This window comes from Dipteris shenzhenensis, chromosome 28, assembly GCF_047967505.1.
Source record: "Dipteris shenzhenensis isolate YYH24624 ecotype China chromosome 28, Dip_SZ_1.0, whole genome shotgun sequence".
NCBI classification, from domain to species: Eukaryota; Viridiplantae; Streptophyta; class Polypodiopsida; order Gleicheniales; family Dipteridaceae; genus Dipteris; species Dipteris shenzhenensis.
The window spans coordinates 22,071,164-22,143,252 of NC_141623.1; the positions used below are offsets into that span (position 1 = coordinate 22,071,164).

The 72,089-nt window shown below is 43.8% G+C and overlaps 1 protein-coding gene across 2 annotated transcripts; it reads left to right on the forward strand.

Annotated features, from left to right (window-relative positions):
• Positions 1-14,449: 14,449 nt before the first annotated feature.
• On the forward strand, positions 14,450-54,850 carry LOC147883325 (kinesin-like protein KIN-12G). 2 transcript variants are annotated; one of them, XM_087399740.1, is made up of 20 exons: positions 14,450-15,401; positions 15,490-15,645; positions 15,856-15,939; positions 16,257-16,376; positions 16,479-16,592; positions 16,719-16,811; positions 16,918-17,007; positions 17,097-17,167; positions 17,293-17,367; positions 17,522-17,609; positions 17,715-17,773; positions 18,503-18,566; positions 18,688-18,753; positions 18,889-19,092; positions 19,193-19,297; positions 19,467-19,702; positions 36,829-36,898; positions 53,080-53,145; positions 53,375-53,454; positions 53,558-54,850. In XM_087399740.1, the coding sequence occupies exons 1-20, from the start codon at positions 14,784-14,786 to the stop codon at positions 53,970-53,972; spliced, it is 2,874 nt and encodes a 957-aa protein (XP_087255866.1). In that variant the 5' UTR covers positions 14,450-14,783; the 3' UTR covers positions 53,973-54,850. The 2 variants fall into 2 exon arrangements, with proteins under 2 accessions (XP_087255866.1, XP_087255867.1); XM_087399741.1 differs by having other exon boundaries at positions 53,591-54,850.
• The last annotated feature ends 17,239 nt before the right edge of the window (positions 54,851-72,089 follow it).

The following is a 72,089-nucleotide window of genomic DNA, read 5'->3' on the forward strand; positions in this document are numbered from 1 at the left end:
AAGCTAGGTTAGTTAGCAGAAACCTAGGCTAGGTTAGTTTTGCCCTTAGTTCAATTAGTTTTAACCTCAACTAGTTTAGCTTAACTGTCAGTTAGTTACACTAACTGATTAGCTGAACTAACTATAATTAGTCTAAGCATCACTAAATTAGGTTCGAGTAACTGTTAGGCTTTTAACTAGACAAATAGGTTAGTTAACCTTACTGGATTAACTTGGTTCCAACCCCTCAGTTGGAATTCAAGTCCATTGAGGATTACCAAAAAGCGAGCGACAAAAAGCGAGCGAGCCAAAAAAAGCGAGCGATAAAAAAAAATAAAAGATTTATAAATCCCCCATTTTAGTAGCAAAAAATAATAACTTATTCAAAAGTGCATATGTTCCCTCAATGCTAGAAGGTTAAACATGCATATAATTTTAAAGCCATTAACACTAATTTCACATCATCCATGAGACAGTTTGTATGTTTAATTTCCAAGTCATTGTTTGTATCAAAGACAAACGCTATTGCAATCAAGTTCTCTCTTTCCACTAGAGTAATTGAGATCATCTTTCCAAGGACTCCTTGCATGGATTAGTCTAGATTCCATGCATATGTAAATGCTTAGCTTTTTTAACTCTGTTCACTCTTGGAACAAAACCCATGTTTCTTTGTTACTGCAAAAATATCCTTCCCTAATGATTTATTCTTACCTCCCACTAATCTTATAATGTAGCAAATTGACCACAAAATCATATTTTGGTGCATTAAATTTTACTAGATGGTGCACAAAGACATGATAATCATCTAAAGTACGCCTTGCCATTTGATTTGATATGTAACATGACCCTGTTTGGACTTGTAAATCAAAAGATACAGGGATGTGAAAATGTCCTCTTTTGGGCCAAAACAGGGAGCGCGTTAACGCGCTCCCTGTTTTGGCCCAAAAGAGGACATTTTCACATCCCTATATTTTGGCAAGATGTCAACATTTGATTGTTTTGGCCCAAAAGATGAGTTTTTAACATCCTTGCATCTTTTGATTATAAAATATAAATGGCATAATGTTACATATCAAATCAAATGACAAGGCATGATTTAGATGAATATCATGCCTTTTTGCACCATCTAAAAAACTTATGTGCATCATAATATAAATTTTGTGACACATAACCACATTTTTGAATGCTTTGTACTTCAAGCAATTATTTTATAAAAAACTTAGATTCTTTCTTTGCTTCCTTAATTTTCCAACCACTTCAACTAATTGTCGCTCGCTTTTTTGGGCTTGCTCGCTTTTTCTCGCTCGCTCTATTGACTGCCTCAAGTCCATTCACACCACCTTTAGGACCCCCCCAAAGCCAATTTTACCCCTACTTTCACCCCTCATAACTCATCCGTTTGTGACCCAAACTGAACCCCATTTGAACCCAAATTTCACACACAAAACACCTCGCTACGGGGTATTTTTCCAACCCATTGCACACCATTTCGGCATCCCTCGCACACGTTCATTTGTGCCCCTGTGTGGGCCTCATTTTGCACTAATTCACTCGTATTTTCATGCCATGACCTCCGATTAACAATCCATTTGCACCGGCACATTTCCCTACACACGTAGGACAATCTCAGGCACATTATTACCACGATGGTCCCTACACAAACTAACACCACTCTAACTCTCCTAACAAAGCTACATCCACACCCACACTTGGGGCAGCGACACCCTTGGCAAATCACGCACAATCTGCATGCAACTACGTTCCGGCCAATGCCTTCGACTCCAACGCTCGCCACATCTGCATATAACTCCGCTGCAATAACTGCTCCTGCCAATCCTCTACCCCGAATCCCCCCCTGAGATTCAACCACTCCCTTTAACTCCTCCATGCCCCAACATGGCTGGACGTCGTCATGACCATGATGGGGATATTGAGCTTGATGCAGAGGTTGACAACTTCTTCCATCGAAGAAATCACAAAAAACAAGGCTGACACCCCTTGGGAAAACTGGAACTTCCCAAATATAATGGTAGGGGAGACCCAGCCCGCTTCCTCTAGCATTTTGATGCTGAAGGCACAGGAACGGAATGAAATGGAAATGAAATGACAATACAAGTGCAAAGCAATGATAACCAAGAGTACTCACATGTAGGCCAAGAGAGCTTGATGTTGATTGATGTAACAAAACTAGAAAGTATAATGCCTTTATAGAATAGGCACACACACTCTAGGTGTCACATGTATATGGGATAAGTCCCATAGTGACACATGGCACTCTAGGATATAAAGTAGTCTAGTACTATTCTAGAACACTAGAAAACACTCACTTTGGCTTCATGTTCCAACACCCCCCCATGAAGGCAAGGTGAGAGATTACTAGAATGGAGCCAAGAACAGGACATGACATGATGAATCTACTAATCTGTACATCCCAAATAGCTCAGAGGCTCAAAAGAGAAGCATGGCTACTTGACCCAACAAAACAGTCTAGGGAGTGCACCAACATCCTGGAACTCGTCCAGGCCTGATAACAAAATCCATCAATGCTAATAATAGGACTCCCATAGTACATCCCCCCCTGGCTTCATAACATGAAGTGGTAGGAAGCCACACACAAATAAAGTAAAAGAGAATAACATCATTTTAGGAGGACTATCCAAGGCTGAGAACCTTTATTGACTCAACACACATGATTTATTTGCATTCATTTTAGGGGGACTCCCAAGGCAGAGTACCTTCGACACACTCAAAAAACAAAGTCAAGATCATCTGGTGCATAGACCTCTTCATCTAGAGAGAGATCTTGAGCAGTGAGAGCATGAATTGGAGTAGAGATGTCTGCATCGTCTTCGTCTTCCTTGGATATAGTCCCAACCAAGTTGGCATGGTCTTTAGATTGTTGTTTGGCCAGCTTCTGGAAGCAATGATCTTCGGTGTGACCAAGCTTCCCACAGTAAGTGCACTTGATAGGTTTGAAGTTACCTTTTCCTTTAGAAAACCTCCCTTTAGAAAATAGTGCATTGGCGTCAGGAGTATCAATATGCCTTCTTTCATGATCAAGAAGCATAGCAACCATGTCATGGTAGCTCATGCTTGCCACTCTTAATGCTGGTATAATCTCCCGATACTTAGGAATGTCTTCAATGCTTGTGAGGAGCACCGCGACTTGGTCATCATCCCCAACTGGGGCCTTCAACGTAGCAAGTTGAGTGATGAGAGACTCCATATGATTCAGATGGGCGAGAAGAGAGTCCTCATGCTTCATCTGGAGTTTGAAGAATTCTTGGCGGAGAAAGACCTTAGAATTGATTACCTTATTGCCGAAAAGACCTTCAAACTTCTCCCATAGTTCTTGAGCAGTGGAATCAAAGTCAAGATGATGAATAACTTCATCACCCAAACCCAAACCAATGAGAGAAAGGGCTTTGTCGTTTAAATTCTCCCAATGTAGAATTTTCTTCTCATCCGATTGTGGCGTTTTATCCTTGCCACAAACCATGTTCCACACCCCGTCTTTCATAAGGATAAGACGCAGCTTTGTTTGCCATGTCGGAAAGTTCTTACCCGTGAACTTTTCAATAAAGGCACTTGACTTCGAGGACTCCATGGCAATCAACTTGCAAGTAGCAAATTCAGAGGTGGAACCTTGTGATCGTCAATATCTCAAGTAGGAAATGAAGCAGGGAGCCACGAGCTAGATCCAGGAGTAGCCACGAATTAGAGCAAGATAAGACATCACGGGCTGTTGGAGAAATGTGCGGGGCAGCATGTGGGGCAGCTCCGAATCAGAGAATCATGGGCAGAATTCAGCAACTCTTCTTTGTAGAAATCAGAGATCTCCCCACGCAGGTAGTAATCAGCACTCCTCCACGATAGCATTCAGCAGCTTCTCCACGAACTAGGTGGCCAACCAAAGTTCACGCAGGCAATAGCTACGTAGGAGAGGCAGTAACTTCAGAAATTCGTGGGCAGCTCTTCCATTGTCTCAAACAAAAAAAATGTTGGGTAGAGTGGCGGGCTGTTCGCAGTGGCAATGGGCAGAACTGAAGCGGCCTTTGGAGCAGAAAAACGGGCAGCCTCAGGAGGTCTCAAACAGCAGCAAATAGCACGGGCAGATCTACAACAGGAATGTCGAAGAAGAGGTTCACGGGCAGCATCAAATAATGCGGGCAGATCTGCAGTAGGAACAAGAGCGTGGCAGCCTAAACAGGAGCAGAATCTAGGCTTCAACATGGGCAGATTGATGGGCAGCAGGAGCAATTCGTGGAGCAAAAATCGGGGCAGCAGCTGGAGATGGCCTTGTCTTCAAGATGTCGGGCAGCAGGTCTTCAAGATGGAGGAGAGCATACTCTCTTGCACTTAGTAAAAGAGAGAGAGGGCATGGCTTCTCTTTTTGGCCTCCCTCTCCTCAATCTCTAGGAGCAAAAGAGCAGTGGCTCTGATACCACATGAAGGCACAGGAACGGAATGAAATGGAAATGAAATGACAATACAAGTGCAAAGCAATGATAACCAAGAGTACTCACATGTAGGCCAAGAGAGCTTGATGTTGATTGATGTAACAAAACTAGAAAGTACAATGCCTTTATAGAATAGGCACACACACTCTAGGTGTCACATGTATATGGGATAAGTCCCATAGTGACACATGGCACTCTAGGATATAAAGTAGTCTAGTACTATTCTAGAACACTAGAAAACACTCACTTTGGCTTCATGTTCCAACAGATGCCGCATGTCGAGTAGGTGGTGATCAATCCCATGAAACCAAGGTGGCTTGGTTTCCAATGGCCTTAACTGATGAAGCGTTAGAATGGTACCTCGACCCTCTCGTGGAAGAATGCGCCACATGGGACCTACTTCAAACCAAATTCAAACAACGCTTTCAAATGGAGAGGCTACAAGATGATCCCGCTCTCCAACTCGGCAAGATCGAACAAGGCCGGAGAGAAGATGTACGCACATACCTGGGAAAGATGACGAGATTGATCGCCAAATGTGACCCACGCCCAGATGCAAAGTACCTCACGGCATGGTTCATAGCAGGTCTAAGAAAGAAAATCCGAAAGGATATGAAAAAGATAAGTAGCTATGAAACATTCAGTGCTACTCATGCAGCAGCCATGGACATCGAAGATGGCATGACAGACTCAGACACTAGCAGTGATGACGGTAGATCAAATACACGAGATAAGCACTCAAAAAAGGGTGAATCAAAGGACACTGCCGAAACATCCAATGAAGATCGTCTAGAGGCCATGACCTTGAAGCTGAAAGAAGATATGATGCAGGCCATGGATCAAAAACTCCACTTGTCTCAACCGCCAAATCAAACATATCCACGGCGAGAAAATGTTTGGTGTCCACACTGCTTGGCAAATCATACAACAAATGAATGCCCGGTCCTCAGAGCCAGGATCACTGCATAAGCAAATCCACCACCACGATTGTGGTGCCATATCTGCGTCGTCGGCGGCCATGATGAGAACAGTTGCATCTTCGACATGCGCAACAATCTGCCTCGACCTCCACAATACCAAGCGGCACCCATGCAAGTATATAGGCAACTGGCACTTGCACAAGTGCCACCAGCTCCGAGGCAAAATCATGTTCCTATTCGGACACAAGTTCCACAACTACTCAGGAATCCGAATCCAGACCGTATCCAAGAGCACCAAATCCAGCTCCTCAGGCAGTTCCCATACATCAATTACAAGCTGAGGAAGTAGACTCGCTATTTGAGTATGAAGCAGAGTACCCAGTGTACTATGTAGAAGGTGCATAGGGTTTAATACCAGTTTATGCCAATCAAGTATGACCCAACACATTTCACGCACCAATCAAGTGTTACGGTTGTGGAGAAAATCATCGGATTGTAGAGTGCCCTCATCATGGTAGCCCAGCTACTTTCCAACCACTCTGCAGAGATTGTGGCATAGGACATGCCTGTATGGATTGTCCCATGAAAAATAAGGTCCTAGAACAAACAGAGGTTAAGCCTAATGTCCCCATTGGCATCATTGGGGTGGACCATCAAAGTCTGGGTCCGGCAAGTGTAAAGTCACAACCTGTCCATGTAATTACATGCCAACAGAAAGAGGCCACCAAGGACCCTAACATTCCAATCCAACCAAAGCGACTTCTGAAAACGAAAGCACAAGTGCCTCCACCTCCGCCAAGCAATGAGGAGCCGAGCTCCTCGACATCAACTCCCGAGCCTCAAATCAAAGAAGCTCCATACCCGCATGCAGAGGTGGAGAAGGCTCGTTTTCATGTACTTCAACAATGGGTCCAAAATGAACAAGCTCAATTTGAGGCTGAGAAACAAGCTCACGACCCAATCCATGACTTGGCCCCACAAAGTATTGATACTGTACTGTACTCGAGCCTTTGTTCCAACAACAGACTCCATAATAGAATATACCACCACATCAGCTTGAAGGAGCCGCACTCTCTAGCATCCTAAGTTGCCCTGTGCCAATTCCCATCGGAATCCTCTTACGGAATTGTCCCAATCTCTGGGAGAGTTTCAAAGGATGGATTGAACTCGCAAATCCCCCTCCACCTATGAACAACATTGAAGATATCCCTGTGCGGATGGGTGAGAGAGATGACATATGCAACATTACTGTGCCTTTGATCCATAAGGCATATAATGATGAAGTCCAAGCCATAGTGGATGGTGGAGCAGGTGTCAATGTCCTATCAAAGGAGCTCTACGAAGAATGGGGTCTCCCACCAATGCAAAAGGCTAATTTCAACATACGCCTTGCCGATGATTCACGGGCTAAACCCTTGGGAATAGTGAATGCCGTGTCCACAAAGATCGCAGGAGTCCGCTTTTTCCTTCAATTCACAATCTTGGATCTCCCCAAAAAATCCTATCAAATCTTGCTTGGACGTCCTTGGTTACGGGAAGCATCAATCCTCCATGACTGGGGAACTGATAGACTGACAATTTAGAATCGAGACACTACAGTCAGGGTGAATGTGGGGACAGGAGCTATTAAACTAATTGTGCCTAGAGCATTGGATGACACGTCTTCCATGACAATCTCGAGCAAATCAGCTCCCTTGCAACAGCATGCCATAGTAGGTGACTCACAAAGCAATGTCAATAATTGGATACAAACATTGGCAACCATCGACAACTGCCATTCATTAGACCCCATCTTCTCACAGATAGATGCTAATGCACTACAGGTCGATCCTCCACCGACACATGAAGAACCAATCGATCTAGAGATGCCATTCTTTATGGCTGACCTCAAGTGGGATAATGAACCTAAAGAAGGTACCCATACCAATGATGACTCAGATTTTCCTTGGGACCTTGAAACAGAGGCTGCAAATGCTGAAATTGAAGATCAAATCTTTGATAATGACTTAGCCATTCTGCATGCCCTAATGGCAATCAAGCTCCCAAAAGTTGAACCTCCGCATTTAAATAATAGTAGAAGATCCTGCAAGAAAGCTGAAGGAGGAAATCGCAAAAAAGCCAAGGCTGAGCACTTTAATGAATTCGAACGAGTCCAAACAAGGATTGTCGAATTGTACCTTGCAAAGTCAGCTCCCTCAAAATTAGAACCACCGCCTCTTAAATGGTCCCCTGAGGGACTGGAAGGCATATGCGCAGCAAATGAACCCTTACTTGGAAACACCTTACCAATGGAAAAGTTACCCCCCCAGTTCCCAACGTAAGAAGTTTCGGAAATATAAGCCACATGTGTTTGATTTCATCTTCTTGACAGAGCTGTTTCCCAATGAAAACCAATTTTTCTTCCTCCCCTTCAAGGGTGAGGTTTATTGTGCATGTTTTTGCCGATCCCTCATAGATTGGAGTTTCTCCAATGCTATCGGTTTCTTGAACTTCAGATTCTCTGAGTGATCGTGGCATTGCTATTGGCGCATTGCCACTTGTATAATTCTTGAAGTATTCTGGCACTTCTCGAAGATCGGCCTCTGATGGGGTTGAACTAGCCTGACATGTGTCATTTGTATTGGGTGGCGGATGAAGCTCGATCAAGAGACTTCAGAAAAGAAAGAAAAGAAGAGCCTAACAAATTAATAAATGCAACTGCTCATTGAATATGGCATCACGATTGATTATCACCAAAAGTGGCAGTACAAACGATATCTATAAGGGAAGGTGCTCACCCTAAGGTATGTGGACCTTATCGCACAAATCCTAAATATGGCACCATGGTTTATGATGACCTGGAAAAACTCCTAGATGCCGGATTCATCTACGAAATAGAGCACATTATTGGGTTTCACCCATTGTCATTGTACCTAAATGCAACAAGAAGCTCAGAATATGCGCAAACTTAAAAAATGTGAATGCCGCCACAATTAGGGATCACTATCCCCTACCCTTAACAGAAACAATGTTGGAAAAGGTGGCACGATCCGAAATATATAGCTTCTTGCATGGCTTCAGTGGCTATAACCAAGTGCAAATTGCTCCTCAAGACCAATCAAAAATAGCCTTTGCTACAGTATCGGGTATTTTTGCATATAGAGCCATGCCATTCGACCTTTGTAATGCCCCGGCCACATTCCAGCGAGTCATGTTCACAGCTTTCAAGTCATTTTTGAATAAGTTTTTACAAGTGTTCTTGGATGATTTGTGCATCCATTCAAACAAACAGGACCACTTCAAATGTCTTGAAGAAGTACTAATCAAATGCAGGGAGTATGGCATCTCCCTAAATCCAACAAAATGCCAGTTCATGGTCACCCACGGAGTTGTTTTGGGACACATCATCTCTCAACATGGGATTGCAACTGACATGGAAAAAATCACAATCATCATGGAATTGTCTCCTCCTACAAATTCCAAAGGTGTACAGGTCTTTATGGGACATGCCGGCTATTATTAAAGATTTATATTGCAGTATGCCATGATAGCTAGACCACTTTACAAATTATTAGTGGAGTTCTTATGGACCGAAGAGTGCGACCAGGCCTTTGAGCTTTTAAAGTGGCGCCTAATCACAGCACCCATCCTTATATCTCCCAATTGGGATATTGATTTTCATGTTCATACTGATGGATCCAAGTATGCAATTGGGAGTGTGCTTTGTCAACCTGGTGAACATAAGAAAGACTACCCTGTCTACTTCGCCAGTCGACAACTCAATGATGCAGAGATCAACTATACAACCACAGAAAGAGAAGCCCTAGCAATGGTGTATAGTGTAAAGAAATATCGGCACTATCTACTAGCAAATGATTTTGTCTTCTACACCGACCATCAAGCATTGCTTTATCTTGTGAATCGTCCGTGTACCACAGGAAGAATAACCAGATGGCTCCTCTTGCTGCAAGATATCAACTTCAAAATCGTGGTCCGCAAAGGTGCCCAACACTACATTGCTGATCACATGTCTCGAGTCAAGTCAAGAGAAGAAGCCACTGGAGTAGAAGACGACTTACCAGATGCCACACTATTTCAAATAGATGCTGTTTCAGAATGGTGTGGAGATATCATTGGGTACTTGATGGCAGGAAGACCACCCCCTGACATGAAAGCAGTAGATGCCATAAATTTGATTCTAAAGGATGCACCCTATCAACTCATTGCAGGACAACTGTACAAGATGGGCAAGGACCAGATATTAAGAAGATGTGTAATGTCTCATGAGATCCTACCAATCATGAGTGAAGTCCATGAAGGCATTGCAGGAGGACACTTCCAAGGGGAAGCCACAGCAAGAAGGTTCTCCTCGCAGGCTACTGGTGGCCAACACTGTGGGCAGATGCGTATGAATATGTAAAAGGCTGTGATGTATGCCAATGGACTATGAAACCACAACACAAAGACTTCAATCCCCTAACACCAATTGTTGCACAACAACCATTTGAAAAATGGGGGATTGACTATGTGGGTCCCATACATCCAGCAGCAAAAGGAAAACATGCATGCTACATCATCGTGGCCACTGATTACTTTACAAAATGGGCTGAAGTTAAAGCAGTCAGAAAGACAGATGCCAGAAGCACAACAAGATTCTTATACGAAAATGTGATCACCTGATTCGGATGCCCCATTGAAATTGTGTCGGATAGAGGCACACATTTTGTCAATGAGGTAATCCAAGAACTCTTGTTTGGCTTCATGGTAATCCATTAAAAAAGCACACCCTACTACCCCCAAGGGAATGGACTAGCAGAATCCACAAACAAAATAATATGCATTATCCTCACCAAGGTAGTAGAACCACAGTGTTCTGATTGGGCCGAGAAACTGAATGCAGCCTTATGGGCATACCGAACCACATTCAAGGTCAGTACAGGGAACACACCTTTTCAATTGGTATACGGCCTTGAAGCTGTGGTCCCACTCGAATTTGTAATACCAAGTCTACGCATCGCAGGTACAGGAACGCATGGGTGAGCATGAATCCTTGAAAGAAAGGCTCTATCAGTTGGAAAAGCATACAGAGACAAGACTAGTCGCCTACCATGCCATGACAACAGAAAAACGCAGAAGAAAGGCATGGTTTGATAGAAATCTGAAAGCTAAAGACATCAAGGAAGGCGACTTAGTCCTGTTATACAATGCCAAAGTACACAAGGGGAAACTGAATTATCTAGGTCAAGGACCATACCAAGTATGAAAGATGAATCCCATCGGAGCTGTGCTACTTGAAACATTGGATGGAGTCCAATTCAACACAACAATAAATAGGAGCTGACTGAAGTGCTACTACATCAACACGCAAGCCATCCTTGATAAAAATGAAGATTTGGGAAACCAAGTCTTCCTTAGTTAGGATTAGATTGTATCACAAGCACTCACTCGCATATGCACATTTTTGCACATATAGTTTGCACTAGATTGTTACATGCACACTCACTGCATATGCACGTTTTTTGCACATTAGGGATGTTTGAGTCTTAGTTTCCCTATCAAATCCCACAAATAAGCATATAGGTAGACACATCACATGCACTCACATGATTTTGCATAGGCACATAATAGATTGCATAAAAAATAGTATCACACACTTTCATTCCATACTCTCAAAGCATGTAATGAATTCACAAGCAGTACATGAAGCTATGCCAAAACTCAAGATGAATTGGCAAAAGAGTCTGCAGCCTCCGCAACGAGACCCCTGCCAAACATCACAGCTGTCTCCTATATGCAAAAATATCAAACTTGCATACTAATTATCTACAAGCTCAATGATACGGGTGCAATCGCATCCAACATGTATGCAAGATAGCAAGAGATGCCAGTCTCAACAATGAGACCCCCGCCAAACATCACAGCTATCTCCTATATGCAAAACTATTAAACTTGCATACTAATTATCTACAAGCTCAATCCTACGGGTGCAATCGCATCCAACATGTATGCAAGATAGCAAGAAATGCCAACCTCAACAACGAGACCCCCGCCAAACCTCTTCCCAAGAAGATTCGATGGCAGAGTCCACAACCTTAGCAACGAGATCCCCTCTGGCATTCACAATCATCTACCCCTCCTTAAGAGGAGATAAGCTTCTTGAATATAGACTACAAATTGTATGGTGCAAAAGCATTACAACAGGAATGACTCGCATGCCACAAGCTAAACAACCACTGGATTACGCACATGGCATCCCAACTCTGAAATCAAAATAAGCCATATCCCGAGGACGGGTAATAAAATGGATCCGGGAGTATGTTGATTCTATGCCAACATGAACTTATGTAGAAAGAGAATGTGATACAACTTTGTGTTACAACTTTGTGTAATAACTTTGTGTTACAACTTTGTGATACAACTTTGTGTAACAACTTTGTGTTACAACTTTGTGTTATAACTTTGTGTTACAACTTTGTGATACAACTTTGTGTTACAACTTTGTGATACGACTTTGTGTTACAACTTTGTGTTACATGCAGAGAGAGAAGCTCTCCAACTTGTATAAATACCCCATAATGGAATGAAGCCCGCACTCTTTGGGACATTGTGTTGAGTCTACTTTGGTATTCCAAGCATTTGTCTCAAGCGTCCATGCTCCCTTGCATTGCACGTCCAAAAGCATGTTCTAACCTTGCAACTCCTCCTCCCCTCTCCTCCAACCATGCAACTCATCCTCTCCCTCTCCTCCTCCCTCCTCCTCCTCTCTCCTCCTCCTCCTCTCTCCTCCTCCTCCCTACTTCTCCTTCCTCCTCTCTCTTCTTTCCCCCATGCTCTTACACCTTCTTCCTCTCCCACTCCTATGCTTCCCTAAACCCTTTGTTCCTTAACCCTTAAACTCCATGATCTATGAGAAAGACGAGTTCTCCACCATGTACTCTACCCTGACCTTGGAACCTCCTTCTAAACCCTGGAACCTCCTTCTAAACCCTGGAACATCCTTCTGAACCTTGGACCCTCCTTCTAAACCTGGACTCCTTCTAAACCCTGGAACCTCCTTTGAACCATGGTACCTCCTTCTAACCCTTAAACTCCTCCTAAACCCTACAACCCCCAATGAAGGCGAAAGCCTTCATTACCTCTACAAAGATGATTTACGTTCCTTTTACACATGCATGCACTTTGTTTGCTTACCACACTTAAGCCTATGTCTCTCACCGGAACACGACTCGAGGTCCTAAGTTACAATATACTACAACCGACAACCCCAATATATCTGTAGGTGACAAAAAGCCTTGGAACCTTGCAAACATAGAATACCCAGCTCTTCCTACGAAAGCAGTAGGAAAGAGCCAACATTTGTGATACAACTTTGTGTAACAAGACTTGGACAAACACCTTTATAGTTTCAAGGTTCTCTAGACTTGATTACTGATAAACATAGGTCTCAGGTTCTCTAGACTAACCTAGTTCCGTTCTGGAACTAATTCTTTCTATAAGCATGAAGATCTCTTCCTTCCATCGATGCCTGGTCCCCTATACCTCTTTCTCATGTGCTAGGGTGCCATTGATGGGAAAATCTCCCACCCTCTCTTCATATCACTTTAAAGACAAGGCAGCAGGGAGAGGGATTTACTTCCTTCCCCTTGGATGGTTTACGTTGTTTGGGGGCTCGAGATTGGGGTTTGAGATTCCCTTCTTGACATCACCTTTACATGCCCTTCCAAAAATGAAGGCTCTCCCGAAGCTAGTATTTCTTGAGGTACTTCTGCAAGGTCTACCATGTTGACTTCCACCATGTTAAGGCTGATGAACCAATCTACGCATCTCCACGATTCTTGGCTACATTGCACCATAGGTTGGTTTGCTCTCCCATCATGGACAATGAGGGTAAGTCTCGGGTAATGAGGGTAAGTCTCTTAGCCAAGGCCAATGAGGGTAAGTCTCGGGTAAGGGGCTTAGCATATGGGAAGAAATAGGATGGGAATGGGAAAAGGTGGTCCCAAGTGGTCCCATGCATATTTCTATCCTATTCCCATCCCACCATGTGCTAACAAAAAAAGAACTAGGGATGGGTTTAGGAGGAAGAGGACACATGGCATCATTTCATGTGTTTAAGAGGTGGGGACCTTGTGGGGACAAGGACACATGTCATCCTTCCATGTTTTTGAATCCCTAAAAAAGGGGAATCCATTCTGGCTGCCAAGGTCTAGAGGCCATGGTCCAGGATGGGAGAAAAAGTGGCTACTCCCATTCTAAATCCATCCTAGACCACTTGGTGTAGGATGGGAGTAATGATGAGAAAAATATTCCCATCCTAAACCGATGCTAACCCCATCCATGTGCTAAGGCCCTAAGCATGTGAAGATGGAGAGGGTGGAGAGTGCAATTGAAAGTTGAGAGAGAGAGAGAGAGAGAGAGAGAGAGAGAGAGAGAGAGAGAGAGATTCCAAGGAAGGAAATAGCAAGTGGAACTTGGACTAATTATAAAAAATCAAAGAATATCTAAAAGTCAGATTTCAATTTTGCTTGTTAGAACTCGGAAGGCCAGAGGGCTATTCCTGAGCTGACGGTTGGTGGTTGCACTGGCTACGGTGACGGAGCAGGGAAGGGCCATGGGGAGGCCTTTTCTCGGGAAGAATCCGGGAGGATTACGGCGACCGACCGGCCGATAGGCCGATTGGCAACTTCGGGAAGGTGGACGTCCACGTGGCCTTTATCGACCGTCAAGGGAAGTGGGGAGGGGCGGGTGGGATGCGGAAGGTAGGGCGACCGGATGTTGGGAGGAGCATTAGACTCTTTGAAGAGGGCTTGATGGAGGGTGGTACCAACCCATGGGAAGAGAGTCTCTCTCTCTCTCTCTCTCTCTCTTTTTCTTCATTTCCGAAATAGCCGTTGAGAATTCAAATTTTTGGCGCTCTGGGTTTTTCTCTGTGTGTGTATGTGTGTGCTGGTGCCCCCTGCTCCTCGAAATCAGGAGTCCGCACATGTTCCCAGTTGATGTATCTCATCTGCCCATTGCTGCTTCGCCTGCACGAATTTCCGTCTTCCTCCTCTGCCTCCTGCCGTCAAATTCGTACACTCCGTCGTCATACCAGCCCTTCACAAACAAATTCAAACGCCGGGATTTTTGTTGGAGCACGAGAGCATCGCCACGCTCGGAAATTTCTAGCTGCATTTTGATTGACGGGCGCTTTGATGTGTAGCGAGCAGAGAGGCTGACAGGTGCGGATGGACTTCTACAGAGGTAAGAGCTCTGATTCTGCGCGGATGTGCGTGCGCGGCCGAGGCCAATGCAAAGGAGCGACGGCGAAAGTCTGTAGAGAGGAGAGCTTTGGTGCAAAGGGGTAGAGAGAGCCGAGCGAGAGCACAGGAGATGCAGCAGAGGGAGCGTTGAAATTGGGAGTGCAGAGCGAAGATCGACAAATCGACAAGGGGAAGCAGCAGAGATGCCTCGCCGGATTTTCTCGCGCAAAGAAATCGTCGAATTGCCTGGCAAGGAGCTCCCTCGCTCTCCCCTCTCCCCTCTCAATTCCTCTTCCACCTCCAACGAACTCCTCCTCACCCCTCGCACCACAGTTCCCTCCTCCCCTCCTCCGCCAGACCAGTTCTTTGAATCCCTCGAGAATTTTACTTCCTTCTCCCCCGATAATTCAATGCTCCCTCCCACCTCTGCGCCATCCAATCCCAACCAATTCTCCGCCAGCCAGCTGCGTCTCGCTCGCGCAGACTCAGCAGAATCCAGTGCCTCTTCTGCTTCTTCCGCAATCTGTTCTGTCTCAGGTTGTAAAATCATTTGCGCGACTCCTCAGGCGTCAAGCAACGACTCCGACTCAGGATCAGGGGCCGGAACACCAGTGGGTCGATCTTTGGAGTATTGCCACTCTGCTTCAAGCAGTAATTCAACAGTTGTCTCCGGAGCCGGAAGTGTTAGCCAAGCGAGATCGCGCAAGGCAAGAGTATCCAGAACGACACACAGCTCCCCTGTCCCAGCCCCTAACTCTTCTGCCCAACCCCAATTTGAAATTGAGGAAGATCCCACCTTTTGGAAGGACTATAATGTCCAGGTAAGTTGCTTTCAACTTGTGCCGGCTTTGAAAGGCAGGCTATAAGTGCCTATTTGTGATAAATTAGTCCTCTTCATCTGTGTTTCAGGTTGTCATACGCCTTCGTCCACTGAACAGCTATGAACTCGCAACCCAAGGTCATAGTAGATGTGTACGGCAAGATAGTGCCCATGCACTGACCTGGACAGGGCATCCTGAGTCACGGTTTACGTTCGATCTCGTAGCCTGCGAAACGATCACACAGGTATTCTTCAACAATGAATTTAGACTGTGTCCTAAACATTTCGTGAATGACTTGAGACTGGTTTTTGGATCATTCGTCGTTAAAGGACTCAGCCTTTACAATGCTTAGGTTCCTATTTCGAAGGCTTCATGGTATTTTCAGATATCTGTAAATTGAATGTATTTTTCCTAAGCATTTCAACTTAGATTGAATCTGTATGTATTCTCGCAGGAGAAGATCTTTAGGGTCGCTGGCATGCCTATGGTGGATAACTGCATGGCAGGATACAACAGCTGCATGTTTGCATATGGTCAGGTTAGTTTCCTAGTATAGTCCAGCCATACTTGGTCGTTGCCTGCCTTATCAAATCTGAAGCTTTTGAGTCTTTAGTTCAGTCAAAGAGGAGGAAAAAAATTGGGTTTTTAATGCACGATAAAAGCAATAGGAAAAGTGGATGAAAGGGAACTTTCTGCACAAGTGGAGGAGTAGTTTAATTTATTAACTTTCCGAAGCCTGATATTTAGTTTAGTTTATGTTGCAATCACCTCAGGGGCATTCCCCTTGCACCTTTTTTGTGTCAGGAAAATCTTGAATTGAACTTACAGGAGTTGGTATTCTCTTGTTTGAAGCAGACAGGCAGTGGAAAGACATATACGATGCTTGGGGATCTGGAAGGTGCAGATGACTTACCCAGTAACAATCGGGGTATGACACCCCGTGTATTTGAATACTTGTTTGCTAGGATCGACAAGGTGAGTGCTAGCTGTTGCGATAGTCATGCCCAATGGATAACTTTCCTTAAGATTTTTTAAATCCAGAACACTGAAGCTGTGTTTTGTATGTTACTGGATCAGGAGGAAGAAGCATGCAGGACTGAGTGCCTCAGATATATTTGCAGCTGTTCCTTTTTGGAAATCTACAATGAGCAAATACTGGACCTTCTTGACCCCGCTGCTACCAATCTTCAAGTACAGAACATTTATCAAAGGCTTTCTTCCTGCAAGCATCTCTAAGCTTTAATGGTTCATGACCTTAGACCCTCAGTGTATCTGTTAGCCCATGTTTACAGGATTGTTTTAATGTGTACTGAGCAGATGAGAGAGGATGCGAAGAAAGGTGTCTATGTTGAGAATCTTTCAGAAGTGGAAGTAAAGAACGTTCAAGATGTGATCCGGCTACTTCTCCAGGTCTGCTAATACGTTTGAGAATATGTACTTCATGGAATACATTTTTGCAAGTAAATACAATCCAGGAGTTAATTTCGATTTTTAATAATTCGTGTTGAAATCTAAGGGAGCTGCAAACAGGAAAGTTGCCTCAACAAACATGAACAGGGAGAGCAGTCGATCGCACAGTGTTTTTACCTGTGTCATTGAAAGCAAGGTGAATTAGGCATTTCAATTCTCATGCTTCTTCTTTGAAATGTATATGGCATACAATTCACAGATATTTTAATCTATTTTGTTGGGCAGTGGACAAGCCAGTCTATTACGAATACCCGGTCTGCAAGATTAAATCTTGTTGATCTGGCAGGCTCCGAGAGGTATAGCAACAACCAGAGGACTCACTCGTGTGTTGGCAAAAACTGTTTATGCTTCTCTGTTTTGAAATGATGAAAGCCATTTTATAATGTAGAGCCTAATCAAATAATTTCTTGATTTTTAACAGACAGAAAAGCTCAGGAGCTGAGGGTGAGAGGCTTAAGGAGGCTGCCAACATCAATAAATCCCTGTCAACTCTAGGGTAAATTTATTAATTCATTTTTTTGCTGCTGATTCATTTGAGCTAAGTATAGCTGGTCAATGTATCAAATTTCTCCATGTGAACATCATTTATTTATTTGGACAGCAATCATTGGTCTGTGGTTCTAATAGAGAACATCCTTCTTGTTCTGCAGACTAGTCATTATGAGTCTAGTTGATATTGCAAATGGAAAGCAGCGGCATGTACCCTATCGTGATTCAAAGCTCACGTTCCTGCTCCAAGTAATTCTTTAATTTGAGCTCTGAAACTCAAGAGTAAATTATATGTTGATGCATGATGCCAACTTCTGATGCAATATGCCTTGATCCATGGCTTTTTGATCCAAGGACTCGTTGGGCGGGAATTCAAAGACTACAATAATTGCAAATATCAGTCCTTCCAATTGGTGAGCTCCCTTTTTTTGATACAGTTAGAACTCTAATCTAAGACACGAATGTAATAGGTTTGGGAGTTTACAGCAATAAGAGAAAAGCAGTCATTTGAGCATATCCATTATCATGACAAACCTATGTCAAGTCTAACATGCAAGAAAAGGCTTCATGTAACAAACATAAAAGGTGGCATGAGTGCTCTAAAGGTGATCTTTATGGAACATAGATGGCTTGTAATGGCATGTATGAAGAGATGATGATAATGCTCTGTCTTAGTCTGTTGCAAGGTGGGTGCAACAATGATGGGTTATGTTTTGATTGGTGTTTTGCCCTTCCCAACATGCCTCAGTTCCACCAAGTGAGCTGTAGGACGGCTACCTGGCCTATTAGCAAACTCATTCTTCAATGCCATGCAAGAATAACATCTTCTTCAATTCTTCTTTCAGCTTTTGATCCCTAAAGAGGTAAGCAAAAGCATCATCAAGATGTCCTGAATCATAGCTAGGTTCATGTGTGAGGGGAAGAAGAAAGGCACATCAATGAAGGGGGGTGGATATTATGTGCGTTTGGTTCTGTTTAGGAATAACATAAGTCTCTATGGTAGCGGTAGCGCTCATGATTCTGGAAGAGGATATTGTTAAGTTCAAATCTTTCATTGAAGTACCCTCGTGCATTACCTGCTCTCTTATGGAGGAGATAGTCTTAATCCTTACTTGTTTTTCTTTCTTTTATGGTGGATGTAGCTGTGCTATGGAGACTCTAAGTACTTTGAAGTTTGCTCGGAGGGCGAAATTCATCCGCAACAATGTAAGCAGCTTGTGAATGGTTTTGAGGAGCTGTTGCTTGGAGAATATCGCTCTAATAATTGGTATTTTAGCTTTGTTTCAATCCCCAATTGTTACCGCTAGACTAATGAGACCCTTGATAGGCAATTGTGAATGAGAATGCCTCAGGAGATGTAATGGCGCTGCGCTTACAAATTCAACAGATGAAGGTTAGGCTGAAAAAAGAGAGCTTTTTTTTCTGCTTATGATTTCTATCTAAAGCGAAGGTACATTGGACTAGTTTCCAAGCCCCTTTGATTTGCTGAGTTGTAATGGTCTCTGATACATAAAACCTTCCTGAGCAGCAAGAATTGGATCATTTACGACTTCAAAGCTTGCGAAGCAATGAAGTACATAGCAGTGCAGGAATTCCTACAGCTGGATCGATAGCAACGTACAGCAATTGTGTAGAATTGTGCAATATCAACGGCATAGGATATTCTGCATATTCCATAGAAACATGGGATTCACTTAAAGCGTTGGCTAGCCCATACTTTAGAAGTAAAAAGGTATACAAATGTTTCTTGCAGTTTTGCTTTGAATGTGGATGCGATGCCAAAGAAAATAGATTTTGACTAAAAGAAAATGTTTTTAACTGTCTATGTGCAGAAAATAGAACTAGAACTTGCATTGTTGGGTTCTCTTCGAAGAGAACAGGCTGGTGACACGAGGATAAGGCAACTATATGCCGAAATAGAGCATTTTAAACGCTTGGTAAGTAAATATAAATAGCCATACATGCTAACTGCAAGTAACAAAGACTGTTCCATACATGCTAAATAGCCATATAAATAGCCATACATGCTAACTGCAAGTAACAAAGACTGTTCCATGTAAGATGTAGGTAGAGAGCTGATATTTATTACTTTCATTTTGGGTGTAGGTAAAGCAGCGAGAAGAGGATAGTCAATGTGCCAAGATGATGTTGCGCTTTAGGGATGATAAGATCAAAAGGCTGGAAACTTTTTTGGGAGGATTGATATCTGTAGATACTTACCTTATGGAAGAGAAAAATAGTCTCTTAGAAGAAGTGCAAATATTAAGGACAAGGCTTGAGCGTAATCCTGAAGTCACTCGTTTTGCCATGGAGAACATACGCTTGATGGAAGAACTACGCAGGTATCAATAGTTCGTAAATGTGGATGTAGATTTAAGCTGCTTTTGTGTGTGTGTGTGCCCTTTGCCACGCAAATGTTTCCAGATTGGAAAGAGATACTCTCTCATCTTAAATGGCAAGGACGCTCCTATTTCATTTCCTCCAAGGAATCCAGACTGTGGGGGACGTACTTAAGGCTGATAGTACTTCTCTAGATTTTTCTTTGGCATTAGGCAATATGGTTTGGGGCTGCTCTATCGGCCCCTCTGGCATAAGATTCTCAGATGCTTCAATGTTTCCTGCCAGTCCCAAAATTGGAGCTCACTTCTTGGCTTAAGTATTGGGCTCTACATTGTCAGGGTTCGCCAAATCACCCATTGTCATTAGTTGACATCACTGTAGCCAGCCTGTACAAGGTTTTGATGCCTCCGCCCTGGATTTCAAATAGGGCCCATTGTATATGGGCGATGAATCATAATCTTAAGTGGTGGCGGAGGAGATTGCGGCAGACTTGGAACTGCAAGTTGCCTCTTCGATAGTCCTCTTCGATAGTTGTGGCAGAAAAACGTTTGCTTCATGCTCTCTAACTTGTTAACTTCATATTATCAATAGTGTCCACTGTCTCTCAAGTCTCACACTATACACCTTGGCCATGGCATGGCTAATCGTACTAGTTGTTTGGATATATCAGATCTCCATGTGTCTCTTATGGTCTTTGTTCCTCGCATTATAAAGTTTAGAAATGGCATCTTTTACATTTCTTGCATCAAAGGTAGAGGCTAAGTTGAGTGTAGTGGTATGGAAAGAATGAGGGCTGGCAAGTTAGGTCCCTCTTAAAGTGTGGGAGCATGCTTGGCTTAATTGCCTAGGTTTGTGATCGGAAAAACATAACTTTTTGTCTAAAGAATTAAGTCGAAATCCTTTAGTGTCTTTGCTCAATAGAAATTGGATCAATCCCTATTTAGTCTTGACAATAAGCCCTCTTCTTTTGGTGACATGAAAGTAGTTTTTACTTTTTAAGAAGCTTGCATTCTAAGGATGTGCAAGTCATACTAGTTGCTTTGGGAGGTGGTCCCTTTGGGAGTGTTGAGATATGGTGCCATGAGCACATGAATTAGAGGCTAAGGTATGGTGCAGGAAAGAATCAAAGTAGCCACCCTAGGATGTGGACTACATGATGTGGAGATGTGGATCAAGGATATCCACAAGGAGAGATGTGGATCAGAGGATCCCACATGTGTTGACTATTCAAAGGGCACTCTCTATATAAGAGGCCTATCATGTATAGCACACTTGGAATAGATTGAGTGTTTCATACTTCCTGTGTCTCTCCCCATGGCTTTCGGTATTTGGTTTGATCCTCCATGATCTTTATGCTCATTAAGTGATACATTAGGCTAGTACGATCCGCACTTTGTCATGGTATCAGAGCTTAGGTCTAGTCTCCTTGGGAGCACATGTTTTCTCCTAGGTTAGTTTTAGTTTTCCAATGAATGAAAATTACATGCATTGCTTTGAGATATTTTCGTCATTCTTCCACTGTGTTCTACATTTAGAGTGAGGGAGAGACTCTGAGATCTGTCTTTTTTGAGAGCATATTCATTCTCTCTACTTCATTCTCTATGAGAAAGAGCGACCTCTTTGAGAGACTCTTTACAAGTTCGTAAGGGCCTCTGACTCTGAGCCAACTCCAATACTTCAAGAAACTACTGCACCCTCTAAGGCCACTTGTAACGAGCTCCTCCATCAAATAGGAGCTTCTATGGCAAATTGACAGCCTCTTCATCATGTTTCTCTCTACAAAGAGACTACAATAGACTCCAACAGTCACAACTTTGGCTATGGGCTCGACAACTTCCAAGGTATCACCCGGCTCTCCATTCCGTCGACCTCCTTGTTGATATCCATCTCGTGGCACGTTATCTGCCACATGGCATATCTTCCACGTCAAGATTGTTGATCAGATGCCATGTCATTAAACAACGCGCTCAGCCTTGACTCCTACTCCAACGGCCACCACAACAAGACCTAAGGCTTGCACAAGCTCCAAACGGCACATGTACAAAGCTTCTGCCAAGCTTCAGCGTCTCCGCAGCTAGCTCAGCGACCCTTGGCTCCATCTTCAGCCGGCGCCAGCAACGTGCACCGCTCCTCAAACGCTTGCAACCAGACGCTCTAGAAGACTTGATGGGATGAGCAGGGAAGCAGCACGTTCTCAATGGTTGACAAGCACTCAGCAGTGGCTGTCTACATAGCTACCATCTGCAAGCGACGCCCATGACAAGCCGGTTCCTCCAACACTAGCTCCAACGACGAGCTTCTCCATCTAATAGCAGCTTTTTCACAACGCCCGGGCAGTCGAGCTGCCAAGCCTTCACCTTTCAGCCTCTACTTCAACAACGACCCTTAGCGACTCTCTGACAACATCTCCTAGCTGCTCTCGACTTCCGCCTCCAGCATGTAATAAACGGCGCCAGCACGGTCGGATACCAACAGCGCTCCGCCTCCAGTAGTGTCCTCCATTGACCTATGCTCGACCTCCTTGCATAGCTAGCCACAACGCTCTCTAAGAGTCGATGCTCCACAGACCCAAGCATCCAATAGGCCCAGCTGAGGAGCAACGCCTTCATCGAGTCTTTGAACGACTCAGCTTGTACCACTCCATACAAGCTCCCAGTCTACGAGCAAACTCCAGCGACTCGAAACCATGCCACAATAGCCGCCCGTCAATGAACAACGAAGCGGGGGGAAAACATACCCAGTGGGATCCCCAAGAAGAGCATGTCCCCATGCATTGAAGGAGGAGGTAGCCAGCAGACCACCATGAGATTTTAGTAGGGAGTCTACATAAAATTTCAGCCCATTTGGGGGGTTGGGTTTGGGCACCCCTTGGCAGTCAGAGAACACACTCCATTGTTTCTAATCCAAAAAAGGAAATGGTATCTAGATTTTTGTCTTCCATGGGACCTCATTTAAATATTTGAGAATGTGCTCCCTTCATCTAATATAAAGTGATTTTCAATCGTGAGGTTGTGCTTTAAGGGCAAAGGGCGTAGGTTTGTGTGTGTGTGGAGAGAGAGAGAGAGAGAGAGAGAGAGAGAGAGTGAATTACACATTGCCGCCCAAGCTAATGAAGGGTGTCTCCTTACGTGGTGTCCATGTGGTGAGGAATGATTTGTTCTGCAAAAAAAGAGGCACCCATCGTCTTGGGTAGCATGAACCTTCGCCTAGAATCTGATAAGAGGATTCAAAAACGGAATGTTCAGTCAAGCCTAAATCACATAAGCATGTTCACATGCGTGTAATAAATGGATGTCTTTAGTATTATCTTGTACGGTTGATGTGTAATTCACATACTGACCATGCCCGCCTAAGCTTTGGCGGGGATGAGGTGGTGTGTAATGCTGAGAGAGAGAGAGAGAGAGAGAGAGAGAGAGAGAGAGAGAGACAAGGAGAGATGTGGATCAGAGGATCCCACGTGTTGACTATTCAAAGGGCACTCTCTATATAAGAGGCCTATCATGTATTGTTGATATAGCACATTTGGAATAGATTGAGTGTTTCATACTTCCTGTCTCTCTCCCCATGGCTTTTGGTATTTGGTTTGATCCTTTGTGATCTTTATGCTCATTAAGTGATAGATTAGGCTAGTACGATCCACACTTTGTCAGCTTCTTGGTGGATCTAATAGTGTAGGGGAAAGACTGGCGTTTGACAATGTGTAAGGACTATTTGATGGAGATAGCATTGGCTTCAAGAGAGGGGAAGTTCTGGAAATGTCCAAGGAGAGTTTTGTAGATTGGAATTAACAATTGGCCAGATCATGGTGGAAATGATTTGGCTATAGGTCTCATGGGTTTGTTGAGAAGGCGGATAAGGTAGAAAGGGTGAGAAAGCTAGGTATGTGTGGGTGGCTCCAGTCCTAGAGTGGAGACCTGGAAATCAGAGTGATAGTGTTAAAGAAGTGCAGCAGAATGAAGTCGAACTCCCTCAAGAACTTAACAACACTTACTGAAGTAAATCAGAAAATGGACAGCAGCTAGAGAGGATTCATGCACCGAAACGTGGGAAAACTCCACTTAAAGAGAGCATGAACCACCAGCCAAGGTGCTGGATACAAAAGTCGCAATTAAGGAGATTGCTACTGCTGAAAACTTTCAGAAAGAATCTCTGACGCAGTCACTGCTATCACAGGGCCTTGGAGAGGCTTCAGTTTGCATGAGTGTAGGCCCAAAATTACAGCACTTTTATAGGCTGAAGAAAGACCACAGTCAGCAGACTGGGTCTATGGAAAATCCTGATCAGACCATCAGATCTGGACTGACCAGATCTGCCCTTTTCTGTCCGGACCAGCCCAAAACAGGAGCAGTCCATCCCCCTTCTGTCCCCCCGTGTTTCTGCTCACCCTGACCTGGTTTTCTCTGCTCCATCTTCTCCTATGTGCCACACAGACTGTCACGCCTGTCCTGGGTCTCAACAGAGGTTGTGCACCCTCCAGATTCTGCCACGTCTTATCGTGGCAGTCCGAGACTGCAGTTCCAGGTGTTGCTGATCCTCCAACCTTCTCTAGATTGTGTAGACTTGTCCTATCTAGGAATGTCTACACACTATAGTGTGCCTTGACCCCATGTCCTCCTCATTTGAGCCCTCAGGGCATACAGGTAGGTGAGTGACACTTTAACAATGAGACCAAAGGGAGTACCACATTGAAACCTCCTCCATGTGGCACGCAATTGAAATTGGCATGAGTTGAAGTCCTCCTTGTAGGACTTCACCTTATTAATAATGGCATGTTAGGTTAAGTATTGGAACCAATCTCAAAGCCAATTGTTTTGGATATTCAACATCGTTGATGGGAAAATAGCAACCATGACTTCGAACAGCCTTGAGGGTGTAATTGTGTCTTTAACCAAATGACTCAAGCATGCTCATCGTGTCCTATCACTTTAATGATCCCCCTTAGCTAGAACAAAAAATCGCAACCATACCTTTGCAACCCGTGACACCTCCCTCATTACATGTTTGAGTCCAATATGCTCGCTTCCTGGCAATCATCTTGGTTTCGAACACATAAAGAACACATGCGACCCTCTCCATATATGCCCTCAGCCTGCCACTCTCAATGCAAAGTGGGTGTGATGAGACAGAGAATTCCCTGATCAATATCCTCAATGAGTGAAGAAAAAAAATAAAAGAAAAAACACACACACACACACACACAGACACACACTTTTTTGTGTGGAATCTTTGAGTCATTATATTACAAAGAAGCGCGTGTGCACACGCACACACACACACACACACACACACACACACACACAGAGCCCAAATAAAGGACGAGGTAAAATCTCCCTAACCATCGACCAACCAGTGAGCCATCCATACGAGTGATTTGGACATATGTATGTTTGTGGGACCAACTCTACCGAACGGCTGAGAATAGATAGGGTGAGCTCATTTGACAGTGGCTCTGCATCTAGTGAGCGTTGGTGTCATCGACAGAGGAACTCAGTGAGATAGATCGTTGCTAATGATCTATCTGTCTAGGTCTCAGGTCTCCTCCTCCTTGTAGTCTTTGTGAAGTGCTTGTCATTTAACAAGTGTGGCCATTACTCTAGTGTTTGTCTCCCCATGTGATATAGAGAGGAGATATAAGCATCTAGGTTGTCATGTGGATTATTTTTTAGGACACACGTCTCGGATCGGTATTCGTCCATTGTGTAAACCCTTTCCTCTCAGTAAACAGCCCATTTGGCTCCAATCACAAGCTTCATGTCTTCTCATTTGTGTTTAATTTACGAGTTTGTCACCATCTTAGCCATGAAAATCTGGGCGGCTTTGAACATCACACCCTTACTAAGGATTGCATGTTTCTCTTGAAGTGTGGAAGTAGACTCCAAAGTATTCAAGTCTACCCTTTGTTGGTGTCCCCTTATCCATCGAGCCGTCGTCACTACCTAGTGGTCACCCACATCAAGAGTGCTGGCTATAGAAGTAACGAGTTTTTCATGAGTTGACTTGCTTAGTGGCCTTTACCAACTCAGATGTAATTACTATATGTGGTGTGTGTGTGTAGAGAGAGAGAGAGGTCCTCGAAGTCACCGTCTCAGTGAATCCTGTTGTTTGTCTCATAGAGAGAGAGAGAGAGAGAGAGAGAGAGAGAGAGAGAGAGAGATGTTGTGCTCGATCTACCTTTGCATCTTGTGGTAAGGCAACTCCTGCTGCCCGTTTGTCGCAGATTCTCTTTGTGTCGTCGCATCTCAATCAGATAGAGCCCAATGCAGACCTAAATCAATCGTGAGAGTGCATCAAAGCCGTGCCCCTCCTGAAAGAGACAGTTGTATCGTCCCTTGATCTCATAGTAACCTGCGCAAACACGTAAGAAATGCTCCTTTGTCTAGATCTCCCCCAATGTGCATAACCTGAAGATCCGCTGCTCTCTAGGTGTGCTTGCAGCTCTCCCTGTCTCAATCCTCAGCTGAGAGGGTTTATTAGAAGTCTTTCAAAGACCTAAGCGTCTATGAGACTAAAAGAATCTTGATACAATGATTTGAAAGGGTGGAGTCTCTAATTGGGCATAATCACCCACAATGAATACAACATAATTAAATCACATAAGATCTAATCTATGACAAAAATTTGGTGCCATGGCTAGGGTGGAATCCTTAAGGAGGCTTTGGTGAGAAATGATCTGTGATGAAAGGAAACATGGGATAGAGCGTTTGTTAGAAAACAGAAGGAAAGAATCACTCTAACCTCCAGCCAAGATCTCTCCCGCTCTAGCAACACTCAACTCAGATAACTGATCACAGATACAATAATCACTCAGAGAAAACTTAGGCAGAGAGAGAATATATTCATCCACCGGATGGTGGGCAGAAAACTGGCTCCAGGGGAGCAATACAAAACTCAGCCAAGTGCTGAGACAAACTGAAGGAATTCTCTCTGTCAGAAGATGCCAAATCTGAGTGCACAGCACAGCCTAAAACAGAGGCTTTCTGTCTTGCACTGGATCTAGATGTGCTGCCCACATGACAGCCATGATGCTGTCTATGTGGCAGCCCCTTTCTCTCTTTTCTTGTTGGGTACTGCCCTAGGTCTCCCTCCCCCATGCTCTCCTCATATGGGGGCTTACAGATGGGGAGGTGACCTTTCCAACACCCCCCCTCACCGACACATCCCAGCCCAATGCCAACACGTCGATGAAGATGCTCCAGTAACTCCCTGGTCGTAGTCCTCTGGAACCTTTCGGTGTCGAACTCTTTTCCTGGCTTTTCATCCAGTGGCTCCTGCTCCACCAGGTCCGGTTCCGCTTCCGCACACCATCCTGGTACACAGGTCCATCTCTGGTAGCACCTCTTGGTACCACCTCCTTCAGTCACATTCCCGCCTCTGAACTCGAGCAACCCAACCGTCACGATCTTCCAGTCGTCCCCCTCATAATGAGTGAACAACCTGGAGTCTTCCAGGCACCATGCTCTGAGGGTCTGTTTCAACCCGTCCTTCCTTTGGCAAGGTCTGCAACCAATGAATATTTCCAGATAACCTGGACCATGAACTCTCGCTAAGTTCTCAAGCAGGTACTCTTCTGGCTTCAGTACTCTTTGTCCACCACCTTCTAGCAATCTGCGTCCGAGATTTGAAGAAGCACCCATACTTCCCCTTCTGCCTTCGAAGAAGGCCAATTCCTTCCAATCTCTTATCACCTGAGACAAATGAAGAGCTGTAACGGCTCAAATGCAGAATATCAAATACATACCAAACTGTTGTACTGCCTGAATGTTCGCTCTGAAAGCAAACCCTGTACCTCAATGAGGCACCCGCCAAGATCCTGTGTAATCCTGTACTGTCCCCTTCTGAAGTCCAGCATCCATCTGACCATGAGACCCTAGGGCTTTCCATGGAATCCACCCTCGTGTCAGTGTCAACAGCTGCACACCTGGAAGGTACCAAGCGCTCCATACTGTCCTTCACCTTCACAAAGGCATCTGACTCCTCGTCGACCCAACTCTCTATGTCAGACATCCTTATTGTGATTTCGGGATCAACATACCTGACCTCGGTAACACTCGGTGATGTCACTAGGAACAATTCTTCGATTACCACATTAGCTTTGGCCTTTCCCTCTGAATCTGGGTCAGACTCCTGTTTGTTTTTCAGATCCGCCTTTTTCTTTCTGCAGTCCTTTGCAAAATGTCCGGGCGTATCACAATAGAAACACTTCTTCTTGTGCTTCCTCTTCGAAGTCCCCTCGTCGTCAGAGTCGCCTTTATTGGACTTGCCACCGTTAGGCTTGCCCTTTCCCTTACCTGCGGAATCCTTCATCAGCATCGCCTTGTCGTCTTTGTCCTCGTTGTAGAGCTTCTCCCGAGCTTCCTCCTGTAGCAGTAATGGACACAACTCCTCAAATGTCAGAGGTTTGGTCCTCTGTCCTGCTGTCACAGCCGTAACAAAGCTCTTGAAACTCCGAGGCAATCTCCTCAATACCATCAAGGCCAGATGGCATGAGTCTGTCTTTGGACCAATTGCTGCCAGCTGATCCCGCACCACCTTGACCTTCGTCAAATGGCTATGTACCGTATCGCCTTCTTCCATATCAAGATTGTAGAGTTGATGCTGAAGAAGCACGATCCGGGAGGTATTATCTGTCTCGTACAGATCCTTCAGGGTGGCCCACGCCTCTACTGACGTCTCGGTCAGCTGGATATGCGGAAGAACAGAGTCCGCCGTAGTCCCTATGATTATTGCCAGGGCATGGGCATCTCTTTCTTCCCAAGCTTCAAGCTCCTCTCTGTCTACTGCCATGAGTACCTTCCCTTTACTGTCCACCATGTCTTCCGGCTTCGACTCCTCTCCCGTGGTCAGCTTCCACAACTTCCGAGCCACTAAATGACTCCGGATCTTCACTTTCCAAATCGGGTAATTAGTCCCGTCCAGGTTCCCAGACTCTCCAAAGTTAGGGATAGTGAAAGAGAGAAAACTGGAGGAGGAGGAAGGGATAGCAGGGGCTGAAGAGGCTGTCGACATCTCTGCTATATATACCGCACAGCAAAGTCAACCAAACTCAAATGCAGTAAACTAGAACTCTGAACGCACCTGACTGAACCTGAGTCACCCTCCTTCTCGCAAGGGCACAATCCTCCAATCGTGGAAGTCGATTCCCTAGAGCTTTTGAATCAGGGTCGTCCTTCAGCAAGGTCCCTGTCTTCAGGCTCCCACACCTGTGAGCCTCCTACTTGGGCTTTGATACCATGTTAAAAAACAGAAGGAAAGAATCACTCTAACCTCCAGCCAAGATCTCTCCCGCTCTGATACCATGTTAGAAAATACCCAACAGAGGGTACACGCAGCAGAAATAATACCCAGGAGCTCACACAGTGCGGTGTGGGTGTGGAATCACAAACTTCTCTATCTAGTTTGGTTCATTGTCTATTGATGAGTCTGCACACCTATTGAATGCACATAAGTAAAGAAGTTTGTGATTCCACACCCACACCGCACTGTGTGAGCTCCTGGGCATTATTTCCGCTGCGTGTACCCTCTGTTGGGTATTTTCTAACAGCGTTGGCAGTGATTTGTATTTGTTATCCGTTGTGTTTTGCTAGGAACTTCCCTACATCTGACAAGAGTCAATGTAACCCCCATTGGTCATGTCCTAAATCTGGTGAACAAAGCATGGTCCGTGCACCAGAACTTTGTCGAGTCTGTCGTGTCCCTGGCTCTAGATCTTAGCCTCGTATACTACTCGTGATCTATTGGTCCGTATGATCTTGTTGGAAAATCTTCGTGATCGTGCTTTGGGTAGAGTCTGGTTGTGCGCCTTGACCTTGCCTCTGTATCTTTGAGCAAGTGCTCTCTGTGTCTGAAATTCTCATGGATGAAGGCAATGAGGCATCTTTGATTTGGGTAAGAGAGAAAGCTAGAGAGGGATCCAAAACCATCTCTGAATAGACAATGATAGAGCTATCTCGGGTCTCATAATACATAAGGCATTTGAAAATGAAATGCTTTTGTGACTTGATCTTCTGGCAATCACATAGTGTGTGGTGCATCTGCAGCACGTTGCAATATGCCTTTGGTGCCTATACACTCTCAGTACAAAGTTGGTGCATTGAGACATGGAACTGTCCGATCAATATCCTCAACAACCTTGGGAGGTGGATCTAGGTAGGTGGATCATACTGAGAGCTTCACCGGAAGCTCGTTGGGTGCCAAAACAGGTTCTGAATGTGTGTAGTGGTAGGAGGTCGTCTCGAAGAGTCGAATGACCTGGTTCACCTCGGGATATGTGAGCTAGATTGAAGGAGCCTCAGTGTTATATTGGGAAGGGGGTAATCTATCCATGTGAAGTCCCAAAATCTCAAACCATTTGTACATACCAACATCGCTGATCACCCTTAGCTGGTAGGGTCATGGAAGAAGATAAGGCCAGCTATAGTAGTCTATGTTGTCTTGAGGTGCAAGAGCCATGTTGTCTAACTCGATAAAGGTATGTGATGACAAGCCTCAATGGGTTGGAGCAAAGGGCGTGCTAGGACCCTTGTTGAGTACTATGTTGATCTAAAGAGCTCAATAGCTCGAGCAAAAATCAAGTACAAATCACATACTAATGGAAGTGGGTTGAGATCTGGGACTCAGAAACCAAAACTTGGCACTGTGGTGGCTCGTTTGTGAGCTATGAAAATATATCGGATTTGTGTCATTTGTGTCAGTCAGGCAGTCTCCCGCTGTGGTGGTGGGATGAGGGCATGGTCTCCTCGATCTGTGAACCTGCTAGGCTATGTTCAGACTGACCCCTCATCTCGAACGATCTCCCTATGAAAGATGTGATCTGTCGAACCTCAATTAAGTGTGCTCTAGTTGCTCTCCATGTCATGAGTGGTCTCTGCGTCTCTCTCGCGGTCATCCAAACCGCTTGCATGTCAGCTAGCTCCTCCTCCTCCACCCAGCTGTGTCTTGGAGCTAACTCAAATGCATAAAAATCTATGACATGTCGTTGTGTCCAATCAACCTTTGTATCTTGTGGTCTGATCACCTCTTGCTGCTCTCTAATCTATCGTAGTAGAATCTACCTATGTCGGCACATCTCAAGTAGATAGAGCCCAATGCAGACTTGATCATGGAAGTGGATCAATCGTGAGAGTGTGCCAAAGCCGCTCCCATCTTGGTAGAGGTAGAGGTATTGTGCCCTGATCTCATAGTAGGTTGAGTAGGCCCAATGAAAAATGCTCCCAATGTGCATAGCATACAGATCCGTTGCTCTTTGGATTTTCCTGTTGCTCTCCCTGTCTCAATCCTCAGTTGATGGGATGAAACCCCTATCTATCGAATGGCAATACTCAATGCATGCGAGACTCCTCTGTCCTCGAGATACTGGGTGTGATGATGAATCCCTCCTCCGATACTCTCAGGAAGTGGTCACAATAGAACTGGGTCTTGGTGGGGAGCTCTTGATTCCCCCCCTCCCCCTTTCCTCCCAAAGTCCAAGATGTATGGAGTTGGAGGAGATCAAATCGTATGATACGGTTAATCTCATCTCGTGGGATTGATTCAAGAGGTGGGTCCGTGTTGTATTGAAAGGGGGGAAGCATTTCCATCTGAATACCGTGCTTGGCAACCATGTGGATATACGTGCATACCATGTGTTCGCTCCGTTCTCGTCTAGATGACTCCACGGCTAGCTTCGGTAGTCTCCATCGAGGTAAGTCCCAAACTCTATGGATGAACGTCACTGTTTGAAAGATGGCTTTAAGATGTAGTGGTGTCATGGCAAACTCTGGTTGTACTTTCTCATGTGGAGTTGAGAGCTTACTCCGAATCATCCTGGACCCCATTGTCACCTGTAGCGTCATCAATAGATCACACCCCAGAAGGATGTTGCATACATGGCACTTGGCCGCACTAGTGTATTGAAAAGCCAACCCTTCGTCAGCAGATTTTGGAAGTGTGCTTGGAAGCACTGTCTCTCTAGTCAAGCCAAAGCACTATGCCCCCGTGTGCGTTGTGCTTGGCCTGCATGGGTCATTGTGAAAATGGGGTTTGTAAAGACTGCTCTTAGATATGTGTAGGATTGCACTGTCTCCATTGGCTCGCCTCGATAAGTAAAATTGAGTCGGCGGAGCACTGCGCATGAGGTGTTGAACACCATAACCTTGGTCTTTCCAAGTTGGACTATCATGTCTCTCTCTCTAGGGCCTCCACATGTCTTTGTAGCCTCTCCTCTGAAGATTCTATAAGGACAATGCCATCAGCGTATAGCAATATCTGTATCATGAGGTCGGCTAGTAATGATCCCTCGTTCCCTAAGCGGTCTATGAAGGCTGTGATCTCATCAATGTAAAGTTCGAAGAGAGTCGGTCAGAGTGGACAACTCTGCTTCACCCTGATCGTGCTCTAGACCCAATCCGATAGATCACCTGGGACATGAATTCTACCTTTGACTGACTTATATAGGCTCATCACCCCCAGATCAGTGCCTTATATAGGGCACGGATTTTGCCTCTGACTGATATAGACTCATGACCCCCAGATCAGCGTCTTTGGAATCTGCATCTCCTGTAGTTTCTTGATCATGCGGGATATAGCTCCTTCCAAAGCAAACTGCCCACGTAGTCATCCTTCTCAAATCCAGCAGCTCCCAATAAGAGCAATAGCCAGTGCTCTCCACGTTAGTCTGCTACAGCTCGTCGCTCATCTCCACCTTCACGACTTCTCTCATGCTCGTAGAGCTCATGGAGCTCACGCCTCTTCAAGGTCCTTCAGCTTGCGTAGTAGCGACGCCTTCCCCATGAAACCAAGAAGCGCATGGTGCATACTCTCTGTCGCTCACAGGCCTCTGCGTCGCTCCGAACCTCCAGCCAGCAGAAGCACCTCAAGCAATTACCATAGAGTTTGCTACAAGACTCCAGCCAGAGCCAACTGTGCTAGAAAGTTCGTCAACATGAAGCACCTGAAGCCCATATACTCGAAGTTCCTGCAGTTGAAATCCCACACCCGTCACGTACACAATCACCACCGCAGCTTCCTTGGCTCACAAAGCTTTCTTCGTCACACACACGATGTCTTCATGCACAGGTTTCAGCTTCCTGCTCACGCATGACCTCCCATCAACAACTGCGAGTCTCTCCACGTTCTCTGGTCGTTCCGCCACCAATTCTTCCAGAAGCCCCTACCTACGTAGATTCTTCCAGCGTAAAACCGAATCTGCTCCCAGCCGCCATCTCCACGTAGCTCCAGCTCACAGCCTAGAAGCTCCCCTTCATCCATCACGTAGCCACCTTTGCATGAGCAGGATGCCTTCCAAATTAGTCCAGCCACCTCAGCCTAATCTGCCACCTCATCAGTGACATTTTACCACTCTCAAGACATTTCCCCCAAATCACATTAAATGCACATTTTGGACCTTTAGTCACACAATTCCCACACACATTAGCATGCACATTAAAGCTTGCATGCAACCCCGTACACACACATGAAAAGCCCTTTGACATGGACACCATAACATATCAAATTCCTGTAACATGCAAGTGCACATTGACTCAGGAAAATATAAACAAAACCCTTCATGACTTGACTTTACATGACTCCAAAAACATTTCACTTGACCACACACTAGACACCCTTGCTTTGGAAGTCCACATTGCATTTCATCATTTCCCATGAAGTCCTTGCAAAACATACTTTATTATCTCAAAAAACTATACATCAGTCCATCATGCTTGTGAAAGAAAAATCCACAAATGCCAACAGCCCACACCTACCCTAGATGTGTACAGCTATGTGCCTATCCACAGCTATATACAGTGCTCAAAAACTTGATACAGATTTTGTCCTTCAATGTGTGCCACACACTTGGGTCAGTGATGGGAACATGTGGCTTCCCCTCTGATAGAGACCCCCACCCACTGCTCTCCCACCCACTGCTCGGATCTCCTCCTCGAAAAAATATGACAATCTCATCCATCTTGTGTGTGAGGAAGGCTCGTCTCTTACTCCATGTTTTTTTTCGAAAGATCTGCTGTGTCTTAGATGACGTCAAATGGAACAAGGCCCACATTTGTGTGAGGTGGGCTCTCACCTCTGTACACTCATTGTGGATCCATGGGTTTTGAGGTACTTCCCATCATGGACCCGTTTGGATCGAGTAGTGGGAAAGGATCTGGTGGCAGCATCCTATACCATTGGTGTTCAAGGGCGGGCGAGGTATATATTGTGTCCAAGTAGGGCCGGAGGCTTCCTAGCTAAGTGGCTCACTTGCACTGGGGCGAGGGGACGGTCAAAATGGATCTGTACACATGCAGTTGCGGGGCGGGCTCTCCCTATGATTGGCTAGCATGGTAGCAGAGATATGGAAGGCTAGGTATGAGTGGCTAGCTTCAAGTGGGGGGGAGAGAGAGAGAGAGTCTATTAACGTCCACAGGAGTCCAACATGTCTATGAGACAACAAAAACCCATCTAGTACATTTACTTAGGGAGGGCAAGTGGGAGCTCCCAAGGAGTCCAAAAAAGTAAATCCAGTTATTTAGAGTTCCTACATGATAGTATGAAAACATAATTAGCCATACATTAGTGTAAGAGTGAGAGTCTTCGATTTGGATTTAAACTCTTTAATGATTGCTATGCCTTCATGATATCCTGCCCATTTTCCATCTTGCCTAGCAATCTTGACCTTGACTAATTTTGTTGCCTTACCTTCCTCTTATAAGGTGCAGCATAGAAGTTTCGAGATTTAGTGACTTCTCAAAGAAGCCACAGACACATCAACTAATGTCCATCGTGTCCCCGAAATAGACATATTCCTTAGGTTAATTACCATCGTGGCCCTTGAAACACACATAAATTAATTAATACCCCCCTTCTACCAATGGGGGGGGGCCTCTTTATTAGTCCACGTGTTGGTGTATTTAAGTGATTGCACTCAATGTGCGATGGTTTAGGAGACTAGCTCAGAGATGGCTGGTTCATTTTGTCAGTGTTTTCATGGTTGTCTTTTTCGAGCCTCTTCACGTGCTTGGCTAGATATTCGCATATTTTTGGCAAGTATGTCCATCCATCCCTCATGTATTCCTCTTCATGACGTCTCTATCCATATCTTGGTCCCTTCTAACTTAAAGGATTGTCGGAGAAGCTTGACCTGTAGATCTCGTGAGTTAAGTGTAATCCAACCAGGTCACATTATCGCCTCATAATATGAGAGATAGAGAGATAATAACGTCTTCAAGAGGCCTCCCAAGCCTATCAGATAAAGTACAATGAAGGAGTGACTCATACGTTCCTTGTGGGCTAAGGCAAAGGGCTCACTAAGGCCCTTGTTGAGTGCTATGCTAATAATCTAAAAAACTCACACTCAAAACAAGTGCTCAAAAATTACAAATCCAGGTGCCATGGTTGCTCGCTGGTTGGATATGAAGATGTCTCGTATCTGTGTCTATTGACTCGTTTCCCGTTGGCAAGGGATGTGATCTATGCGACCTCTGTATCTTGTGGTGTCACATGTACCCCTGCACTTGTGTGAAATGTGACACACTGGCTACATTGACAAGTGTGTAATAGTTCCCTAATTGGATATTTTGTCGTATGCTGTGACCCCTTTGAGAACCCTTGTCCAGGGACAGTCAGGCACAAGCTACGTAGGTCAGTCTCTCAGCCTTAGATCAATTCAGACAGATCAGTCCTTGTTCACTGGTATCCACTAGAGAATAGTAGGGTAGTGTTTCCATCTTAGGATTAAAGATAAATCTAGGTCCAGCCTAGCATAGGAGCCCTTCTGGGCCCCCTTAGGGTTGGAACAATGAAGGAAATGGATTGGGGAAGGGCTGCCTTTATAGGCTGCCTTGCACCCCTCCCTAGGCCATCTTTTATGGGGCCAAGGGCTGGTGTAATGGGGCCAAGAAACAACCAACCAGCCCCAAACAGAAAATTAGCAAGCAAGGATACCTCCCCTCCTAGGCGATCGTGATCTCATAAATGTAGACTCAAAGAGTGTCATTGAGAGGGGGCATCAGAGAGAGAGAGAGAGAGAGATCCTTGGGAGGCCTTGTGGGCCTATGAGACAAAGTAAACCAAGGAAAATAAGTCAATCAAGTCTCAAAGGGCGTGCTAGGGCCCTTGCTGAGTACTATACTAAGCTAATGAAAAGCTTAAAAAAAAAAAAAAACTCAGAACTCAAGTACAAGCTCAAAGATGAGACTCAGAAGTCAAAGAGTTGAGACTTAAAAGCGGAAACCCGACACCGTTGCGAGGATATTTTGGATCTGCATATGTTAAGCTGTCTCGTGTTGTGGTTTTGGACGTGGTCTCCTTGATCTTTGGATTCGATTGGCTACGTCAAGAGTGATGCCTCGTCTTTGGTGGTCCACTCTAAGGAGGGTTGACATAGTCGAATCTTGATCGTGTGTGCTTTGGCCACTCTCCGTGTTGTGTGTGGTCTCTGTGTCCCTCGCTTGACAGCATGGTGTTGGCGCTCTGTGCTAATCCATGCAACCCTCATATCGGCTATCCCCTGGAGCTAATTCAAACATATAAACGTATGTGACATGCCTCTGTGCTCAGTTTGCCTCAAAGGCTTGTGGTGTTGCCACTTCCTATTGCTGTCTGATTTGCCGCAATAATGTCTCCTTGTGTCATCGCATCTCAATCAGATAGATCCCAATGCAGACTTGGTGGTGGAAGTGGATTAGTCATGAGAGTGGACCAAAGCCATGCCCCTCCTGAAAGAAGTAGTGGTATCGTCCTCGAATCTCATAGTAGGTTGGGCAGATACATAGAAATCGCTCCTCAGTCTCCACCCCAACGTGCATAGCTTGTAGATCTAGTGCTTTCTGGGTATACCTAGAGCTCTCCCTGCCTCAATCCTCAACCAATGGAAGGCGACCCGCATTTGTCCAATGGTAGTTGTTAGTGCATGCGGTACTGGGGTTTGATGCATCCTCCGATACTCTCAAGAAGTGGTCGCGATAGAACTACATCTTGGTGGGGAACTCTTGGTCCCACAATTTCGAGACGTACGGAGCTAGAGGAGATCTGACCATATGATACCATTAATCTCATCTCATGGGATTGACTGAGACTGAGAGAGAGAGAGAGAGAGAGAGAGAGAGAGAGAGAGAGAGAGAGAGAGAGAAACTGATATATGAACTCTAAGGTTCAGATTTCAAGACTTCTTCGATGTTGGAGAGCGTGATTTGATGGTTGAAGAGATATCAATATTGCGGGATCAGGTATCTCTTATATGTTTCAATTTCATTTGGAATTTCATAGTGCAAGTAAAACATAATACTGATTCATTTCAAGCAAGTTGTCAGGATTTCCACTTAATAATAGTTTATTCGTTTCAATTTCAAGCAAGTTGTGATGATTTCCACTTAAAAATAGTTGATTCGTTTCAAGATCCTAAATTATTTTAAAGTTTTCTTATTCAAGTAAAACACAATCGATTAGAAACAACAACAATCTTGCTCTTCATTGCTCGTCTTGGAGTGGCATAATTGTATTTTTTACCTGCTGCTTGTTTGCTGGCCATTAGGGTTCATTCTTTAGAAGGAACAAGCACAAACGTTGTTTTGCCAAAAGAGGTTAGATGGGGCAAATAGAGAGAAGTAAGGGGCTTGAAAGGACCAGAATCCTCTCTAAAAGGTGGCTGGAAGCAAAGGGGGGAAGGGTTAGGCCTTTTGAACCACTACCAAAAGAAAAAAGAAGAAGTGTACAACCAAGTCTAGTGGGCACTGGCTACAAGGGCTGCTCCCAATCACAAGGAATAGCTCGAGAAGGCGCCAAACAGACCCAAGAAAGCTCGTGAAGGGTAGTGAACAGGAGTAGGGTTGAAGAAGCATCTACAAAAGCGCACGTTGAGAATGCGGCCAATGGCAAGCTCCAAACACTTGAGATGACCAAAGGGGGACTGCCAATCACCAAAATGCGAGCCACAACACCCAAGGGTCAAGGAGCAGTCTTGACCTGGTGAAAATCTTCCAAAAGAAAACACAGGCTGAGAAAAGACCTTGTGAGCTCCAAACTAATCGAACAGCAGCTAGAGAATCACTTGACCTTGGAGCTCCAATAATCGACCTTGTGAGCTCCAAACTAATCGAGCAACAGCCAGAGAATCACGCGACCTTGGAGCAGCTACCCACAAACAGGTGTGACTCCTCCAGCAGCTAGATGAGCACTCAAAAACACTTGAGCAGCAGCTGCAAACGTGGAGCTTCAATGCAAGATGATGGTGGGTTCTGAAAGCAAGCAATGTTGTAAAACAACAAAAGAAAAAGAGGCAAATAGAGTGGTTGGAACAAAAGGGGGAAAGAAGCGGTGAAAAGAGAAGCTATGGCCGGGGGAAGGGATACAATGAGCACGGGTGCTGGAGATATCAAGCAACCAAATCACAGAATCATAAAGGAAGGGGCTGCAAATATCGCCATGAATGAAACACTCATGTTAGAGTGAGTCTTTTTGAGCAGCCCGTTGCTTAGGTTGAACATAATTAGATCATCCTTGGAAGACAAATAGTTGTCCGTGTTGGGAGGCACTATGTGCTGTTCCACCATCTCTTCTTCCACTTGCGGCCCCTTTGAAGTTTGAATCAAGATATTTGATGATGGAGCTTGTTGTGGTGGTCAATTCACACCCATGGCTGCTTATATCGAGTGTTGTACTTCGTGGGACCACCTTCAAGGCAAAACTTCTTTGGGTGTAGGCGGCGAACTTCCTTTTGTTGTCATTTTCTATGCTTGTATATAATTTGATCAACCATAGAGGACAAAGATGTGTCAAAGTTTCGAGGCCTCGTGTGTTGTTCTACAGTTTGGTCTTCCACTCAAGGCTAGCTACATGTCCTCGTGGTTCTTTCTCTAAACTCAAGATAAGTGATGGAGGAGCTCGTTGTGGTGGTGAAATGAACAATGGTCACCTATATTGAGTATTGCGCTCCAAGGACAACCTTCAAGGCTGAACTTCCTCTTATGGGTGATGAACTTCCTCGTCTTGTCATTCTCCATGCTGGGAACCACCTCTGATTGCCTCACTTGGAAGGCAAGCGTAATACTTAAAATTTTTGGCTTGGACTGTCTTTAGATAGTATGTCCTTTTGCGAGACATACTTGTGAGTGAGTTTCTGAGTGTGAACTTCGAGATGATGTGATGTGCTAGGAAGTCAAGTTGTAAGATGCCTGCTCCTTGCTACCTGGAGACATTTGGGTGGTCTTTGCTGCCGTCTGTAGATGGCATCCATTTCTTCCTTTGAAGATTAATGCCTCTTGTGTGATTTCTTTTGAATGATCTTGCTTGAAGTTTCTATTTGTAGAGTGAGATTTATTAATGTTTACAAAAGGACAAGAAAGCCTATGGATAAAAAATGAGAGTATGTACACCCCCCATGGAGGAAGTAGATGTGTCTAACGCTCCTCTTAAGGTACAAATGAATCTAGGAAAACAAGAATAAAAATTTCATGTGCTAGGAGTTGCTCCTGCTATATCTTTTGTCATGTGTTAGTCATGAAAGCTTGTGCGCCTTGTAGGCATGGTGGGGGTTCCATTAGGACTCTGCAAGGACAGAGGCAGGGGTAGATTGGAGGAGGGGTCAAAGTTGGGGTGACTATAGGGTCTCCTTGTGGTTTGTGCTCATTTGTGGGGGTTGCAAGGCAATGAAGACAGCTCTAGGACTTTGTGCTGCTGGTTGGCGACAGTAGCTCTGCTTGTCAATGTATGTGTGCGTTGATGTTGTGCTCTGCGTAGGAGAATGAGGGCCAGGGTTGGGGCTCTGATACCAATGTAAGCAAAGAGGCAAGGACACATTGGAGGAGGGGGGGAGAAGGAGTGAGGAGTGAGGAAAGGGAGGCAGAGGGAGAGGAAGAGAGAGAGAAGGATGAGGAGAAGAGGGAGATAGAGAGAGATTGGGAGGGAGAGTGTAGGCATCACGTAGGAGGAAGGAGGAGGGATTAGATAGGATCAGATGTCACATCAAAAGTGTACAAGGAGTGGTGGATGGGGCCTTGGATGGGGCCTTATGTAGTCCCTCCACATTTCCCACCTAAAAGGCCTCTAAAGGGCCTCAAAAATAGCCCTTAACCCCTTCATTACAGGCATCCCTTCCATAGAATTTTGCCATTAAAATTTTACATCCTGGCTGTCCAAAAAGGGGCAGCAACAGCAACCACTAATCAGCCTGGTAGTCCTAGACAATGCTTTTTGGCTGCCATGGATTCTCATCCTTAGGGAGTCCTTGCCACTTGATAAGATACTCTATGTAGACTTTGTTTCAGAGCAGATGGTCTCTGAAACCCATGACGTGCTTCGGGACATAGGATGTGACCCTCCTCATCCATAGGTGGTAGCTCAGGGAGAACTTGGACATGCTGTCCTACATGCGGCTTCAGCATGGACAGATAGAAAACATTTTGAATCGTGTAGGTACTGTGTAGCTCCAGCTATACTCAATGTCAAAATCGTAGGACTTATTGCAGCCAACTACGTCTTCTGCTCCATGGGTGAATTGTGCGTACTTGAGTGTCCTATGATCCGTCTTAACCTTAATCTTGCCATTGCCATTTCTTGAAATCATGTAGGATAGCCAACATTTCTTGATCATAAGCATCATAGTTCAATTCCTTGGCCTCACATTTCTTGCTCTCGAAATCTATAACTCCATGCACTTATCTCAGAACAGCCCCTAGGCCCTTGCCGCTTGCATTTGTCTCTAGAATGAAGGGTCGTGAGAAGTCAGGGCATACAAGGGTAGGTGCGTTACTCAAGGCATCTTTGAGGTCCTCAAAACTGAGTTGTGCTTCTTTTGACCACTTGAAGGCATCCTTTTCAATAAGTCAGTGAGAGGGGCTACCCTCTTGGCAAAATGTTCAATAAATCTCCATTGTGGCAACTCCCTTATGCATTGGACCTTGGTCGGATCCACCCGAATTTCATCCCTACTCACAATATGACGAAGATACTCAACCTCTTTTGCCATGAAAGTGCACTTGCTGGCTTTAGCATATAAAGCTAATGCAACCTCAAAATTTCCATCACCTGCTTGACATGTCTGATGTGTTCTTGCTTATCCTCGCGGTAAGTGAGGATGCCATAAAAAAATACCCGCACGCATTTGTAAAGAAGAGGCTGCAAAACCTGAGTCATGATTACAGCGAGGATGCCATAAAAAAATACCCGCACACATTTGTAAAGAAGAGGCTGCAAAACGTGAGTCATGAGTGCTTGGAAAGTAGCTGGTGCATTGGTCAATCCAAAAGGCATCACTTTGAACTGATATAAACCTCTCTTTGTATGAAAGGATGTCTTGTGCTCATCTCCTTCTTTCATTCTGATTTGATTGTGGCTTGACCTCAAATAAGTTTTAGTGAAAAATTGAGCACCCTTGAGTTCATCCAATAGGTCATCTATCGTGGGGATCAGAAACCTATTCTTGATAGTGGCCTTATTCAAGTCCTTGTAGTCAATGCACATGCGGTATGAACCATCTTTCTTCTTTACCAAGAGTACTGGGGATGCGAAAGGAGAAGTGCTATGAGAGATAAAATTCTTCTCAAGCAATTCTCACATCTGTGTGGCCATTCTACCTTAGAGAGACGGCACAGGGCCTTATTAATTGGCTTACTGCAAGGCTCCAGGACTATGGCATGATGAACATCTCTCCTCAGGGGCAACTGTGACGGCATATCAGCAAACACATCTGCAAATTTTGAGAGGATTCTCTGCATATCACAATCCTCAACACTGGGAACTCTACCCTCTTGAGATACTAATAGATGGTACACTCCCTCTCGATCTCTCTGGCCAGAGGCCTTGTTGAAATGACTTGCAATTTAGGGGTTACAATATCATGCAATGTTACAGAGCTACCCCTATGGACAAAGCTGAGGGATAAAGCGTTTAAGTCCATGTTGATTTTGCCCAATGATTCAAACTAATCATAGCCCAGGAAACAGTTCTGCCATCAATCATCCCTTTCAATCTGATAGTTTCAGCAATTTTCACGCCCATCGAAGCATGAAGAGATATGCATAGGAGATATGCATACCCATCGAAGCATGAAGAGATATGCATAGAGTGTTGTTTGGGCATTCCAATGAATTTCCTCTCTGTCCACAGGAGTATTACCACAAGCATCCTTAGGTGCATGAAAAGGCACAGCAATGAGTAGGCCTATGACCTCGCATGCCACGAGTGGGCTGAATGTCAATTTGATTACATAACATGAATGTCATGATCAGTAGCACCTTCCCGATCAAAAGGAAAATCAGTTCCCTTCGTAGCTCCAGTGTTAGAAGCCTCATTTATATTATGTGTTCTCGCTGTCTCATCATGAGAGACATCCGAGGAATTTGTGGCGTCAACCAAATCCTCATAATCAGAGAATTCAATGATCATACTTGGCTTGGCTGAACCAGTGCTTGATCATGTAGTAGGCTTGGCTCTTGGTTTGGCATTTGATGGCCTGTATGGCTCGGCATAAGGTATCTTACTCCCTGAAATAGTAGGAAACTGCGGAAAGGGTGCTGCAGGCTTCTTCTCAGCCTCATAAGCAGTACCATGCATGCAGCCCGTTACATTCTTATAATTGGTGGAATATTTTGGTTCAAATACTTCTGCAAGCTGGGCTTCCCTCTCGATAGTCTCAGGGCTATGTGCCTTCACATCTGCAGCTAGGGAAGGACTCAATCCATTGATGAAACGCAACAGTTTCCATTGCAAGTACTCTTGGACTGTACCAGTTTGCGACAACGCGTAGAACTCAGCCAAGTACTGATCCAAGATGAGTGGGGATACGAAGGTATTGACCATCAATTCTTTAAACCCCTCCATGTGGTTGGCATTTGAGGTGAATCCCTCGTATTCTGGCACCACGTGTGAGCATAGTCTTGCAAATGCATACTTGCAAAGATGATGCACTCCTCATCAGTCTTAGGGTAGAAGCGGAAATAGTCTTCCAACTTCGTGAGTGTTAAGAAAAAGGCATCTCATCATGTACATTGTCAGACAAAGCTCGGTAAGAGTATGAGCACGCGTTTTTTGGACCCTTGCTTGTACCCCAATATGGGATTATCTTGATTTTGGTGATCCCTTTTCTATGCCGCAGAGCACTTCCTTGACTGATGGCATGCCACCTTTTGGCTCATAGTTTTCTACTTCTACATAGATCGAGTATGCCCACATCTGGGTTGCATGGTAGCTAGGAACGAGGTTAGTCCTTTCTCAGGCTTTTACTATGCAATCATTTCAGAGGGATGCCTTTGGGAGGCAGACTTAGCTAGGGGTGCATGCTTCTATGGCTCTGACAGTGAACACTTTTAGCCACATGCAGCTTGTGCATCAGCTGATTGGGGTTACTATGAAGCACAATACTGGAAATGGGTAGCAATTCACCACGGATGATATGCTCTTTGTGTGGGCCCGAAAACTCATCATGGCTATTTGATTGATCTCCATGGTGGGGTGCGGGATGCTTACCCTTATGTTGCATAGCAATGGTAGATGTGATCGGTTGATCAATCTGCTGTCCCATTTGGGCAAGAACGATATCTTGCATAGCCATGGCCGTGGTAAGCTGCTGGTTGAACTGCTATCCAATATGGTGGAAAGCACCTTGGAGCATAGAAGCAAGGGCATCCCGCTGTGCCTCTGTAGCCTGTTCTTCTCGAGATGCAAGATATAGAGGCTTAGTAGGGAGTTCTGTATTGCCAGTGGATGTACTCACTATGGAAGGCAATTGGTCATGCTAAGCATGTCATGCAATGCATCATGAGGGGCACGCTTGGGTGCCATGGTGAACTGTCATGGGAGAGTAGAATCTTGAATGCTTCATGTAAGGAAATCCCAATCTAACAAGCACGTCTGACTCAAAAAGCGAGTACAAATACATGCAAGGAAATTAAGTGGACTCAGAGAAATAGACAGCAAAACGTTGCTGTAATGAGCAATTGATATAGTGTGTAGAACCACGAAAAAGGCCGATGGAGAAGCTCAGAAGGAAGATCGATGAAGAGGCTTCAAAATGGAGTCGAAATGACTCCAAACGGGGTTTTGAAAGGCCCGTAAAAGAGGTTGAAACCTAGGACAACTAGTACAACATTGACCTAAGTCCCTTAGGATTGTTAGGACATTGACTTAGGCTAACCTAACCCAATTGCTTAACCCTAGTTAGCACTAGCCTAACCTAGCCAAACTAACTATACATAAACCTAGCCCCAAACTAACTATACATAAACCTAAACCACTAACTAAATCGAACCTAGCTAAGTAGATCTACTAAGCTAACCTAACTGACTCACCTAAACTTACCCTAGTAAAAAATAACCTAAGACCTAGACTATTGATTAGCTTTCTCCTTTATGCTAGCCTTTGTCATGGTTGAGTCTGCCCTTCACCTGCGGTGTGTCGACAGAAACTCAGTACGAAGACACTGTATAAATGGATGCTCAAGTATGTGTGGGCGTGTGGATTTGTGGTGTGAGAGCATATGCTTATACTATGGTCTATATCCAATGTTGGGCGCTGATGACATCTGTGGGGATTTCATAGTAGCTAGTCCCTACTAGGCGTGATGGAGTTTATGGTTTTCAACCTTATGAGTGACTACATGAGATTATAATTGCACGATATTGTGTTTTTAAAGGATGAGTTTGGGCATGTTCTTGGACTCATCTAGGTACAAGACTTTGACTATTGCAACAATCGACAGAGGATGTACGGTGGCGGCGCGGACACAGTGACTGAGGAAACATCGTTAGATGAGGCCAATGGGTTTGTTTGCCTAGCATTCGAAGGCTTCATATTAACAAGTAATTCGTGGCTGAGCACGCTTCACAGGTAATTCGTTCGTGGCTTCATATTCACAGGTAGTTTGTGGCAAAGCGGGCTTCACATGTAATTTGTGGCTGAACGACGCAAATTAAAGGTCTATTGACGAGCGGCTGATGGCAGGACTGATATGGAAAAATTGATGGCGTGACTATAGGGTCTCCCTGTGGTTTGTGCCCATTTTGAGGGGGGTGGTTGTTTGAACCTTGCCAGGCGCTGAAGACTGCTCTAGGACTTTGCGCTGCTGGTTGGTTGGCAACAGTAGCTCTACTTGTCAACCTAGGCGTGCGTTGGTGTTGTGCTTTGCGTAAAAGAATGAAGGCCAGGGTTGGAGCTCTGATACCAATGTAAGCAAAGAGCAGGGGCACATTGGAGGAGGGGGAGAAAGGGAAATGAGTGAGGATTGATGGCAGCTGATGACTGGGAAGAGCTTGATTTGTCCGCAAGGGCAGCTATCATGCTCACTATTTCTGACACTCTTGTGTTCAATGTTCAGGCTGAAAAGACCTCTTATGGTCTATGGCAAAGGCTAGAAGAATTGTATGCCCAAAAGAGCTCAGCCAGTAAGGTTTATTGGTTATAGAAACTGGTTGATCTTCGCATGAAGGAAGGTACAGCTATGACCTCACACTTGAGTGAGTTCAATGCCATCTTTACACAGCTGATTGCACAGGGATTGAATCTTGATGAGGAGTTCAAGGCTACTTTCTTGCTGTGTACCCTCCCTGAGAGTTGGGACACTTTCAAGACCACCCTGTCAAATTCGAATGTCACTCTTATTTATGCTGATGTAGAGAGCTCTCTCCTTATGGAGGAGATGAGCAGGAAGAATAATGCGAGCAGCAAGTCTTCAAATGCCTTGCAGGTACAGGATAGAGGCAGAACTCAGCAGAAGGGGAGATCTGCTAGTAAGTCCAAATCCCGAAGTCAGTCCCGTGGTAAAAAGGATATTGAATGCTTTTATTGTGGCAAGAAGGGACATGTGAAGTCTAAGTGCTTCAAGTTCATACGGGATCAGAAAGCCAAGAAGGCTGAAACTAAGGATGCAGGAAATGCAAGCAAAGGCAAAGGCAAGGCCAAGGCAGATGACTTGGATGCAGTGAATGTTGCAGCAGAGGACAGTGACAGTGACATACATGATGTTTTATGCTCTTCTGCTGTAATAGCACATGCCTTGGTTATTGATGGTCATGACATGCACACCTGGCTCTTGGATTCAGGTGCCTCTTTTCATGTTACTCCTCATAGGGAGTGGTTTACTTCCTACACAGGTACTCATGGAGTTGTTCATCTTGGGAACAACTATGCATGTCAGATTGCAGGGATTGGCAGTATACAGATAGTATTTCCTGATGGACGCATATTCATGCTTGATGGTGTCCGCCATGTGCCGCAAATCAAGAAAAATCTGATTAGCACTGGCTTATTGGATGACAGTGGTTACGACACCACATTTGGGGATTCTAAATGGGTGATTACTGATGGCCAGGCTGTAGTGGCTGAGGGTTTTAAGAGTGATACCTTGTACCCTCTTCATGTTTCCAGTGTGGGTAATCATGTTGTTGCCATAACCGAGCTGCCAAAGGTTTCATTGTGGCATAGCCGGTTGGGACACATGTCTGTTAAAGGAATGCAAGAAGTGTCACGTTTGGGTTATCTGCCGTCTCTTTCTTTTTCAGATTTGCCTACTTGTGATCATTGCATATTTGGCAAGCATTCTGTGACTCCTCATAAGAGGAGAACTCCCCAGAATAGAGCACCACTTGATCTAGTGCACATTGATTTGTGTGAGATGCCAAAGTTATCACTAGGGGGTGCAAAATATTTTATTACTTTCATTGATGATGCCACACGCAAAGTGTGGGTCTATTTCTTGAAGCATAAGGGCGATGCCTTAGATGCTTTCAAGAAGTTTGTCGCTCAGGTTGAGAATCGGACAGGTCGCAGGCTGAAATGCCTCAGATCTGATAATGGGGGTGAGTATGTGTCACATGCTTTTGTGCAGTTTTGCGAAGCTAAGGGCATCAAACAGGAACTCACAGCCCCTCATAATGCATCTCAAAATGGTGCAAGTGAGCGGATGAATCGAACTATTCAGGAGAAGGTTCGATGTATGTTGTCTTATGCTGAATTACCCCATGGCTTTTAGGCAGAAGCCGTGCAAACAGCATTTCACATTATTAACAGGTCGCCAAACAAGGCTTTGGAGTTGAAAGTGCCAGAGGAGGTGTGGTCTGGCAAGCCACCTTCATACAAGCACTTACGTGTATTTGGCTGCGAGTGCTTTGCTCATGTACGCAAAGAACTGCGCACCAAATTGGATCCAAAGTCTATCAGATGCATCTTTATGGGTTATGGTGACGAAGGTGAAATGGGGTACAGGTTATGGGATCCCGTCAAACGGAAGATTATACACAGCAATGATGTCATCTTTAAAGAGGATAGTGTACACAAGGAACCCGTGCAACCTGTGGAATACAGGAGGGTTATTTATGATGATGTTGGACAGCAAAGAATGCCCATTTATATGCAGCAGCAGGCTGCTGCAGATAACCCTGTTCAAGAGGGTATACAGGCTGAAAATCAGCCAGATAATTTTGCCAATGATGCACCACTGGATATACCAGCAGATGGGGCTGCAGAACAGCCAGATATGGTGGTACAGCCACCCGTCATTCATGATGAACAGGCTGGACAGCAGCCTAATCCGGAACATTTTGTTAGGAGGAGCTCCCGTGTACAACGGCCTCCTGCCAGGTTTGTTCCAGGAGCCAATAATGTGGCTGATTTTATCATGCTAACAGATTGTGGTGAGCCTTCCAGCTTCAAGGAAGCTATGGGAAGAACAGAGAAAAAGAAGTGGGAGAAAGCCATGCAGTCAGAAATGGACTCCCTACTTCAAAATGATACATGGGACTTGGTGCAGCTACCTGCAGGCAGAAAGGTTTTGCCATGCAAGTGGGTTTACAAAGTCAAAGTGGATTCAAATGCTTTACCGAGGTATAAGGCCAGATTGGTTGCCAAGGGATTTAAGCAGGAGAAGGGCATTGACTTTGATGAGATCTTTTCCCCTGTAGTCAAGATGACTACTTTGAGAGCAGTGTTAGCTCTTGTTGCTCATGACGACATGGATGTCATTTGGATGTGAAGACAGCCTTTCTTCACGGAGATCTCCATGATGAGATCTATATGAGTCAGCCAGAGGGATATGCTGTTAAAGGGAAAGAGCAGCTTGTGTGTAAGCTCAAGAGGAGCTTGTATGGACTCAAGCAGGCGCCAAGAGAATGGTACAAGAAGTTTGATGCCTTCATGCAGTCCCAAGGGTATCATAGGTGTGAGACCGATCATTGCTTGTATACCAAACGGGCAAAGGATGGCAGTTTGATGCTACTCATTCTATATGTGGATGACATGCTCATTGCCAGTAAATCTCAGCATGAGATTAATGCTTTGAAGAAACAACTGCATAAGTCTTTTGACATGAAAGACTTGGGTGATGCAAATCATATTCTTGGCATGCGGATTTACTCGTGACAGGTCCAAGGGACTTTTGTTTCTGTCACAGAAGGAGTACATTGACAAAGTACTGCAGCGGTTTAAAATGGAGGGGGGGAAGTCTATTAGTACCCCGTTGCCTCCACATTTAAAACTCAGTAGTAAGGACAGCCCCAGATCAGATGATGATAAGGCTGAAATGGCCAAGGTTTCGTATGCATCTGCAGTTGGTTCTTTGATGTATGCCATGGTTGCCACTCGTCCGGATATTGCTTTTGCGGTGGGAGTCATCAGCAGGTATATGGCAAATCCAGGCAAGCGGCACTGGGAAGCAGTGAAAGGTGTCTTGAGGTATCTCAAAGGTACCAAAGACTTGTGCATATGCTATGGTAGGCAAAATGCATTGGTGCATGGTTTTTCAGATTCAGACTATGCAGGGAATGCAGATAACCGAAGTCTACTACCGGTTATATTTTCACATTTGCAGGAGGTGCTATATCATGGGTGTCTCGGCTGCAGAAATGCGTTGCACTGTCAACTACTGAAGCTGAATATGTTGCAGCCACTGAGGCTTGCAAGGAAGCAATATGGCTTACTCGGCTAGTGGGAGATTTGGGCATTACAGGAGATATGCCAGTTTTGCATTGTGATAGTCAGAGTGCTATCATGTTGGCAAAGAATCCGGTCTTTCATCAGAAGACCAAGCACATAGATGTGAAATATCATTTCATCAGGGAGGTACTGGAAGACAAGCGACTTGAGCTTGTGAAAGTGCATACTGATGATAATCCTGCAGATTTGCTCACTAAGAGCTTGCCTACAGAGCGGTTTGCACATTGCCGCCACATCATGGGATTAGGATGAGACCATTCTTATTATATGGTCTTATATACAGTAACTGTATATTGCTGTAATTTTTATTCTTTTCTCCCCTTTAGGCACATTGGCCTTTAGGTGGGAGGTTGTTGGGATAAAGGCACATTGCCATCCCTTTATTAAAGATAGGACTTAATCCTAATAAAACTAAAGAGTTTGTGGTGTGGCTCATCACTTCACACCCGCACATTGGAGTCTTCTCTAACTCTCACTCTCTCCCTCTTGCTCTTCTTACCCCTTCAGCCCCTTCAGTGTTTGAATGATATGAACATTGAATGTCAAGGGTGATATCTTTTGTGATGTATGAGCAAGAAGAATGACATGTCCACCCCCCAGCCTTATGTTCTCAACCAGTGCTAGTTTGACTTGGGTCGAAGCTGTCAATGGCATAACAGCAACGAATAATCCAACCAAGCATAAAAAAGCTGGCCGGCCATCTGTGCTTTGGTTTGCATATACATCACATCACCATCTTAACAATTCTTGAGGTGTTTCTGCATTGCTGTCTTTTCCTTGAAGATTTAACATGTGGCATGGCATATCTTGATGCATTCATGTTGGAGAGAATAGTGAGCCATTTCTTGTGTCTGTTGTAAATGAATCGTGATCTCTTATGGGCCAGCACTGTTAGCCCGCTCTCCTTACACTGTTCTACACTCATCTCTTCAAAATTCCAAGTGTTTCATGACCATCAGATTGTCTTGACACGTCTTGACCGTGTCTGGTCTCAAGTCTCATGCCATCTCTAAATGTGGCTTTAGATGGCAGCTTCGAAAGCCATCCCACCATCTCTTTGCAATAAAGCCTCCATTGAAAGGGTTTCATTCTCAGCATTTCCAGAGACACCCCATGGCTAGCCTCTTGTATTTTGGAACTTCAGTTGTGAGCGGAAAATCAGTTGTGAGGGTAGACTCCTATTCTGTAGCAGAACGGACAATCCTTAGATCTAATCTATTTCATATGTGCATCCCTCCAAGGATTGATGGTTCACATCATCATGCCATTGCATATGAAGCACGGTTTCTATGTGAGGCTCTTCAAGGGGAGGTACACTGCTTGTACCTCCTCACGTGCATGAGTTTCTTCAGCCACACGTGCACGAGTTTCTTCAGCAGTCATAGGAGAGATAATAGAGGGCAAAGAGAGAGTGAACTGAAGAAACGGATGGAATCTGTACAAAGGCAGTTGCTGAGAGAGAAAAAGGTAGAGAAGGGCTTCAGAGAGGCCAAAACAGTCCCGAACATGTCGGGTTGTCGTTGTGTAGGGGTCTTTTCAGCTACTAAACAGCTTCGGATAAGGGGTACGTTGGACTGCAGGGCTTGATAGATTGATTCGAAATAACTTGTTGAAGATGGATTTACTTGTGGCTGTACCAACTCAAGGAATTCGCCGGTTTTAACGCTCTTTATTTTTTGTGAAAAGCAGGTTCTAAAAGCTGCCAAAATCAGCCCAAAATCAGTCCTGATTTTGGGTTGACTTCTGGCTTTTCCAAAAGCTACCTAGCCCTGATTTTGGGTTGAGCTTTCCCAAAATCTCTCTAGCATTTTCAATCCTGCTTTTGAGCCTGCGGCCCAGATTTTGCAGTTGCCAATCACCATGGTCTTTCAAAAAGATTGCGATTGATATTTCCCATGACCCATCTCTCAAATCGACCACCTACTGCTGCACTTTGTTGGAAAAATTAAAACACGATTCAGAAATCTACCGCCTAACCCATCTCCTGGTAAGTCTCTGTTTGCTGCTACCATGATTTTAAAATAGAATTTCTGCAACAAACCCTTCGCTACTTCTGTTCTTTCCTTGCACCCTGGCCTGGCCATTACCTTGGTGAAGCCTACAGCAGATCGCACAGCTTTTTCTTGCTATCCTATGCTTACCTTCTGAATGGCACTTCATCTAGTGTGGGTTTAGCCTCAATAAGCAGTTTAATTTACAGCTGAAAACTACCCAAAGGCTTGCGTATTGCTGCCAGAGGACCTGCGAACTCATCCCTATCAGTTCGCTGTCCTCCTAAGTCCACGATTACAGCAGTACAATTCCAACAAGACACCCTCGATTCTCGGCAACCCACATCAGAAACCTGCTCTATTCAATTCACAATTAATATATAAGTCTCGCCTTGCATGTTTCACACCCCCTTGGGTTTCTTGCACAACACCGACTGTGAATAGTTCCTGTCATCATACTCCAACAATTTGCTCAGATTCCAATGTCAAAGCATTTCAGCAACATGCAAAAACACTTCGCCACATACCTTGCACCATTTGAACTGCATACCCCATAAAATTTACTTTGTGTAGAGGACTGCTTTTATACTAACTGATGCATCCCCACTAGGATCTAGCCCTAAACACAGGCCAACTACAATCCCTAAAGCCAAATAAAGACCAGTAGGTGTCTCACCTCCCAGCCACCCTCAAGCAAGGTGCTAGAGACCAAACCCCCACAAGGCTATGCCCATAGGTGTTCCATTCCCTAGAACCGTCCACTAGGAACCTTTAGCATAGTATCTTGTGGTTTGTCATGTAGAGGCAAAGGCCTACGCTCATAATCCAGACAAGATCTTCTAGTGGTATAAACACATTGAATGCCAACCCAATAGGTTTGGCCATTATAAAAGGGCATCCTACTTTTTGGAATGCTTCCTCGCTAAATATAACCAATTCGCCATTTGCCATTGTAGTAAGTCCTCTAGCCCCACATTAGTCTCCTTGCCTTAGTCCTAGGGCCCCTTAACCATGTTTGATGAAGTCCACTAATCCGAGGATTAGCAGCTAGGTATGTAATGATGAGCGATCTCTAGAGTGAGTGCAAATAGATTCAAATAAGGGTTCTTGTGGATTACTATCAAGAGTTGTGCCAAAATCAAGGACCTAGAATATCACGAACTAGAGGCATGCGAGGCACTCATTGCGCTGGACAACGAGGAAGAGGAAGTGAAATGCCTCTAGGATCTAATTGTGATACAAGAGAGCTCATGTGCAGAGATGACGACAAAGTCGATGAAACAAATTAAACGTTCACACACACAGAAAACATACGAATTGAGAAAGAACATTATATGGTCTTTGATTACAATGGATTGTCACGCATCATCTACCTTTAGTCACACATCATCTACCTTCTACAGAAGCACACTAGGGACATGATTTTGCAGTGAAATCATCTCCATTAGTCCAACTCACATACATGCCAAGTGAAGTCTATCTATACTTTCATGGATGGCCACCATGCATGGAGACTTGTACACTTGCCATTACAATATTCCCACCATGCTTAAGCTGTGATGCAATCCCCAAAGTGCAGATCACGTCCTAGTGCTTGGTAAGAATGCCACCCAATATGTCTTTAGTAGAACAATATTGAGCTGAACACGCCCAGCAGCATTGGCTTCAGGAACAAAAGGATACCGAACTTGGATGTGCTTGGTTTGCTTATGGAAGGTATTAAGGCCAGACAAGCAGATTGCACCTTGATTGTGCAACCAAATGGCTTCTTGAGCAGCAAAACTGAGCGCAATGTACACTGCTTTAGTAGTGGACAATACTACAAAATCTTGCCATTAACTAGATCCGCTAGCTGGGCCTCCTGCAATAACGAAGAGACAACCCAAAGTGGACTTATCAGTCAGGTGACAGTCCTCTTGTCACTTGCCCAGGCAGGGTGTGTCTAAGCATCCACAATATGTTGATCCCAGGATCATACACAATAGCAACGGGTGCATTTTAAAACAGCATAGTGAGGAGGTGAGCTGATTGTATCATATCTATAAGTAGCCTATTACAAATGCAAGGTCACAAAGCATGTCATATATTAGAGAGCTGAGAGAGCTCAATACGAAAGGTGATGACAGTAATCATGTTTTGCATTAATGACTTCATGCTTAGAGAAGCCAACCTCGATGGGGTTGTAGGGTTGCATTCCAGCATTTCCCACTAGTTCAGTAGGCATTCCAAATAGTTGGCTGTCGAAGTTATACTTCTTTTTATTATCAGATCACTGCAGATGTATACCCAAAAAATACCTTGTGGCAAGCCCAAAATCCTTCATTTTGAAGGTTGCTTGCAATGCAGATATGCTTTGTGTGCAGTATATGAAAGTGTTCTTTTGCCATAGATTGCCTTCTTGCATAGAAAATGATAGGCTGATGCTCATTCTATGTCTTGACAAGATAATGTAGAGAGAGAGAGAGAGAGAGAACTAAAAGTAAAGAGTGTTTTAACAGCTATTTGAAGCTTTAGACTGGAAGCTCATGCATGAGCAAGACGATGATGCAGTTGCGAGGGGTGAGGTAATGTCAAAATCTTCCAGTAAATTGTGATTTTTAATACTTAGAATAATCCCATATCTTGGTTTGATTTACTTTTCACGAGCTCAGAGGAGCAGACTTTTCTTGCAATAATAAAGTCCTGCAAAGGCAGTGTCCTTTCAGACAAAAAATGAAAGCTATTGTACAGATGATTGCGATTGTTTGCAGATGTTTTCTTGATCTATGCTCAAATAAAATGGTATAGCTGCAGGTTGGCAGCTTTCACAGGGAAATAGAGGCCTTGCATAGCAATCCACAGGTTTCTTCAGAGCCCGATGAAGGTTGCGAAAGGTTCTCTCTCTCTCTCTCTCTCTCTCTCTCTCTGTGTGTGTCTCTGTCTCCACCCTGCCCGGCCCTTTTTTTGAAAGTATTTATAATCTTTGTGGATTGGCAGAGACGTTGATGACATGCTGATCCGGATGGACAGATCTAGACACTCCTTCACATGTTCTAGAGGGGAGACTGAAGATATAGAGAAGGTCATCTCATGTCCGGATAGAAACAATTTTGAAAGTGTCTGCTTAAAATTGGAGAAACAGATAGAGACAGTGGAAGCAGTTGCTTCCATGCAGGCGGAGCTGATAGCCATGCGGGAAGCAGTTGGAAAAGCAATTCAGGGTGAGCTTGAAGCTCGAGGGCGAGTTTCCCTAATGACAGGTGAGATTGAAGGACTTCAAAAAGGCTTGAAAGAGTTGCAGGAGGAGAATGTACGGTTAGGTAGCATGTATGAGGCTGCACTTGTACAGAAGGATGCCATTATAGAAGAGCTGAGTTCGGAAAGACAGGCTTTAGAAAGAATGCAGAGATAGCGATACATATGTGTGTATAACTGGCATTCTCATTGTATTCCCAAGTAGTCTTCTGCATGACGGAACAGTCAATCCAGTTATATCTTGCAGTCTTGGAAAGCTTATATGAGGCAGAAAATAAAAAAGAATTAAAGAATTGGAACACTTGTTCTAAGCCTTTGTGGGGTTATGACATTTGGGAAAGATTGGGGCAAAAGTTGCAGGCCTGTGTCTGAGAATTACCTGGAACCATGCCAGGAATCATGCCATTCTTGGGAGTGCAGATGTGCTTTGGCATTTCTTTGGAATGTAGATCTGCTCACAATTTGGGACACGAGACATGGATGGATTATAAATAAGAATGCCTCGACCTTATTTTGGTTCAAAAACATGTTTGGACATGTCTTTGAATTGTAACTCTGCTCACTATCTGATACAAGAAGACATTGATGCAGATTCGAAGAGGATGTCTCAACCTCGTCTCAGTTAAAATCAGGGTCCAAATTATTTGCAATGAGATTTCCTCGTATGAGGAGATACAAATGGCTCAATTTCAGGATCAAGAAGCTGAGGGCACCCCTTTAGCGGATCAAGCAGCAACCCTTAACATTCTCGCTGTGAGAAGAACAGCTTTTATGTTTTATGCTCTTTCGTTCCTGTAACTTCATTCATGGTTGTCATTTCTCTTTGGGCAGGCAGAGTCCTTCAATTGTAAATGTCTTCTGGGATGTTCTGATCTCACTTGAAAAGTCGGGCAATGACGTCCGACCCTGAAATAATACAAATGTAAGCTCAAAGTTGCTTAGTGCAGAAAACACTCACATATATGCGCTAATGCTTATGAACTCGAGCTTGATTGTAAATATGTAGAATGTACGCCCCGTGGAATGAGAACTGGCTTGGAATTCCACTACATGATTTGCAAGTAGGTTTATCCTTTGCCGAAAGTGATATGTACAACAAGTAGCATCGATTCACATAAGCTCAGTGCCTTGTAAAGAAAGTCTTGCAAACGGAATTAGTAGACAGCTTAGTGGGCGTTTGAACATTACTCCTGGTTCGTGTTGTAATTTTCCTGCTTGTCCAGGGAGCTATCCTACCCTCTGATTAGTACTCAAAAGCAAAACTTTCTAATTTCACTCACCTCGAATGGCTTTTATTGGCGCCTGTAAGAAATATTGTAATTTGCAGTTATCAAACATACTTTTATGCCTATTCCTTTGTAAAGTTGGAAACATGAATGTTTATAAGAGAAAGATTAATCCTATTGTTGATCATTCACTGTTGCATGCCAGAATTGTGTTGTATGGTGACATTATCAAACAAGACTCACGTAATATCTGCGGACTCGTACATGTAGAGGTTATCGGAGCCTAACTTGAATGGTTCAATTTGTAAAATATTTCATTCACCATTGAATTTATTGTACCTTTTTAAGCACCCTTTAGAGAGTTTGGTGTATTCTTGAACATCATTTGAACATTTTGGCAATGGCTAGCTAGTTTACGGGATGGAAACGAGCAACGTAGTATTGCACATGAGTTGAAGTTGAACATGTGCTCATTAAAGTGAGCTACAAAACAAGTGAGTACAAATACTCGTGAGCACTGCCTTCAATTGGTTTTATCAAAGGAAAACAATTGTCAAGATGAATGAATGATTAATTTGCAACACCTGCGATGGAAGCTCATGTATGAATTTGCAAAATAGTAGGGGGCCACGTGGCAAGAAATGGTGTGGGACACTTTTTAAAGAAAAGTGTAACGATAGCTCTGCTTGGAAGGCAGTGCTAACAATCCTCTAAGTAGGCTATCCTCATCAAAGAATGGCCAGACAAGGTTGCTATCCAATGGGGTCATTGGAAATGACACCTTGTTCAATGTTGTAGATCAAGTATAAATATGAGTATGGTGCTTATTTTTCTTCCCCAATAATATAACATGTTGGGCGAGAAAATTCATCCTATGTGGCAGGTTGTTATTTCCCAGCTTTCCCCTCACTATTTGACCTTTGTGTATTTGTGGGAAAAAGCGTGACCCTCCTTATGACATGTAAAGATGTCCACATCATAGGAAAATCTAGAAATGGTTGGAAATATACTTTTCCCATGTTCCCAATTTCTCACCATATCATTACCCCTTAAGTAGGAAATCCTCATTAAAGAATGGCTAGACAAAGTTGCTGTCCAATGTCTTACAAGGTGATTGGGAATGATGTCTCCAACAAAACTTGTTTAATGTCTTATAAACATGAGTATGTCCCCCTTGTTAGTGGAAAATGGAAAGTTTCCATAATTAGTTAGTCTCTCCCTCCCCTATTAAAAATTAGTCTAAGCATTAGATATAGTATAAGCCCTAATTAACCCTTGTCTCATTAATGTAAGGAAATCTTGAACGTTGCTGTCGCTATCATTTTGGAAAGATCTCACTGTTCGAAACTATCTCCCTCCTTGGTAAATATCTCCTTGCCTCTCTGGCTCTCTAGATTCTAGAATTCCCCCTCGATGAAAGTTTCAGTTCGTTCAACAAATATAGAATCGGGGGGGGGGGGGGGGGGGGGGGGCTAGGTTGAGGGTGTTCCATGTTGGTGATAGAGTGATGAAAGGAGGGAGAGAGGGGAGGGAGAGCAGAGGAGAGGAGAGGGAGGAAGGGGGAGTGGAGTCCAAGGGACTGAGGCTGAGCGGGGAGGCAGACTAGCCAGAACGAAGGGTAAGGGAGAAGCAGGATGGTGCAGCACAGTGGGTGAGCAGTGGAGGGGGGGGAGCGAGAGAGAGGGTGAGAGAGGGAGACGCTAAAGGGGAAGACGGTGAGCGATGGAGTGAGAGGGAGAGGCTGATTGAGGTTGAGAAAGGGTGAGGCATCTGAGTGGTAGGGGTAGGAGGTTATTTGAGAGAAACATTGATTTTTTTTTTGGGGAGCCATTATGTCCCCCAACAATCTAATATGATGGAACACAGAGTCATAAAAAATGACAACAAAATCATGCAAACGATAGGTCAACTCCATTTTTGGGAAAAAATGCAAAAAAATGTGCATTGTTTGAAAATTAGAGAGATGAAATATACACTTCATGTCAAACATTTTTAAAAAGTAGTACTTTTATGAAAAAGTAGTACCTACATTTGACTCCAGAACCCAAAAATGTATAGTTTTATCAATTGAAAAAAGTGTTCTCTTCTTGAATTTGAAAAACACGACAAATTACAAAGAAGAAGAAACTTCTTCATTTAACTAAGAGAGTTGTTAGAGCTTTTGCTTTAAAATACCAATTGTTTTTTGTGCAAGTGCCCATATTTTTTTACCTCAAATCCATATACAAGGATTTCTACATCCTATAAATCAAGCATGTCCACACATCGATGAATTCTTTTTTGTTTCTTTTATCGTGTTGTTTAAGCACCTCTAGATGATATGTGCCCTGAAGTCCATTGGTTGAAAGGTTTTTTTATGAATTGACTTCCACATAAGTAACAACATTGCCCTCATGGATAAATATACATTTCTAGAATACTTGTTGTACATAGCATGCTATCCACAAATTGATAATTAATAAAATGATGTTACTTTAAGATCTAATACAATTTGATGAAACACTTTTAGTGCATTGTCTAACAAAACAACTTTTCTTTTTTATACACAGTTGATCAAATGGTTGAATTTGACATTAAGATGGGTAGGTATATATGGAGTCCACAACCATAGAAGAGGTTTATTCAAAGCATGTCTCTAGATTTAGATAGAAGCCCAACGACTCAAATGGTCAAATTGTAAACGGTCTTGATTAGTACAATTTATCATTTACTGTGTTTCAGTCTATTGGTTCGATTGAGAGCTCTAGCCTTTGCAAAGATATAGCTTTTAGTTTAAAAAGGCTAGATTTGGAAGCATGAGTATGCTAGCAATTGTATTTTTGAAAAATTCATGAAGTTTTGGATTATGGAATCCACTATGTTGACAAGCATGAACATAATTATTTTTTTGTCTAAAAAAAAGAAAAGTTTTGTCAATAGAGCAGAAATTTCATATAAAAAAATTTGAATTTCGATTTATGAATGAACAAAAATATCGCTCAAAAACCTTCGTCACGTAAAATTCATTGATGGAAAATTTCTATCGACGAAAAGTTTTCCCATTCGTCATCGGAAATTTCAATCAGTTGACGGAATTTTTTTCCGTTGATGAATTTGGGATTCTAGAATCCTGCTGGATTCTGGAATCCCAAATTTCATCGACGGAAAAAAAAATTCTGCCGATGGATTCTCCACAAGTTGTCCACTAACGATCGATTGAAATTTCTGTTGACGGGGAAAAAAATTCCGCCGACAAAATTTTTTTTCGATGAAAGTTTTACGTGGTAAAATGTTTTTCCTTCTACTAGAATGACATTTGCACTCATTCATGTTATGAATTTTCCTTTTTTGGGATGAAAAGTTGTTTCATTGATGGAAAATTTTATCCGTTCAACTTTATCACAACAAAGTGGATTCCAGAATCTAGATCTACCTCATTTTTAAAAAGCACAACTGTTTTTCATCTTCATGATTCATATTTAGATTAAAATAAAGTAACCACTAAATTGTACTACTCAAAATAGTCTAAGATTTGACCGTTTAGATATTTAATTTTCTTTCTACATCTATCGAAATATTTTCTTTCAACAAGCCTCTTCTTTATCTATGGAGACATATTCCTACTTATCTTAACACCACATATAGTCTCAAATTCAATGTCAAGGATGAACTTCAATGATTCGGATGAAGTTTTCATAGAAATTTTATGTAATTCTAAGCAAATAACGTATTATACTTTACGTAGACATGAGTTTCAAAGAATATTAGATCATATCATTGATCTTTTTTTTTTCAATTTGTCATTTGATGTGAAAAGTATAAACTTTTTTTATTTTTCAATTAGCAATATGTACATTTTTCAAAAGAAGTTTGAAACTATGCTTATGTTGTAAAAGTTATGAAAATAGTTCTCATTAATGTCTCCAAAAGATTGTAAAATTGATCAATATTTAAGATTGAATCTTAAATATTGATCAATTTTACATGAAAAATCATAATAGCCTGTTGCAAACGACAACTCATGACTCATTGTCATTTTCCATGACTCGTTGTTATGGTTATGTTTTGTCCCCAACAATCTAATAAGGCCCTCCCAAAAGGTTGGTGGAGCGGGTGGGAGAGAGAGAGAGAGAGAGAGAGAGAGAGAGAGAGAGAGAGAGAGAGAGAGAGAGAGAGAGAGAGAGAGAGTTGTCTTTGTTTTACCCAGTGCAGGTTCCGAGGGTGTTGGTCACCTATAGTCGTGTCGTTGCTCGTTGTAGCATAGGTGTGCACAAGTGTAGCATAGGTCCTGGGGTCGTGTTCCGGTGAGAGGTGTAGGCTAAAGCATGGAAAGTAGATTTCATGGGTGCGTGAATGAGAAAGAGAGCTTGATCATAACGATTGATCGAGGCTCTTGCCTCCAAGGGGGTTCAAGGGTTTAGAAGGGGATTTCAGGTTTCGAAAGGGGGACACAGGGTTGAGAGAGCTAACTAGGAGTTCTAGGGTTCAGAGGGGGTTGTAGGGTTTAGGAGGAGTCCAAGGTAGAGGAGTGGAGAGCTAGTCTCCTTCGTGGATTCGAGGGGTAAGGGTTGAGGAGGAGGGACAAGGAAGGAGGAGGAAGAGAGAGGAGAGTGGAGGAGGAGGGAGGGAGGAGGAGGAGGCGGAGGGAGGAGGAGGAGGACTATTTGTGCAATTTATTCGTGGTGCTCGAAACATGTGGGTGCGCTATGCATGAATAGTGAGGTAGGCATTCCTCCTATATGCTTAATTTGATAAGGGAATCATAGGGCAGCTAGGACATCACCTCTGAGCCCTAGGTTTTAATCGATTAAAACTACCTATATGTGCGAAGGCATACATATGCTAGTGAGTGCTCGTGAAACAATCTAGTCCTTACTATGGAAGACTTGGGGCCCCCAATTCTTCATTATTATCGAAGATGACTTGCATGTTGATGTAGTAGCACTTCAATCGGCTCCTGCTTATTATTGTTGTGAACTATACTCCATCCAGTGTTTCTAGCAGCACAGCTCCGATGGGATTCATTTTTTTGACTCTATAAGGTCCTTGACCTAGAAATTTGAGCTTGCCCTTATGGACTTTGGTATTGTACAATAGAACCAACTCACCTTCCTTGATGTGTTTGTCTTTGAGGTTTCTATCAAACCATGCCTTCCTTCTTCGTTTTTTTGTTGTCATGGCATGGTAAGCAACTAATCTAGTCTTTGTATGCTTCTCTAATTAGTAGAGTCTTTCTTTTAGCGATGCATGATCTCCCATATGTTCTTGTACTACTATGCATAGACTAGGTATTAAAAAATTCCAGTGGGGCCACAACTTCAAGGCCGTACACCAATTGAAAAGGTGTATTTCTTGTACTTACCTTGAGTGTGGTTTTGTATGCCCATAAGGCTGCATTTAGTTTCTCTGCCCAATTAGAATGCGTTGGTTCTACTACCTTGGTGAGGACAATAAATAAAATTTCATTGGTGGATTGGGCTTGTCCATTCCCTTGGGGGTAGTAAGGTGTGCTCTTTCTATGGATCACCATAAAGCCAGACAAGAGTTCTTGGATGACCTCATTGCCAAAATGTGTGCCTCTATCTGACACAATTTCAATGGGACATCCAAATCGAGTGATTGCATTCTCATACAAGAACTTTGCTGTGCTTTTGGTATCTTCCGTTCTGATAGGAACCCATTTGGTAAAGTAATTAGTGACCACAATGATGTAGCATGCCTGTGTTCCTTTTGATGCTGGATGGATGGGACCCATAAAATCAATCCCCCATTTTTCAAAGGGTTTTTGTGCAACGACAGTTGTTAAGAGATTGAAGTCTTTGTGTTGTGGTTTAGTAGTTCGTTGGCATACATCACATGTTTTGACATATTCATAGGCATCTGACTAAAGTGTTGGCCACCAGTGTCCTGCGAGAAGGACTTTTCTTGCCATTGCTTCCCCTTGGAAATGTCCACTTGTAATGCCTTCATGTGCTTCACTGAGAATTGGCATGATCTCATGTGGCATCACCTGGTCCTTGCCCATCTTATATAGTTGTCCTGTAATGAGTTGATAGGGTGCAACTTTTAGAATTATTTCCTAGCATTTGGTTTCATTTCAGGAGGTGGTCTTCCTACCATTAAGTACCCAATGATATCTGCACACCAATCAGGCACTGCGTCTACTTGAAATAATGCGGCATGTGGTGGGTCATCTCCTATTCCTCCTAGCTCTTCTCCTATCCTCAATCGTGACATGTGATCGGCAATGAAATGTTGAGCTCCTTTTCTCACCACAATTTTGAAATTGAATTCCTGTAGTAGTAGAAGCCATCGAGTGATCTGGCCTATGGTACATGGCCGATTCACAAGATATAATAAGGCTTAATGATCTATGCAAAAAATAAAGTCAATATCAAAATTTCTTCATGTTGTAGATCAGTGCCAAGGCTTCTCTTTCTGTTGTGGTGTAATTCATCTCCGCATCATTTAGCTATTTGCTTGTTGCAAAGTATACTGGGTAGTCTTTGTTGTGTTTGCCAGGTTGACATAACACACTCCCTATTGCATAATTGGAGCCATCAATATGTACATGAAATTCTATGTCCCAATTTGGTGCCATTAGAATAGGGGCTGTGATCAGTCTCCACTTGAGGGTTTCAAATGCTTGTTCACATTCATTTGTCTAGATGAAGTTAACTAGGAGCCTATATAGGGGCCTTACAATCGTGGCATACCTCAGTATGAATCTTCGATAGTATCTGGCATGTCCCATGAAGACTTGGATTCCCTTGGCATTTAGTGGGGGGGAAGTTCCATAATGATCTTTATTTTGTCAATGTCAGTTGCAATCCGATGTCGAGAGACTATGTGTCCCAAGACTCTACTCCGTGTGTGATCAAGAGTTGGCATTTTAGAGGATTCAAAGAGATTCCATACTCCTTGCATTTTTTAAGGACTGCTTCAAGGCATTTCAATTGATCCTAATTTTTCTAGTTCTTCATAGACATGGGTGCCATACTTGGGATTTGTCCTGTAAGGTCCACATACCTTTGGTTTGGATCCTTCCCTTATTGGTATGGTATGTACTGCAACTTCTGGGAAAATCGAGTGAACTGTTCACCGATGTATACAAGATTTTTTTCTTCTCCGTCCAAGGCAAGATTTAGTTTCCTTATCTTGGCTAGTCCTTCATAAACTGGGGTATCCTCGATATTCTCTGTTTCTTTGAGCTCTGATTCCCTGATTGGCCTAGGCATTGCTATTGTTGCTTCTCCTCTAGTGTAGTTTTTAAAGTAATCGAGAACTTCCTTTAGGCCTTCATGGCACTTTGAGGTGCTTGCTTGGCTGCTAGCTCCACTGGAAGATATTTGGTCCAATTCACCTGTGTACCCTTGTTCTTCTTTTTTGTTACTATTCACCATTTCACTCTTCATTCTCACATTGGGTTTGAACTTTCTAAGCTTTTTACTTTGTGAGTCCAGTGATGGATTTTCAATAGGAGTCGCACTCCCAAGGAGTGGTTCTTCGGCCATACAAACACCTTCAAGCCCTTTAGGATCCCATTTAAAATTTGGGGACTCAGGTGCTTTTGTGGTCTTAATTAAGTACAATTCAACCACTTAGGTCTACATTCTTTTGAATTGGTTGAACTGCTCTATCTTGGCCTTTTGGCGCTGTACACTCTCCTTTTTTTTCCTAGACTGCCGATTGCTATTAGATTGTGTTGGAGGGTCGATCTTGGGGTATTCAATGGCCATGAGTACGTGTGCCAAGTCATTGTCAAATACTTGGCCTTCCAAGGTTGCATTATCAGCTTTTGTTTCCAGATCCCAATCTATGTCGGCACTGTAGCCTTCTATTATGGACTCTTCAGGGTCACTGTCCCATTCGACGCCTGTCATGAAGACTGGCATTTCCATTACTTCTGATTCATCATCCCAGATTGGTACTTCTAGTTGTATCATTTGGGCATCCACATCTGGCAACATAAGATGTGTTGTTTTACAATTATATATTGTAGCTAATGTTTGTATCCAATTATTGATGTCACTTTGTGTATCCCCTTCTATGGGCTTTAGTGCATTGGTGGGTATAGGCTGGTGGTTGTAGTGGAAGAAGTGTCTTCAACTCAACATTTCTAGGAATAGTGGGTTTGATTTCCCCTATTCCCAAATTTATCTTGATAGCGGTTTCTCTATTTTGGATAGTGATCCTATCGGTGCCCCAATCATGGAGTATCGATGCTTCCTGAAGCCATGGTCTTTCCAACAATATCTGGTATGTCATGGTGCCCTTGGGAATGCTTGCATGGATTGCCCACTAAGAACAAAGCCTCAACCAACCACAAAAGTAAAACCTGATGTACGATAAGTGTGGAAAATCACAGTGTGGCACCATAGCCAGTCTTGATCATAACAAGATAGCAAAAAGAAGCAGCATGGAAAAACTCCTTTTTGCTCAAAAAGCAAAGAGCCCTCTGGCAAAACAAGCCATGCCAATCCCACAACACAGTGAGACCATGCCTAGCCACATCCACGGAAAGTGCCACCCAAGGAGCCAAGGAAGCATACCCCAATGCTGAAACTGAAAAGACGCGTTATCAAGCCTTGAAGCAATGGGTTCAACAAGAACAATAAAAATTTGAGGCAGATAGGATGGCAGTAGCAGAGGTCAGAGCACCATCAGCACCCAGCATTGAACACGGTGATTGATCCCAACAACTTCCAACAAGTTGACTTAGGTAATGTTAGGGAGAGGGGGGTCGGGGGGGGGGGAAGGGGGGAGAGAGAGAGAGAGAGAGAGAGAGAGAGAGAGAGAGAGAGAGAGAGAGAGAGAGAGAGAGAGAGAGAGAGAGAGAGAGAGAGAGAGAGAGAGAGAGAGAGAGAGAGAGAGAGAGAGAGAGAAGAGAGAGAGGGATGGGGGGTGGAGGTTGAGATGGGGAGAAAAGGGAGGGGGTGGTGGAGATGGGGGGGTTGTGGGGGTGGAAGGGGGGGGGAATGGGGGGTGGAAATGGGGGGGGTGGAGGTGGAGGGGGGGGAAGATTGGGAAAAGGGGGGCCTACCTCCAATGCAAAAGGCCACATTGAACACCGCCTAGTTGACCACACGAAAATGATGCCATTGGGTATTGTGGAAAATGTGTCAACATAAATTGATGGAGTAAGATTCACGCTCTAGTTTACTATCTTGCCCAACTCCACATTGCCTACACATAGGTTGGAATGAAATGGGGTTACCCTTGTGTGGGCATTCTGCTATGCGGTGGTATTCTCCACAACTAAAACACTTGATGGGTGTTCGATATGTGGTGGGTCTTACTTGATTAGCATACATTGGGATGAGTCCCTTCGGCACCATCCATGTAGTACATAGGGTATTCTGTTTCATACTCATGGTGAGGTTCCAGCTCTTTAGGTTGGAGTTGTTGCAGTGGAACTACTGGAGCAAGAGGTAAGTCTAACCTAACCTAGGTTAAAAATAACCTAACTAAGGTTAGTTGAGGACTAAGTTACGGTTTTTAAAATTTAATAAATAAAATTTAAAACTAAGGGGGGGGCGACAACTGAGGTTTGGGGGGGGGGTTGGCTTTGAAGATGGAGTGGGGGGGTTTGCAAATGGATGGGGGGGAGGATGTTATGGAGGGCCTTAAGGCCCTTGGTCCATGGAGTTGGGTTGGCGGGTGCCACCGCATGGCACGCAGGTGCTGTGGGCTAGTCGCCCGTGTGCAGGTTAAGGCCTTGGGCCTTGCCTTAGTTATGTTAGGAAGAGGGGGGTCGGGGGGGGGGAGAGAGAGAGAGAGAGAGAGAGAGAGAGAGAGAGAGAGAGAGAGAGAGAGAGAGAGAGAGAGAGAGGGGGGGGGGATGGGGGGTGTGGAGGTTGAGATGGGGGGAAAAGGGAAGGGGGTGGTGGAGATGGGGGGGTTGTGGGGGTGGAAGGGGGGGGGATGGGGGGTGAAAATGGGGGGGGGTGGAGGTGGAGGGGGGAGAAGATTGGAAAAAGGGGGGTGGTGAGGTGGAGGAGGGGGAGGGGGGGAAAGATTGGAGGGGGGGGAGGGGAAAAGGGGGGTGGTGGTGGAGATGGGGGGGAGAGAGGTAGAGAGATGGTGGAGTGGAGGGTGATGGGGGCTAGAGAGAAGTAGAGAGATGGTGGAGTGGAGGGTGAAGGAGATGGGGGGTGGAGGTGGAGGGGGAAAAGGGGAGATGGGGTGTAGAGAGAGGTAGAGAGATGGTGGAGTGGAGGGTGATGGAGATGGGGGGGGTGGAGGAGATGGGGTGTAGAGAGAGGTGGAGAGATGATGGAGTAGAGGGTCATGGCGATGGGGGGGTGGAGGATATGGGGGTAGAGAGAGGTAGAGATGGTGGAGTGGAGGGTGATGGGGGGGGGGTGGAGGAGATGGGGGTGGAGGTGGAAGGGGAAAAGGGGAGATGGGGGATAGACAAAAAAAGTAGAGGTGGTGGGAGGAAGATGATGGGAGGTGGAGAAGGAGATGGAAGGGGGGGTGACGAAAAAAGTGGTGGTGGTCTTGGAAATGGTGGACGGACATTGGAGGATGGAAAATAGAGATAGACGGAAAATATGGAGGCTTAACGAAATTTGGAGAAAGAAGTGGCTAGCAAAAGTGTGGGGAAAGAAATGAGGGGGGTTGGTGTTGCTGTGGGGGGATTAAGGGTTAATTTGGGGAGTTTAGTGTATTAAAGTGATTTTGTAAGTCAATATTATCCTTTTTGCATCATTTGGAAGCATTTTTTTACTCCTTTGCCTTGAGGGATGTATCTTGAATGGTTTTTCAAAGGGGGTTCTTTTTCACATATGCAAGCACAAGCTCCGCTTTCGCTTTAGGCACTGACCTCCCCAGCAGCGGCGCCAAATGTTGTTTGTGGGAATTAAAGGTCACTGTGCCTTTACCCCAGTTATGTATAATACTCAAACACATATATAAATGAATGAAAAAGAAGATTAGGGTGTTCTGCACCCACCAAAACTTGTGTGGCTCTCTGTTTCTCTCTCTCCCTCTTTCGTTCTATGTTGATAGACAACAAGCTATCCATGCACCAAATGTGCAAGAAATGGTACCACCAAGTACTCCCACAGGTATACAATCAAGGGTAGATGATGGATCATCTATTGGTGGAAATTATGAGCCAAATGTGGCTGATATGCAAGTGGGACAGCAAGCTGAAATGCCCTTGAGAAGATCATCTAGAGTGTCTAGAACGCCTGATAGGTTTGTTCCAGGGGTAGACTATGTGATGCTTACTGATTGCGGGGAGCCTTCTTGCATACTAAGTTGAGAATCAACCAATACATGCAAGCCCTTTTGAGAAGAAAATCATCACTAAGCCCTTCCCCTCCTCGGCCATGCCAATATTAGACATGATAATGGATGTTACTTTTCATGAGCTCACCATGGCAGAACCAAATAGATAAGGTAGGTTTCTCACTTTGTTGTTAAGTCAAAGGACTTCTCTATGCTAGTGTCTTGAACAAGTAATGTTGCCACCTTTATATGATATTTGAGTTTTTAGTTTTGTATCAATTTCTCGTGAATTCCTTTCATATTTTCAGTAGGAACATTTATACATTGGCCTTGTTCCCAAGCTTAGGTGGGCAATGGGAAACCAATCTTGGGTACCCAAAAAGTTTTGGCAGTCCACATGTTTGCCTCATAAGCTCAACTTGGCAGGCACCTTCAACGTGTAATCACCCTAAGTGATCTTACATTTTTACTACTAGTGTGAGGTGGGCTTGTAGGGTCTTCTTTGTGCTTTTGTAAATGGGTTCTCATTGATTTTTCCTTTATCCTTGTTTCATTTGCCTTCCATAGTCGAGATCTTATTTTTTGGTCTAAGCTGTTGGGACCATCGGTGGTCACCTTATTCTTTTGCTCTATAAATTTCTCAAGAAGTCTTTTGCTCTTCATTTATTTACTTGTCATTGAGCTCAATAGTCTGAAGGGATGGGGGGGTTCTATCCCTTCCGAACGTGTTATCGGAGGCCAAAGGCCACTGATGTGAGAAGCACATAGGGGTATAGATGTTGTAAGCTATAATACGGTGGATCGCGTTGTATGAGTGCAATATGCATGGGTGTGTTCGTGTCATAGGATACAATGCAATGAATCATGTTGTATGAGTGCACTATGCAAGGGTGATGGTCATGTGAGGAAGAGAAGTCGAGAGAATGAAAACAAGGAAGCAACAATTATCATGCATGCTAAAGTTGTGAAGAATTGCATATGCTAGGGAGATAGTAATGATAAGAGAGTGACTAGGTCATCCAAAGTACACAAGTCACTGGAATGGATAGTAGAAGTCACACATAATAAGAGGTAGCCATGTTTTCCAAAATACACAAGCCCATCCCCCATAGTGGACACAAAGTTATCACCGAGAAATCCTCATACAATGGGCAAGCTCGTAGTGCAAGCCTTTATCTCTCCTCACACTCTCTTCTCCCTCCCCCTCATGAATGCCCAATGCTTGCTCCTCTCCTCCTCATTCATCCTCATCCACTCTTGGCTTCGCGGATCCCCCTTCTTGTTAAGAATCTCAACCCTTCCTCCTTATTGGTGGTCTTGTTGTCTCCCTTAATAGTCGTGCCACTTGGTCTCTTGATGGCTATAGTGATTACCTAATTTGCAAGCCTCTTCTAGTCGGCACCGTGTAAACAGTCCATGTGCGCTCTTAATGCATCTAATTGCTCCCTTTGCATCTATCACATTGGGCCTGTGTGTAGTGAGTTGGACCACCTAATGACATCTATTGTGATGTGCACATACTATAATGCACCTGGCTAATCCATGTGCACTGCTCGGCATGAGATCACCATGTTGCATGCTCTACTCCTTGGGTTAACATGTGGTCAACCTGTGATCAACATATGGTTGACATGTGGTCAGCACATGGTCGTCATGTGGTCAGAAAATCGTCATCATGTGGTCATCATGGTCAGCACATGGTCATCATCATGTGGTCAACACATGCTTCCTGAGTTCTTGGTGACACCATGGTTGGCTACCCTTGGGAAGTCCTTGCCTAGTAGAATGGAGCAAAGAGATTGTCCTTTGGCAATCAAGGGTTGTACCTTCGCCTCTTCATAGGCATGAAAGGGTGGGAAGGAAAAGTGGCCTATGAGAGGAGGGTCTCTCAAGTAGCATCAAGAGGGGGGGAATGATTCGCCAAAAGGGAGGGGCTCGAAATCGCTTGGAGGAGGGTGCAATCATGATGAAGGGAGGTTGGAGAGCACCAACAGGGTAGGGAGGGAGGGATAATGTAGAGCTCTAGGTGGAGGGGAGATGAGGTGCAAAAGGGAGGAGATGAAATTACAGGGAAGGGGTGCTGAAGGAGAGCGCCACGCAGAGGAGAGAAAGCATGAATGCACACATCGCTATCATAGAGTATGCAAAACATAAAATTGTTTAAGGATAATGAATATCCTTCAAATCCAATGGGGGAAGAAAATTCTCAAAGTCTAATTTAAATAGTCCAAAAAAGCTAATTATAGCCTTTTCTTTTACAACTTGACTTCTAGAGTGCTAATGCTCTATCATACGGAAAGCTACTAAGATCATAAGAACAAGAGTATAATCTCAAGCTAAGATCTAAGTTATCATCTAGCTTATTACGAAGCTTATTCTTCAAGTAACCGAGAGTACTAAAACACCTTTCATCCTCATCTGTGAGCCAAGAATAAAGGTTTGACATAAATTTGCAAGCTTGAAGTACTCAGAAATGTTAGCTTGTAGGAATGTACTGCGCGAGAGCTCGTTCCAAAGCCGAACCATTGAACCTTGCATTTGAACGTTTTCCATTAAATTACTTTGCTGGTGCATGACTTCTCCAAAAAGGGAAGACTGTGAATAAAGCTTTCCAAAATCCAACAAACCATTGTACTTTATATTGTCCATCTCAATGTCCCATCCAAAGTGTTTTTTGAGAGCATCCAAATGATTCTTTAGACCTGCTTTGATATTTTCATAAGATCCATTGACCCAAAAATGTGGAAATATGATGGTAAATGCTTCCATTAGGTCATTTCATGGAAACCTACTTCTAATCTCATCTACCATTGCACTTGCAACTTCACTAAGGGCATTTTCACCATTTGTACTTTTTTTAAAAAAGCCTCTTTTTTAATGTATTGTAGTCTTTTGTGTCGTTTGTTTTCTCTCGTCATCCTGAAAACCTGATTGTTTGCACGAAGGCAACATGTTAAAAGTGAGGAATCCCCATCTAGGTCTATTAAACTTTTCCAATCCTTAAACAATTTTGCGTCTTGAAAACTGGAGCTTGACTTCTTATCGTATGTTGTTGTTATACTCAAATTAGTGAGTTTTATTGCCTTGACATATTCATTGATATAAATATCCTTCGATTGCGACATTTTACTCAACATATTCATTTTGTCTAAAAGTGGAATAATTCCACACAATCCCAATATCGAATCTATGTTGGTCAGTTTATGATACAAAATATCTGCCTTTTCAACCTCTTCTTCTGCCTCCATGTGCATTAAATAGACCAAAGTCTTGTATTCATCCCATAATCTTTTCACTGGCTGAACCAAAGATATCCATCTAGTATCCACATTCTTCAAAATCTTCCTCCCTTTTGTACCTAGTGCTTCTGCAATAACTCTAAATTGATTGTATCTTTTTGGACTCTTGCAAAAGTAAGAGTAGCTTTTTTTAACCAACGTCTTGATTCGTTGTACTGATGGAAATGTAGACACAAGTTTGTAAGCTAGATTTGTGCGATGAGCCATTCATCTCATCAAGGGGTCGCATTGCTAGACTTGCATTACATCCAAATGTTGATAGGATTCTATAGGTATCCATAAGTGCTATTCTCTCTATAGAATTCTCAGTCATCATCTTTTCAAAGGCATGTTTTTTAATACACTTTAATAGTGCACTATCAGGCATGTGGCGAGACTGTTCAAAATACCCAACTGCATCTTCCCAAAACTGTATAATCTCTGTAATTATCCATCCTAATGCATATATGTCTGACTGAGGGCTATACACACCTCTCCTAGAAAAACATTGAAGCTCAGGTGCAAACCACTTCTTTCGTGAATGCTCTTGCTCTTTCTTATGCTTCCTTTGTGTAAATTGTTGGTCAGTCTCTAGAGGTGTCTTCTTCATATCCTTAAAAGCTTTTCTAGTCTCTGAAGAAATTAGTGCCATCCCCCAATCAATTATGCCAACTCTATATGCACCATTTGTTGTGAAATCTAATAGAATGTTACTAGGATGTAAGTCTGTATGAATCCATTGACCCTTATGTAACCTTGCTAGTCTAGCAATGAGTGCATGTATAATGTGGTGCACATTTGAACTAAAGTAGTTAATTTTATGTCAACATAGCACCTAAACTTGCCTTGCTCATATGGTAAAGTTCTCATGAAGTGCATCAAGCTACCACCATTAAAATATGGTGTGATAGTCCACAAGGGCTCTTCTGGAGTTGCTGCAATAACATGAACAAGTACAGGATGCCGAATTTGCATTTGTGCCTCCTTCCTTGCCTCTCGTGTACGATCCCCTATGTCACCCTTATATTGCTTTCCAGATAGCATATATGTTGTAATAATCTTGGAGCACCTGTGAGTTGTACTTTGTAGACAAATCCATATGTGCCAGAACCTATCTTTTCACCAACTTGGATCTCATTTTCAGTTATGTACATCATGAAGGACACATTGCTTATATGACTTGCCCTAATCTGTAGCTTTTGAGAATCACTACCTTGTACTTCTCGCATTTTTCCATTCAAAATCCTTGCACTTTCTTCTCCTTTTGCTACTTCCTCCACCCTTCTGAAAGCAATTGCTGACTTTTTCTCCCAACTTACAGCTAGTATGGTTTTCACATCCGACCTTATAACCTTTGTCTTATTTTTAGCCCAAAAGGAATTCCATAAATACATCTTTTCCTCATTAATATCATTTTTCAATGTTGGGTTCCTTGTGCATGCTTCATTAAACTGAGCCAAGACATTCCCAATGTTTCTCTCTGCCCATAGCATAACATCAGTGTCCCATTTTGTGATCCCTACAAGGTGTTTCTTGTTAGGATCTAGTTCTACTTGACACCTTGTATTCAAAACAAATTTGCTCTTTAGAGTATGCAATCTAGAAGTGCTTTCTATGGTCATCTCCATCTCCTTTGTACTCATGTTCTTTATCTCTGCAAGAAGCTCATCTCGAAGGACTTGATTGACATACTTCCGTTGTCCTTTAGATAAACCTCTAGGACTCCTCTACCTTCTAGATGTAGGCTTGAGGATGAGTCTTTTGTTATTCTTGCTCAAAATCAATAGGCTTACGCTTAGATCCTTCCATCCCTGAACCATATGTAGGATCAAAACAAAAGAGCATTCAAAAATAGTTCTAAATCTAAGAAATGGAACAACTTTATCATAGCCCAACATACATGAAATTGGTATCAACTTATTAAAAAAAAAAGAATCACATCACATCATGCATACCAAACAATAATGCTAGCTGCATATTCACAACATAAACTTAAAAAAAATAAATAAGCATATATTTCTATAGGTTTTCAGCTACAACTAAGGAACCTGGTCCTAGGTCGTGGTGCCTCTTAGCCCGCTGCCTTGTGAGTGCAAGAACCAGACACCACTTCTTGAACCAAGCCCTTCTTTCATGTTTGAGATCATAATACTACACTACATAAAGCATGCCAAACCAATTTCAACTTACTCTATACAATGCACCAATAAATACATTAAAAAAGAAAGAGCACATCACAGACAATGATGTATATGCATATTCACAATAGAAACTTTTAAAAAATAAATAAGCATACATTTCTTCAGCTTGTCAACTAGATCTAAGAAACTTGGTCCTAGGTCATGGTGCCTCTTAGCCCCCTGCCTTGTGAGCGTAGGAACCAGACACCACTTCCTGAACCAAGCCCTTCTTTCATGTTTGAGATTATAATCCTACACTACATAAAGCATGCCAAACCAATTTTAACTTACTCTATACAATGCACCAATAAATACATTAAAAAAGAAAGAGCACATCACAGACAATGATGCATATGCATATTCACAACAGAAA

Coding starts and splice junctions, on each gene's coding strand:
- LOC147883325 (XM_087399740.1), top strand. CDS start 14,784: ATGCCTCGCCGGATTTTCTCGCGCAAAGAAATCGTCGAATTGCCTGGC. Junction 18,567..18,687: donor CGAAATTCATCCGCAACAAT/GTAAGCAGCTTG, acceptor GACCCTTGATAG/GCAATTGTGAATGAGAATGC. Junction 53,455..53,557: donor CCCGATGAAGGTTGCGAAAG/GTTCTCTCTCTC, acceptor GTGGATTGGCAG/AGACGTTGATGACATGCTGA.